Source organism: Papio anubis, chromosome 7 (genome assembly GCF_008728515.1).
Source record: "Papio anubis isolate 15944 chromosome 7, Panubis1.0, whole genome shotgun sequence".
Classification (NCBI taxonomy): domain Eukaryota; kingdom Metazoa; phylum Chordata; class Mammalia; order Primates; family Cercopithecidae; genus Papio; species Papio anubis.
In genome coordinates this window covers 94,121,843-94,193,931 of record NC_044982.1, presented here as the reverse complement: position 1 = coordinate 94,193,931, position 72,089 = coordinate 94,121,843, and the positions used below count along the sequence as shown (strand labels likewise).

The 72,089-nt window shown below is 38.1% G+C and overlaps 1 long non-coding RNA gene across 1 annotated transcript; it reads right to left on the bottom strand.

The window, feature by feature from the left end:
- Nucleotides 1-16,542: 16,542 nt before the first annotated feature.
- LOC110743721 lies at nucleotides 16,543-49,968 on the bottom strand. Its single transcript, XR_002523210.1, has 3 exons — nucleotides 48,374-49,968; nucleotides 43,498-43,629; nucleotides 16,543-17,524 (listed from the first exon to the last, which is right to left on the bottom strand). It is a non-coding gene; the product is annotated as an uncharacterized LOC110743721 (long non-coding RNA).
- Between the last annotated feature and the right edge of the window lie 22,121 nt (nucleotides 49,969-72,089).

Genomic DNA, 72,089 nt, shown 5'->3' with positions numbered 1-72,089 from the left:
GGTATTTTGAACTTAGTATTAATGGGAATCATACATGCAGTTTGTTGTTGTTGGGTGTTTTTTTTTTTTTTTTTGCTTAAAATTATAATCTTAGACTACTCCATATTATTCCGTATATAGAATATACATGTAACTCATTTATTATAAGTGTTATAATATTCCATTGTATGATTTAATATTCTATTGTGTGACTGTAACACATAATATATATCCACTCCTTTTTTGATAGACACTGATGTTATTTTCAGCTTATATATATATATATTTTTTTTCAGCATATGTGTGTGTGTGTATGCCTTTGGTATACGCACCTCAAAGAGGAATAGAAGAACTATGAGTATGCAAGTGGGACTTTATTTTATAATGCCAAATTATTTTCCAAAGGTTGTGTATCAGTGTACAAGCTCAAAGTTTTTATTTGGTCCTACTAATGTACATTCTAGCTAACATTTGCTCTTATCAGACTTTTAAATTATTGCTAATCTAATCTTAAAATGATCTCCTTATGATTCTAATTTGCGTTGCCTCATTTACCCATAAAGTTGGACACTGTTTCATGGGTATATTGACCATTCAAACATCACTTGTTTTTTGAAATGGCATTCATCTACTAGGCTGTGATTTACTTGTTAATTTCAAGGAATTAAATGTGTGTGTGTGTGTGTGTGTGTGTGTAAGTTTCTGGTTTGTGTTTTCACTCTTTTATATCTATTTTGATGAATCTGTTTTTAATTTTAATCATATCAAATTGATAATCTCTCATTTTACAGTTTGCATTTTCAGGGTAATGTTTAAGAAAACTTAATTTACTTGGAGACATAAAAATTTGCCATTTTAAATTAGGCACAATGGCTCGTGCCTGTAATATCAGCACTTTGGGAGGATGAGGCAGGTGGAACACTTGCATGTGCCCAGGAGTTTGAGACCAGCCTGGGAAACATGGCAAAACCCCATCTCTACAAAAAAAAAAAATCCTTTTATTTTTCTTTTTAAAATTTGTATCACTTTGCTCTTTACTTATGGAAAATACAGAATTAATTTTTTTCTAATATGTTTTATTTTATTTGTATAATCAACTTTTCTTTGAGTATTTATTGAAAAGTCCAACTTTACCTGACTAATGTGCCATGACATTTCTGTTACTCATTTTACATACGTATCTATATCCACATGCAGTATCATGAATTTTGGGCTCTGTCTTACATCATGAATAAAAAATAACTCAAAATGAATTAAAGACCATTAAATGCAAAACTCTTAGAAAAAACACAGGCATACATTTTCTTGACTTGGAATTAGTAAAAAATGTCTTAGATGTAGCTAAAATACACGCAAAGAAAAAGATAGCTACATAGAGTTTCAAAAAATTTTTGCGTTAAAAGACACTTTAAAAAGTGAAAAGACAACTCACAGGATGAGACAAAGTGTTTCCAAATAATATATTTGATAAGGGACTTGTTTTCAGAATATTTTAAAAACTGTTACAATTCACAATAAAAAGACAATCCAAATAAAAAATGAGCAAAGGATCTGAATACACATTACTCCAAAGACATACAAATAGTCAACAAGCACGCGAAAATATGTTCAACATCATGAGTCATTAGGCAAATGCAAATCTAAATCACCTTGAGATACTACTTTGCACCTAGTAAAATGGCTGTAACCAAAAAACAGATCATAGCAAGTGTTTGTAAGAATGTGGAGAAACTGGAACGCATGTGTATTGCTTGTGGGAATGTAAATGGCCCAGCCATTGCAGAAAGCAATTTAGTGGTTCCTCAAAAAGTTAAACATAGAGCTACCATGTGATCCATTGATTCCATTGCTAGATGTATGCCCAAGAAAATTAAAAAAATAACCATATACATGAATGTGAAGAGTAGCATTGATTCATAATAGCCACATAGTAGAAACAACTCAAGTGTCAGTCCACTAATTAAAGGATTAACAAAATATGATATACTCTTACAATAAAATACTATTCAACCATAAAAAAGAATGAAATACTACTATACTCTACAATGTGGAGAACCTTGAAAACACATGATAAGAGAAAGAAGTCAGAGAAAAAAGACAACATATTGAATGTGTCCATTTAATTTAAAATGTCAAGAATAGGCAAATCCACAAACACAGAAAGTAGATGAGAATTTACAAGAACTGGACAAAGGAAGAATGGATAGTAACTACTGATGAATGAGAGATCCTGTGTGATGGGTTGAAATCATTCTGGAGTTAGTGGTGATGATTGCACAAATTTGTGAATATACTAAAAGCCACTAAATTGTACACTTTACAAAATGTTGAATTGTATGGTATGTGAATCATATTTCAATTTTTTAAAAAGAGAAGAAAATAATTTTTGATTACTGGTACAGTACTTCCCCTCTCCTTGCTCTTATTTCCGAGTATTTCTGGGCTGTTGGTGGACTTCTGATCTTCTGTTTAATATTCAGTTTGTTTTATAGTCAGTTTGTTATTAAATATTCAGTTTCTTTTATATTCAGTTTGTTAAGTTCCAAGTAAAATATTATTGAGAATTTAAGTAGAATTCCTTTGAGTCTATTGATCAATGTGGATGGAATACGTATCCCCATGATAGTCATTTCTCTAGCCCATTAACATATATCACTTACTTTACTGACAGCATCTTTAATGCCTTTCAATAAAATGTTTTAACTTTATCAATAAAGATCTCACAAATATATATTAGATATTTCCTTAGTACTCTGTATTTCTCAGGTTAATGTAGAGAAAATCTTTTATACCTGTGTGCTGCCAGAATATAAAAATGCAATTGAGTTTTGTATGCTGATTTAGTAGGCAAGCTTGTTAAAAATACTTTTTGATTCTGAAAAATTATCTGCAGGTTACGAATAATTACAAGTTTTTTGATGGTAAATAATTAAAACTTTTGGCTGAATTATTCATGCTTTTAATTTCATTTATTCTTGCCTTATTACACAAACTAGGAATTCTAGAACAATGGTGGTTATAAGCAGTAATCAACTAAGCCGACATCACTGATTTGTATTTTATACAGGAAAAATTTCAATATTTCACCAATTATTATAATATTTGTTATTGGTTTTACAACATACATTTATTAGAAACTCCTAAATTTATGGTTCTAATTTGTAGTCCTAATTTGTAGTTCACCAAAAGCTTTGTTTTTTTTTTAAAAGGTGTTAAATTGTATGAAATGATTTTCTTCCATCTATTAACATAGTTGCTTTTTTTCTTTTCTAACCTCTAAACATGTATACTTTGATTTCCTACACTAAATTCAACTTGGTCATAATAACGATAGTATGTTCGGTGGTTAGAGATGATCTTTAGCTAGATTTGAATTTGAGCTGTAGCCCTGTCTGTTATATTTAGCAAGATATTTACGTTTTTATGTTTCAGATTTTTTATCTGTGAAAATAGAGATAACAGTATCTACCTCATAGGTTGGTTGGGAGGAATACACAATTAATATATTAAGGCACTTTCAGCAATGCCTAACACATAATAAGCACCAAAGAAGTGTTATATGCTATTACTGTTATTATTATTTTGAGACAGAAAATAATAACATATAACAAATATATGAATGTAACAAACTGCATTCATTTAAAGGTGAGTTTTAGGCTGGGTGTGCTGGCTTACACTTGTAATCCCAGCACTTTGGGAGGCTGAGGTGGGTGGATCTCTTGAGGTCAGGAGTTCAAGACCAGCCTGGCCAACATGGTGAAACCCCAACTCTACTAAAAATACAAAAATTAGTTGGGTGTGTTGGTGTGCACCTGTAATCCCAGCTACTCGGAGGCTGATGCAGGAGAATCCCTTGAACCCAAGAGGCAGAGGTTGCAGTGAGCCAAGATCACACCATGACACTCCAGCCTTGTTGACAGAGCAAGACTCTGTCTCCCCCAGCCCCAAAAATGGTGACTTTTGTTACATACACTGACATCATCTCCAAAAGATTTCTCCTGATTTTTAAATTGTTAGAACAATTTCCTTAGATATAATTTAGGTTTTATGTTTCTCTTAGAGTGATGTTATATTTTTCCAGGAATATTTACGTTGCATCTATGCTCTCCAATTTATCCATATAAACTTGTTCATAATAATTTCTTATATTTAAATATCTGCAACAAAAAGATGTGATTTTTCTGATAGCAATCCTTCGCAATTCATTAAGACTTGTTTTACAGTCTAATACGTATTTAATTTCCACAGGTGTTCAATATTTCCATGAGAGGATACCATATTCTACAGTCATTGGGTATAGTATTTTTATATATGCCCATTGGATGAAGATTTTTTATTTGTGCTGTTTAGATTGTTTTTATACATAGCAGTTTTCTAAACATCAAATCTCCCAATAAAAAGATGAATGAGTTTGTTATTTCCTGTGGTACATGGAACATATGTTATAGAATCACTTCTTTGGGGCAATGTCAATATTTATCAGTATGTGAATAGTTTGATTATAATAAGGTTTTTAACCTGATATTTGGTTTGGTTTTTCTCTGATACTAATATAGCTATGCAATTTTTTTTTTCTTTTCTCGAGTCAGCGTCTCGTTGTGTCACCCAGACTGGAGTGCAGTGGCATGATCTTGGCTCACTGTAACCTCCATCTCCTGGGTTCAAGCTATTCTCCTGCCTCAGCCTCCCAAGTAGCTGGAATTACAGGTACCCACCACCATACCCAGCTAATTTTTGTATTTTTAGTAGAGATGGGGGGGTGTTCACCATGTTGGCCAGGATGATCTCGAACTCCTGACTTCAGGTGATCCACCCAACTTGGCCTCCCAAAGTGCTGGGATTAAAAGCATGCGCTGGTGTGCCCGGCCTAGCTATACAAACTTTATTTTCATTATTTTACTTCTGTCCTTCTGGATTCTGAAATTTAATTGTTTCTAATATTAATGGCATAGAGTTTGGATTTTTAATAAATCTGACCGTCTTTATATTTAAACTGAAGCACTGAATCCATTTGCAAATATTTTTTTTGTTGCTATATTTAGATTTATTTCTACTTTTTAATTTGGAACACTATCCTTATCCTTTTCTTGCTTTGTATCTTTTCTTTCATTTTTTGTCTTCTTTTACATTGATTTAATATATATTTTTTTCATTTTCTCTATCAGATAAAAAGTTATACACAAAATTTCAGTTCATTACTGGTTATCCTAGAAGTTTTGACATACATGCTTAAATTATCAAGGTGTAAATTCATCAGTGTATGTATTCAAACACCTTAAAACACTTTCCCTTAGATCACTTTCCTCTTAATTTTTATATTGTCCTTTAAAATATTTTAATCTTGTCTTTTAAATCCACAAATGATACATCAATGTATTTATTTTATCCATCTAACATTTATTTAAACTATAATATGTGTATTATAGGCATTTTCTATGCTCATTTCTTTTACATTTCACAATTTCCTTCTGACATTTTTTTATCTGAAGAAATTCATTTTTTAGCATATTCTCTTGGACTTCTGCCTTTCATTTGGACTGTTATGAAGTTAGTTACCAACTTTATGGTTGCTGTTTTGAAAGTAATCTCTCTTTTCTTTGTGAATGCATTTAAGATTTTTATTTTATCTTTTATGGTCAGTAATTTCACTATGCTGTGTCCAACTTGCATTTTATTTTTCAACTATCTTACCTTCGACTTCCTGAATCTGTGAATTGGTATCTTTTAGCAGTTCTAGAGAATCAACAGCTTTTACTTCAGATATTGCCTCTCTCATTGATTCTCTCTTTTCCTTACAGCATTCAAATTATATCGGTTAGATCCTTTTAACTTTCCTCTGTTTTTAAATGTCTTTCTCATATCTCCCCTTCTCTATTTCTCTGGACTGTATTCTGTGTGCTTTCTTCAACTTTCTCTTCTTTTTAGTAATTCTCTCTTCATCTGTGTCTTATTTGGTATTAAACTGTCCTATCCAATATTAAGAGTAAATTCTGTCTTTAGCTTTGTCTTATCTGATATTTAATGGATATTCAACCCATTCAATTTTAATTTCACTTTCTATATTTTTCATTTGATAAATAATATTTTGTTTGTTTTCAAATAGGCTAATTTATCTTATCATATAACCCCCTTTTCCATATTTTTAATCTTTTGTTTCTTTAAACATATTATACATATTTATTTTATAGTTTGTGGTTAACACTTTCAAGAAATAAAGACTTTTGAAACCTAATTCTACTCTTTAGCTCATGGAGCCAATGTTTTCTTGTGTTGTATGTGTATGCATGTGCATGTGTGTGTGTGTTTTTTACTGAAAACTCATATTTTTTGAAACTTTATCAGTAGAAATTTTAGAGGGCTGGTTTGACAGTGAAGCCTTCTAGAGAGAGGTTTTATTGGTTTTGTTTTATTTTGTTTTGGTTTGATTTGATTTGGTTTGACTTTGTTTTGGCAAGTTGCCTAAGGAAACCACACAGTCAGAAAAAAACATTAAAAGAAATTATCAGCTTGAGATTATTTTTAGATAATTGGATATCACAAATTCATGCTTTAAGTCCACAAGAGGACCAGCTTATCAGTACAAATTCTATGGTGGAATATTTTTTCTGCTTCAGTGCTAAGATTTGAAAAGGAATTTTCCTTACTGACTACTGAGTGAGGAACATATATATAAAATAATATTTCTTACTTACCTTAACAGTGAAGCGTAGGCCCATGGAGTCCCAGCCAGTATGTGAGTGTCTTATTAGACTCTCCCTCCTTGGTTGGACTCTAAGATTTGACTCTTGATTGCCAGACCCAATAAGTACCTGCAATTTCAAATTCAAATTTGCCTGGTTTTGCACAAGCTTTCAAAACTGAAGGCCAGAATACTAATTTACTGTTTTGGACTTCAGTGAGATTGTAGCTTCTGAATATCCCTTATTTTCTTTTCAGTTTATAAAATTATGTTGCTGAAACACCAGGGGTTTGGTCTAGATCCTGAAGCTCACTGCACAGAAAGCCAATCACTGAGACAGCAAGTATTGCCAAGGAAGAAGACTTTAATCAGGTGCTGCAACCTAGGAGTTGGGAGCTCAGTCTCAAATACATCTCCCTGACTGACTAAAATGAGGGTTTTATATAGCAGGGAAGAAATATAACAATGTGTAAGAAAATAAGAACTAGGAAGGGGCAAGTAGGCATCTAATGTGTGATCTGGTGAGCTTCAATTGTTTGATACTTTTTTTGAAAGGCTTAAATGTCTTTTCTTGAGGAGGGAACTCACATAAAACAGATAAAAATTTCAAGCATTAACAGCAGAACATATTCTATGTTTATCCAAAAGAACACTCTATGGGAGTATTGGGCCAGTTTCAATTATTTAAGAAGACTTAATAAATGTGTGTTTCTGTATAACATTTTATATATATTTCACATGTAAAATATAACAACAGTGTCTTTTATGTATTAATATCATGTAACAAAACAACACAGATGATGTTATAATTTAAAAATCCAGTAACTGTCTGTAATATTACAAGAAGTCTCTTTCAAATGTTTTTATTACAATCCTCCATGAATTTTTTTTCTTTTTTTGTTTTTTTTTTTGAGATGGAGTCTCACTCTGTAGCCTGGGCTAGAGTGCAGTGGTACGATCTCGGCTCACTACAACCTCCGCCTCCCAGGTTCAAGTGATTCTCTTGCCTTAGACTCCTGAGTAGCTGGGATTACAGGTGCCCACCACTACACCCAGCTAATTTTTTGTATTTTTAGTAGAGACGGGGTTTCACCATATTGGCCAGGCTGATCTTGAACTCCTGACCTCATGATTCACCTGCCTTGACCTCCCAAACTGCTGGGATTACAGGCATGAGCCACTACACCCAGCCTCCTCCAAGAATTTCTAAAATTGAAGAAGAGAAGCTTCAATAACTACTCTAAGTAGCTCTTCTTAATGCAGGTAATTCTGAAACTAGTTAAATATTTTTAGAAAGTAGAATATATAAATAAGGTAATATTTGTAATGGTATAGCACAGGACCTGACAAAACAGGAACTGATAGCTATCATCATCATCATCATTGTCATCTACATTTCAGTGCCTTCTCTCCTGATGTCTCAGCTTATTTTGTAAGTTCAAAAAAATATTCTGCATGTTACAGTTTCAATATCCAACATTCATTTGAGAAGCATTTAGAGAGATGTATTTTATACATTTCTGTTAAACGAGAGGGTGCATAATACTTGTGGTAACTCTGTTGAGGAAAAATGTGTCTCTGATGGGGATTGAGGGACTTTGGATTAACACTATGTTCTGTGTTTTGCTGTCAACATGTACTCTTCACCAGTGGAGTTTTATGGAGCAGAATTGCAGTTTAATAAGAGGCTCATTTGCAGGTACACATCCCACCTATTGAGTAGTAGCTTTAGTTTTATAGTAGTCTGATTGGAGTCCTGTGGAGATCTAGTCTTCTGTTAGCAGCTCTCTTTAATGGAAATGAATTGCATCCATTGTGACCCTCTTACTATGCCTTACCATGTTAATATAAGCCCGATAAGAGACTTAACTCCACCACTTGCAGAAGCTTGTTTAGTTTCTTGAGCCAATGTATAGATTGCATCATTTGAGAGTTTACTTCATCTTCTAGTATATACATATGGAGGTGGTGCCAAAAGGAATCTTCAGGTTAACTTTTTATCTTGTGTTTGACCTGAAAGAAGCCTTAAAACTTTTTTGATGTGTAACTCATCTCTTTTTGTTTTTCCCCCTCTGCCTCATCTCACATGTATTACAAAATGTGAAATACTTGTAAAAGGAGAAATTCATTTCCACTAAATGTTTACTTTGGCTATAATCAAAATTGCTTAAACAAAGGCAATCATGTGTGTTGGGGGATCATTTAGCAAATTAAAAGGATTTTTAACTGTTAGGTAATATCTCAGCTTTTGAAATTATATCAATTATTGAATTGTTGATATTAAACCTTGTCAATTTATGACCATATAAATGTTTATTAATTTGCTTAAAATTAAGCAGTATAGACATTGTTGACTATTATATATGGAGAAACTCCATTTTTTTCTTACCTTCTCTTAAATGAAAAATTCTTTCAATATACCTACTGTATTAGTCTGTTTGTGTTTCTGTAAAGAAATACTTGAGGCTGTGTAATTCATTAAGAAAAGAGGTTTATTTTAGTTTATGGCTCAACAGACTTCTTCTAGTTTCTGCTTCTGGTAAGTCCTCTGGAACCTTATGATCATGGCAGAAGGCAAGGGGGAGACAGGAGTAGCACATGATGAGAGAGGGAGCAAGAGAAAGAGAAAGAAGTGCCACATTCTTTTAAACAACAAGATCTCACGTGAACTCAGAGCAAGAAATCATTCATTACTGCAAGGACACCAAACCATTCATGAAGGATCTCTGTCTATGACCCAACGCTTCCTACCAGGCCCCACCTCCAACACTGGGGATGACATTTCAACATGAGATTTGGAGGGGACAAGCATCCAAACTATATCAACTATACAAAGTGTTCTTCCTTTAGAAAAAAATCTGGTCCTTAAAATTATACTGAGGCTTTTCTAATAATGATGTTCTGACCTTATCCTATATTTCCAACCATCTATTATTCATTTCTAGCATCAAGATGTCATGGCCAATTAGAGAGCTGAATTAGAAACACACCTGTTTTAAATAAGTGGTAAATATCAATCATCTAGTATAAGAATTGATGCTAAGGAGGATGTCGATTAAAATGGTGAATTTGGGGGAGTTTCAAGTGCTGTTCAGTTTTGTGAATATCTATCTCTAATCCTTTGTAGTCTTTATGGAGCAAACTATCAAAAGAATTATATGAAAACCCAAGGGCTTTGACTATGACTGGATATTTCAAAGATCTTATTTACTTTCAGCATAATTTACATACACACATAATACTTTAATGTTGGGATACCCCAAAACTAGTGAAGTAGATACCTGAATAGACAGGTTGGTGTAGCAGGTAAGTAGATTTGCAGAGGGAAGCTGACATTGACAGAATACCCACCCACTACTTTCTTGTCTTTGTATCAGATATTTGATATGTCTCATCATAAGATGTTCTCAGGAATCCTACTCTCTGCCTCTCTTCATTGGTCTATCTGTCTGACAATTTTTCTACCAGTCTGTTAATCTATCTGCATGTATGCCCGTTTTGAGTGAGCTAAAGAGAGGTCGAACCTTACTGTGAATCACCAGTGAGTAAAAGAACCAAAAATTTAAAGGCCTTTTTTTCATACAGTAAAGATAAGCTTCTTTCTACCTGCAGCATACTGTCTCTTCTTCTTAACTATAATATTTTATTTTTCTAAGGATGAAAAACTGTCACGTTTTAGGAATAAAAATGAAAAATATAATCTGTAAATTACAGGGGAAAATTGAATTCAGAGCAATATGTGGGACTAGGCTTGAGCAAACCTAAAATGTAGTCCAAGCCTACCTCTTGTGCCTTCTACCTTTTTCTCAGACTCTTCTCCTACATCCTTCTCTGGTCTTCAGTGTCTTTTTTATTCTATCTCTTCTTATCTCCTATAACTCTTTCCTCTGAATTTAATCCAGTATTTACGTTACCCCTGTGTCAGTTTATGCTTTATCTTCAATTGTGAAATAAAAAGTTGTTTCTGGGGCCAGGAACATCTGTCATGCCAAAAAGTAAGGAAGCACCTCCTCCCCAAAATTCCATAATGTTACAGGGACATCGAAGGGACACAGAAGCCACCTGAAGGAGCCCTTAGTGATCAAATTGAGCAATTTGGATCTAGCGCAATAGCGCATGCCTGTAATCCCAGCAATTTGGGAGGCTGAAGCGAGTGGATCACCTGAGGTCAGGAGTTCAAGACCAGCCTGGCCAACATGATGAAACCCTGCCTCTGCTAAAAATACAAAAATTTAGCCGGGCGTGGTGGCAGGTGCCTGTAATCCCAGCTACTCTGGAATCTGGGGCAGGAGAATCGCTTGAATCTGACAGGCAAAGGTTGTAGTGAGCCGAGATCGCGCCACTGCACTCCAGCCTGGGCAACAAGAGCGAAACGCTGTTTCAACAACAACAACAACAACAACAACAACAAGAGCAATTTGAACACAATAGGTAAAGTAATACTGCATTATAACCCAAAGTAGAAAATAAATACCTGAGTCCGTATGGATATAAGTAAATAATTTAATAAAAAAATAAATAGGGGCTGGGAAGAGAAAAATCACCCATAAAGAGGAATTCCAAATAATTTCTGTTGGAGCTCCATTCTCAAAAAAGTGGAGCATAATTCCCCATTTCTCAAATATAGTCTTTCAAAGATTTTACAAGGCAAATATGTGGGAAGTGATAGAGAGTAAGTTTACAAAGGAAAAACTTCACAGACCTTACCTCAGTCTGGTGATCAAGGTCAACATCAGCAGCAGTAAGTCTCATTCATAATATGTACCCTTAGGCCGAGTGCGGTGGCTCACGCCTGTAATCCCAGCACTTTGGGAGGCCAAAGTAGGTGGATCATGAGGTCAGGAGTTCAAGACCAGCCTGGCCAACATGGTGAAACCCCGTCTCTACTAAAAATACAAAAAAGAAAAGAAAAAAAAATTAGCCAGGTATGGTGGCAGGCGACTGTAATCCCAGCTACTCGGGAGGCTGAGGCAGGAGAATCACTTGAACCCAAGAGGCAGAGGTTGTAGTGATCGGAGATCATGCCACTGCACTCCAGCTTGGGTGACAGAGTGAGACTCCGTCTCAAAAAATAATAAATATTAATAATAATATGTACCCTTGATACAATGTGATGAAGATGACTTTTACCTTGTGGTCTCCCTCTCCAAAATGCATGACTCCCGTTTAATCATTTTTGTTTTGTCTTATTTTTCTTTTTCATTTTTAACTTTTATACTAAGTTCAGGGGTACATGTGCAAGTTTGTTATATAGGTGCACTTGTGTTATGGGAGTTTGTTGTACAGATTATTTCATCACCCAGACATTAAGCCTAGTACTCATTATTCTTCCTCTTTCTCTTCCTCCTCCTATCCTCCACCTTCTGATACGCCCCAGTGTGTGTTGTTCCCCCACCATTTGTCCATGTTTTCTCATCATTTAGCTTCCACTTATAAGTGAGAACATGCAGTATTTGGTTGTCTGTTCCTGCATTAGTTTGCTAAGGATAAGAGCCTCCAGCTCCACCCATGTTCCTGCAAATGGCATGATCTCATTCTTTTTCATGGCTGCATAGTATGTCATGGTATATATGTACCACATTTTCTTTATCCAATCTACTATTGGTGAGCATTTAGGTTAATTCCATGTCTTTCCTATTGTTAATAGTGCTGCAATGAACATACATGTACATGTGTCTTTATAATAGAATAATTTATATTCTTTTGGGTATCATAGTGACATTGCTGTGTCGAAAGTTATTTCCATTTTTAGGTCTTTGAGGGATCCCCACAGTGCTTTCCAGAATGGTGGAACTAATTTACACTCCCACTAGCAGAGTTTAAGCATTCCTTTTTCTCTGCAACCTTGCCAGCATCTATTATTTTTTGACCTTTTAGTCATAGCCATTCTGACTGGTATGAGATGGTATCTCATTGGTGTTTTCATTTGCATTTCTCTAATGATCAGTGATACTGACCTTTTTTTCATGTGATTGTTGGCCGCATGTATGTCTTCTTTTGAAAAGTGTCCGTTCGTGTCCTTTACCCATGGGGTTGCTTTTTCTTTGTAAACTTGTTTAAGTTCCTTATAGACACTGGATATTAGACCTTTGTCAGATGCATAGTTTGCAAACTTTCATCATTGTTTTTCAAATCAGAAAAATTTCACTTAAGGGGTATCCTACAAAATATCTGTCCAGTAATTCTCAAATTTTCAAACTCATCAAAAACAAGAAAAGACTGACAAATTGTCATAACAAAAAGGATCCCATAGGAGACATGACAACTAAATGTAACTTGGCCTGCTGGATGGGATCCTGGGACAGAAGAAGGATATTAGGTAAAACTAAGAAAATAATAGTAATGTGTCAGTCTTGGTTCATTGATTGTTACATAAAGTGTTAATAATAGAGAAAACTAGGTACAAGTGTCTGAGAACTCTATATACTATCTTCAAAGTTTTTTTTTGTTAATCTAAAAATGTTCTAAAAATAAAGTTTAATATATTTTAAAAAGAAAAGTAACAAAGAAAAGCAAAGTAGCTCCTGGGTAAAGGAATTATCTAGGGCACTGTGAGAGTGACCGTAGAAGTGTTTTGGAAGGAGTTTGTGGAGACAGACAGAGAGGTGGCATGGTAGGGAGTGGTACTACTGCCTGCTGGATTTGACAAGTCACTGTGTAATTTAAATGATGGGCTACCCAACCTAAGATTAGCCTGGGTTTTATATACACTTTATTTCTCTAACAGAAGATTTCGGTGATTTTGCAGGAAGGAAAGATAGATAGCTATAGTCCTTTTGACTATAGTTGACACAGAACCAAAACCTGGGAGGCGAAGGTTGCAGTGAGAGAGCGTTTTAAAGAAAAGGACCAATGTCTCCACATTTAAAATGATGGAGCCAAAGTGTAGATGAGCTGATCATTTGGGATTTATTTATGGTGAGCCTGGCTTTCCTCAGAGCTAACTTCTCCACCTTAGATAGCCTTCTAGGATTGGCTAAACCCCAGAAAGCTGAAGACCCTCTGTGGACTTATATTCTAAGATCTCTAGTAACAAACGAGGATTGTAGAAGGAGTCTCTCTAAAGATTGCTAGTGGTTTACATTTATTTCCCTGAAGAAAAAGAGGGAGGAGGAATGGAAAATGAGGAAAAGAGGAGAGGAGGAGAGGAAAGGAAGGAAGAGGGAGAAGAAGAGGGTGAAGGAGAGGGAAGGGAAGGAGGGGAGAGGAGGGAAGAGAAAGATAAATCACAGAACCAAAACCGTTTTAATGAAACTCACATGAAAGTTACATTTTGCACATCTTAATATTTTAGTCCCAGTAGTCATTTTACAGCCACTGTCTGGTTCTGTTGTCAGGCATAGAAATGACCAGAGGGGCCGGGCGCGGTGGCTCAAGCCTGTAATCCCAGCACTTTGGGAGGCCGAGACGGGTGGATCACGAGGTCAGGAGATCGAGACCATCCGGGCTAATACGGTGAAACCCCGTCTCTACTAAAAATACAAAAAACTAGCCGGGTGAGTTGGCGGGCGCCTGTAATCCCAGCTACTCGGGAGGCTGAGGCAGGAGAATGGCGTAAACCCGGGAGGCGGAGCTTGCAGTGAGCTGAGATCCGGCCACTGCACTCCAGCCTGGGTGACAGAACGAGACTCCGCCTCAAAAAAAAAAAAAAAAAAAAAAAAAAAGAAAAAAAGAAATGACCAGAGGACCATGATAAAAGAGGAGCTTAGAAAAAAAGAAACAAAAGGCAGACTTAACTTGCTTTAGGATTTTTTTTTTTTTGTACATTTCCTCAGCAGTAGTGTGCTGTGGAGAGCCAGGCAGAGGGCCTGCAGCTCACTGGTAGAAAGCAACATGTCACAGAAAATCAAGCACAGAGCAGTCCAGGCCCATGACTTCCACCATGCTTGGAAACAGAAGAACGTCCTCTGTTTGTTACCTGCCTATGTACATAAAGAAAAGAGAACAGGGTGACAAGATCATGGTAAATCTTTTTCTCTCTCTCCCTCTCTTCCTCTCTCTCTCTCTCCCCCCATCCCCTCTCATCAGCCTTCATTCTAATTAACCTGCTCCCCTCTCATTTCCCTCCCGTTCATTTCTGTCATCTCCATTTCACAGTATCACTTGCCCACTGAAAAGAGGCTCGACACATTCTATTTAGAAAGTGAGTGTCTCACTAGGGGTGACAAGTCTTTTTTTGAGGTCATTTATCTAATTGCTCTTTGCAGATAAGAATTAATTAGCCCGATTATTTTTCTTAGTTTTTGGATGGGTTCCCCACCTGAAGAGAAGAAATTCCTTGGTGTCAGTGATTAATTGCTCAGCCAGAAGCTTACTGCCTCGCATTTGTAATAAATGCCGACTAGCTCTTCAGGTCACATTAAGAACCAGGCAGGTTGTGGTATAATGTACAGGATAATAAAGCACTTGTATAAATAGGGGCAGCAGCATCTGATGTTGATTAAATATTTTAATACATCAAAGGGTGAAGGAGTCTCGAGATGCTAAAGGTAAAGAGTCCCCATTTGGGGCAACTTTTCTTTACCCTTCATGAGGGACAGAACATCTCCAGGATCCAAGACAGCAGGTGGCATTCCAGTGTAGGGTTTGTCTAAAATGATCCCAATGAGCCGTGGGGTTGTTATTATTGTTGTTCTTTGTTTTTGGCTATCTCTTTATTTTTCTGTCACAGAACAACTAAAAGTACAAGCACATTCAGATTCCACATCACTTCTTTCCAGAAGAGAAAAAAGTGAACTTATTCTTAGTTGACTTCCAAATTAGATTTTTGAAAATATTATTGTGTGGTGGTAGTGTCTATGCGAAGTCCCCAGACCTCAAAATAAACCCATTAAATTCAAAGGTGAGCAAACCAAGATGTGATAAAAACCTGAAAATGTGAAATAAATCTGTAAAGAAGAAACTCAAACACAATAGTGAATTTACAGAGCAAGTCTTATACTCTGTGAAGAGTTCAATTGAAGAAAGAGTCAGGGTTTTAAAATAATCTGGCTAAGAGTACTGCTTCATTTTCCATGTTTATAGTAGAATTCTACAGATACAGATATTGTTGCCATTATCTTAAGGATAAAGAATAAAGGAAAAGAAGCCCCAAAGTAATTAAGGGCTTTATCAAAGGTCAGATTCTGTGAGCAAGTTGGGCAGAACCTGATCTTAAACTGGGCATGGTAGCTCATACTTGGCACCTCAACACTTTCCAGGGATCCCAAGGTGGGAGGATTGCTTGAGCCCAAGAGTTAGAGACCAGCCTGAGCAACATAGTAAAACCCCATCTCTACAAAAAAAAAATAATAAATTAGCCAGGCTTGGGGGCGCACACCTGTAGTTCTGGCTACTTAGGAGGCTGAAGGTCAAGGTTGCAGCAAGGCATAATCATGCTCCTGCACTCCAATCTGAGTGACAGAGTGACACCCTGTCTCAAAATAAATAAATAGAGAAGCGTGCTTATGATTTCCAGGCCAATTTGCTATGTTTTTGCTAACAACAAATATATATAACTAAATGAAAAACTCATAAAGAAATTGGACAGAATTTGGCCAGGCTAGGTGGCTCACGCCTATAACCCCAGCACTTTGGGAGACCAAGGGGGCAGATCACCTGAGATCAAGAGTTTGAGACCAGCCTGGCCAACATGGCGAAACCTGTCTCTACTAAAAATATACAAATTTATCTGGGTGTGGTGGTGGGCACCTGTAATCCCAGCTACTCAGGAGGCTGAGGCAGGAGAATCGCTTGAACCCAGGAGGCAGAGGTTGCAGTGAGCCAAGATTGCACCACTGCACTCCAGCCTGGAAGACAGAGTGAGACTCTGTCAAAAAAAAAAAAAAAAAAAAAAAAAAAAGTTGGACAGAATTTAATTTTGATTTGGTGATGAACAAGATATTATCAATCTGCCAGTGCCCTGTACTGTTCATTAAGATAGAAATCTTGAATAAAAACAATTTTTGAATTAAAAGACTGTCCAAGTAAAGCAATACTTCTTCTAAAAGGAAGATCTCTATATACTGGATGATTTGACTTGGAAAAGAAGTGTTTTTTTTCTGAAGATGATACATAACATAGCATTTTCTCCTGCTAAGTGATATTATAGAAAAGAATCAAATGGAACAAGTTTTATTCCCCTTTAGGGAGACTGAACAATGTAATTAAGAAGCTTGTATGATTCCCTATCTAATAATTTTTGTATTCTATATTCTATCTTTCTCAGGTTGAAATTCACTAAAAACAAGGACTTGTATGTAGTGGATCCTTAATAAGTATCTTATTTGCAAGTAAACAACTGAATTATTGAATAGATAAAGCTATTAAAAGTGACTGGACAATGGTAGCTTCCTTAGTATTTTAATTTCTTTTACCCATCTCTTAGCTCTAGGTCCTCTTCTCCTAAATTACATAGAAAAGAAACTATTGTTTCAGAAGGCCTCCAGTTTACCAATTTGTTTGAACACTTTATTGGGTACAATAATATTAATACTTGATGTCTGTCCTGTATGATTCAGATAACACAATAAGAAGATTCCTTCTGTGTCAAATGAGGATATTCTATGAATCCTTTAATATGCCGAGGTCACTCACCTACCAATTTCAGATTACTTAGATCCATTTAGGGATATTTCCAATGCCATTTATCGAGTTTGCTTATCTTCAAGTGCCCATTTTTATGCTGCTTTGTAAATCTCCCCATAATCTCTGAGCTCCTGAATAATTGTAAATAAGTGAGTTTTCTTCTTCAGCCACCTGTCAAGATTTCTAGGGCTCTTCTACAGAGTGAATGTTCATGTTTTCTTTCACTCTGTTTTTACAAAAATGATGAAATTAGCCAGCAAGCTGTAGAGCATAGATATTTCCTGCTGTATTCTCTTCCTCCTGGATTGTCGTAAGGGAATAGTGGGCAAAGGTGACATCGTTTACAGTTCACATCAACATGTTTCAATTTGCCTTATCCTTTGGGAGAACTAACTGTTCTATGGTAATTCGAACTGGACATTTTTTCTATCATTTTTTTTTTCCTTTTTAGTTTAAATTGATAATTTATTCAGAAGGCAGTATTCATAATGCCTGAATTCAAAATACAGGCAAATCTGTTATGGGTCTATAAAAATCAAAAGAATATGATTCAAAGAAATTTAGTGGTCAAAACTATGGAGTAGCTAATTTATTAATCTAAAATTTTATGCAGAGTTTGAAGAAAAGCCATATTAGCAAAGCGCTATGTTTCTTTCTCTTGTGACTCTCTTCCCAATTCATTGCCTTTCCCCATTAAATTTCAAATAAGTTCTTAGGGAGGAAAAAAAGGAAAATCAGATTGAGCCAACTAGTGTGAAGCTTCAAATGGAGATAATAATAGTGCCTACTTCAAAGGATTGGGATGATGATTAAATAAATTGTGCTAATAAAGTCCTTAGAAAAGCGTCTGATAGGCCAGATGTGTTGGCACACACCTGTAATCCCAGCACTTTGGGAGGCCAAGTCAGGAGGATTACTTGAGCCCAGGAGTCTGAGACCAGCCTGGGTAATATGGCAAAATCTCGGTTCTAAAAAAAAATACAAAAACTAGCCAGGTGTGGTGGGTGTGCCTATAGTCCCAGCAATTTAGAAGGCTGAGAGGTGGGAGGATTGCTTGAGCCCAGGAGGTTGAGGATGTAGTGATCTAGGATCACACCACTGCACTCCAGCCTGGGAGACAGAGCCACGTCAAGAAAGAAAAAGAAAGAGAGAAAGAGAAAAAGAGAGAGAGAGAGAGAGAGAGAGAGAGAGAGAGAGAGAAAGAAAGAGAAAGACAGACAGAAAGAAAGAAAGAAAGAAAGAAAGAAAGAAAGAAAGAGAAAGAAACAAAGAAAAACAAACAGAGAAACAGAAAGAAAGAAAGAAAGAAAGAAAGAAAGAAAGAAAGAAAGAAAGAGAAAGAAAGAAAAGAGAAGAAAAAGAAAGAAAAAGAAAGAGAAGAAAAAGCAAGCAAGAAAGGAAGGAAGGAAGGAAGGAAGGAAGGAAGGGAGGGTCTGGAGTTTATAACCACTATTTAGGCCTGTGTTAGAGAAAAGTCAAGGAATCCTACAAACCACTCTTGCATTCACTCACTGAAACTACATGTCTTATGTGGAAACTAGATTTAATCTGTAAAGTGGATCATTTCGAACTTATATTTTAAAATGGAAGTTAATTATGCACACTGTAACCAACTATCATATTTATATGGCTTGTCAAGAAGTGTAAACCATATAAAAAGGGATTTTATTATCTCATAAAAAAAAAACAAAAAACTGTCAGACATCAACTATGTCTTGAAGATGCAATAATACATTCTGGGGAGTCATAGTTTTGGTAACTTGAAGCTTCATCCAGAAATATGGCAAAACACAATCTCTGCCCTCCTCCGTGCTGTGGCCTGAACATTTGTTACCTTCCCCAACCCCAGTTCATATCATTAAACTTAATCCTCAATGTGATCCCATTGAGAGTTGAACCCTTAATGAGGTGATTAGATCTTGACTTTTCCACCCTCATGAGTGAGCTTAGTGCACTTATAAAAGAGGTCAAAGGGAGTTGCCTTGTCCTTCATCCATGTGAGGACCAGCAAGCAGCACACTCCATGAGGAACGGAGATCTCACCGGAAACTGACTCTGATGGTATCTCCATCTTGGACTTTCCAGCCTGCAGAACTCTTAGCAATAAATTCCTGTTGTTTATAAATTACCCAGCCTAATTTATATGTTGTGATAGTAGCCTGAAAGGACTAAAACACTTTCCTTTCACAGGAATATAAGTCCTAAAAATTCAGATGAACAAAAAATTTGCAAATACTTTTTCCTGATATTATGTGCTTTTAAAAATCCAACTTAGAGGCCAGGTGTGGTGGCTCACGCCTATAATCCAGCACTTCGGGAGGCTGAGGCGAGTGGATCACCTGAGGTCAGGAGTTCAGGACCAGTTTGACAAACATGGTAAAACCCCGTCTCTACAAAAATACAAAAACTAGCTGGGCTTGATGGTAGGTGCCTGTATTCCCAGCTACTCAGGAAACTTAGGCAGGAGAATCGCTTGAACCTGGGAGGCGGAGGTTGCAGTGAACTGAGATCATGCCATTGCACTCCAGCCTGGGCCACAGAGCAAGGCTCTGTCTCAAAAATAAATACATAAATACATAAAATCCAACTTAGAAAAAACACTGGTTCATTAGAACTGACTTGTGTTTTGACTTCTCTAGAGTGTTGAAAGTGGGCCTGTATTCTGGCCAGGGATCTTTCTCCTTTGTTGAAAGTGAGTGCCGCAGAGATAAGGTTTCTTCAGGAAGCTGAGAGTTACATTTCTCACCCTGAAATCTAACCCAGCAGAACGCGCAGACAGAGCCCAGAGCCTGCCCAGAGAAGAAAGTTCATGGGCATAATACAGACATCACTTACCTTTAGAGTTGGGCAACACCTGGAGAGGGAAAATTCTTGAGTGTTTTCAAAAGATCTGTCCAAGGAACAGAGCCTAATAGCAAACCCTGAGTAAGAGGGAGAAATATCTTCAAAGATTTTCAACACTTCTCATAGAAATGAGCTTTCTGAAGCTTTCCTTAGCTCTCTGACTGCTGTAGTCATTTTTGCCTTGCCTGCTTTGAAGCATCCTGACCCAGGGTTATTGAACCTTTTCTCCTGTTGTGAAAATGCTTCGTGGAGTCTACCTGACATAATATCCTCTCTGTCCCTACTCTGCAACCATGTTGATACAAGGTAGACTCCTTTGGTACAGAGCAAGAAGAAATAGTACTAGAAGCCAGCAAGAGAGTTTAGAAGGAGTAAGTGGACACCAAACAAAAGATGTTGAATACAGCAAACGTTTAAAACCAAGAATCTTGAATCTGTGATTGCAGAGGACGCTGTGTCATCCCACCTCTCACAGCGTGTGAGTGAATGCATCCTGTCACCCAGGATCATGCTGGGGCTCTCTCGCTAGTAGCAGTCTCATTTTAATAAACTCCTGCCCAGTGACCTGTGGCCAGCCGAGTGTCGTCACTGTCTCCTCCTCTTCATACTCCCGCCTCAGTGCTGTCTCTAGACCCTGTTCTCTAGTCCCAAGTCTTTCCAAAGATGCTTCTTGGTAAACTTCGCTACCTTTTCCACCTCAAATGTCCTAACCTGATGAAGCCTCTAAACGAGGTGAATGTGAGCATTCAAAATTCTCCAGAATCCCTGATGTGATGGGAGCTTGGGCTCAATCATCCAGTCAGTGAGAATCTCTTTCAGCTAAGCAAATATTTCAGCATCGTTATTTTCCAGAGAAAAAAAAATTGAGCTGGGCAGCACACTGTTATTAGTAACACGTTCTTTTAGTGGACAGAGCTAGGAAATATTATACATATAATATATGATATTTGTATATATAATATATAACATAATTAATACAATATATTATATACATTTAATATAATGTGTAACTATATAATGTATAATACATATTTACAATGCACATATAATAAAACATATGCATAGGCTGGGCATAGTGTCTCACACTTGTAATTCCAATACTTTGAGAGCCTAAGGCAGGAGGATTGCTTGAGGCCAAGAGTTTGAAACCAGGCTGGGCAACATGGCAAGATCTTGCCTCTACAAAAATAAAAAAATTATCTGGGCATGGTGGTGCATGCCTGTGATCCCAGTTACTAGGGAGACTGAGGCAGGAGGATTGTTTGAGCCTAGGAGGTCAAGGCTGCAGTGAGCCATGACCATGCCACTGCACTCCAATCTAACTGACAATGAGACCCTGTCTCAAAAAGAAGTATATAATTACATACAATACTTACTCATTTAGTTACATGCAATACATATACATATATACATACAATTGCATAATTTGTATATTATATATAACAATGTATTTTGTGTAATACATATGCATTATATATGTTATATATAATACATATGCATAATATATACATATATACATATGCACATATATGTACAATGTCTATATATCACTATTTCTTCATCTGTGTATACATTTATTAGAAAAATATTAGTTCATACTGACATCCCCAATTTCAATTCAACATAACAGAGTTCTTTCTGCTCTTTTTTCCCTTTCCCATGATTGGAAATAACCTCTCTTGACAATAAAAGGCTTGCCTTCCTTATTTTTGATATAGTTACTGTTTTGCTTAATCATTACACTTTCTTGTTTAATGTATCCAGTCTCAACTGTGCTGGTGTTCTCCCTCCACCAGCATGCCCACCCACCCTGCCTTTCCTGGCCTCTGCGTGGCTGTGTTCCTCCTCAGCATTCCATGTCTCCCATCTACTATGCTGGTTCCTATGTTGAGGGGAAGGGAGGGAAGGGGAGGAGAAACTAATGGTCAGGGAAGAGAAAATGTGAAGGGAAGATGTAAAGGAAAATAAAGATGTGGTGAGAAAAAGAGAAAGGAAAGTGATACTTCTTTTGTAAACCACAAAAATGGGCTGGGCGTGATGGTTCATGCCTGTAATCCCAGCACTTTGGGAGGCTGAGGTGGGCGGATCACAGGTTCAGGAGATCAAGACTATCCTGGCTAACATGGTAAAAACCCATCTCTACTAAAAATACCAAAATTAGCTGGGTGTGGTGGCGGACGCTTGTAGTCCCAGCTACCAGGGAGGCTGAGGCAGGAGAATGGTGTGAACCCAGGAGGCAGAGCTTGCAGTGAGCCAAGATCACACCACTGCACTCCAGCCTGGGCGTGACTCCATTTTTTCTTAATGGAGCAAGACTCCATTAAAAAAAAAAAGAGAGAGAGAGAGAATTATTAAAAAGAAATGGAATTTTAAAATCTAAGCTGAAATCACTGATTATTAGATTCAATAGACATAAAATTACGCTCTCAAATTCTTATGAAGGTTTACAAATGTCTTTTCTACATTTCAGTATTTATCCCACTGCAGAAGTATAACCCAAACAGTTCAGGGACTAGCTCAGCAAAAGCTAGAAACTTCAAAATAATTCATATTTTTTGAATTCCAAAGGAAATTTTTATCTTGGTTACATTAGTTTCTGCAGATAGGGACATTAAATTAACTCCGTTTTTGAGTGGGTAGGTTTACAAAAGCAAACAGCTCTTAAGTAACTATTGCAAAGAAAGGCTGGAAAATATTAGTTATACAGTCAAATGATGAATCTGATTATTTTAGTTTTTCCAGACTTGTCAACTAAATCTTTAAAAAGTTGTTTGCAAATCTGATAGAAAATCTAATGCCTTAAAAAATTTGCATTCTTCTGCTAACAAGAGGATAATTTATTTTGGTAGTTGACTTAAAACTTCTTACTTTTGTGTTCTTTCCTTTTCTTTCCAAGCTTGCTCAGGTTCTTTGACACTTTTTTAAAAAATAGAAATATTTAAAATTGATTTGGAGGAATTTTTTCTATATCATGAACATGAACTCTGTGTCTGAAGTATACTTTGCAAATATGTTCCTAGTTTATAGCTTGTCTTAAAATAGAAGTTAAACATTTTTATTTAGCGGAATCTCTCAGTTTTTCCTTTCTTTATTTCTGACCTTCTTATCATGCTTTAACAAGTCGTGCCTACACCTAAATTATAAAAATATTCTCCAAGGGCTTTTGTCAGCGGCTCCCCACCCCGTTTAAACATCTAATCTACTAGGTGTATTTTTGTGTCTGATGTTGCTTCAGAGGTTGTGGGTGATTCTTAATTTTATTTCCAAATGCCAAATCAATTATTGAATAATCCATCTTTCCCTCTCTACTTAAAAATGTAATCTTTATGAAATACACAGTCCACTAACATGGATAGAGCTCTGAAATTTCTTTCATTTTCTAATGATTTATATGTTTATCTTCATATCTACAACATGCTATTTTAATTACTCTATATATTAAATTTTGATATTTGGCAGAGCAAGTCCTTTCTCATTATTTTTATTCACAATTTTCTTTCCTATTTTCATGAATTTATTCTTCGAGTTAAAAGTTATTATAAAATTGTCAAGATTTTTAAAATGTACATTAGATTTTTGATCTGAGTGGCACCATGGTTATGAGAGGAATTGTGGGGAAACTGACGCCTTTACAATTTTTAGTTATCCTATCAAGGAAGGCAGTATTTTTCAGTGATTTGGGTCATATTTTATGCCCTTCAAGAAAACTTTATTTTTTATGAGACTTACAGTATATTCCCAATTTAGTTTGTTTCTAGATATTTCATAGCTTTGGTTGCTATTTTGCATGTTCTAAATATTACATTTTATAACTTGTCATTAATTTTAATGATGAAATCTAAAATTTATTTTATTTGGCTACCTCACTGTACATTTTTATCAGTAATATATTTTCAATTAATCTTGGAGATTTTGTCTGAGAATATAATATCTTTAAATATTAATCACTTTATCTTAACTTATCCAATATTTACTTCTTTTTTTCTCAACTTATTGCATTGTTCAAAAACTTGAAAATAATATTGAATGGTAAAAAAAAGAAAGCTTAAGTAAAAATTAAGTCTCATAAATATGTATGATGCTCCACCAATGCATTATAATAAAAAGTATTGTATAGCATAGTTAGACATATAAATGTTGGTCTGGTTAACCCAACTGTATTTAGATAGCCGTGCTGAGTAGGGATGTATTCTTTGCACTGAGACTGGAAGTCTTCAGGTTAAGGTGTCCAAGGACTGATGAGGAAATAAAGATGATACGTATACTTTCCCCCATAGGCTGAAGGTTGGAATAGTTGGAGAGCAATGTGGTTGTTAAATGAACCCAGGCCCTTGTGCCCTTGTATGACAAACTACTTCACACAAACCATTTTTATATCCCTTTCATATTAATTTTCCAATTACAAAATTCTTACCTTCAGTCTACACCCTTGCTCTTACAACCTAATTTTGTCCCAACTTCTCAGAGTTAAATCTACTAATTTCTTCCAACAGCAAACTCACTCCTGCCCATCCCCTACCAGTTCTGTGCCCAAAATTCTAAACCAGAAAGCATATAGAAAACATTGCAACTACACTCACTGGTTTGAGAGTGGTGGCTTCCCTCTTGTATTTCTCCATGTCTCCCTCACCAAGGGCCAGATCCAGGACCTGACTCACAGGGCGTAAAGGCCCTAAGTGCTCAGGTAGCAAAAGATACCATGTTCCCCACAATACCCCTTTACCATTGTTCCCTTCTATAGATGCTATGTTTATAGGAACAATTTGGTTGAGATTCACTCCTGCCCTTGTGGCAACATTACACATTCTTTGGATATTATATATTGTTGACTTGGCTGCTCCTGTAAATCAACTCCTTTAGCTACTACTTCCCTCTCTCTCTTTAATGTTACAGAGTCTCGCTCTGTCTCCCAGACTGGAGTGCAGTGGTGTGATCTCAGCTCACTGCAATCTCCGCCTCGCAGATTCAAGCGATTCTTCTACCTTAGCCTCCCAAGAAGCTGGGACTACAGGCGCATGCCACCACACCTGGCTAATTTTCTGTATTTTTAGTAGAGACAGGGTTTCACTGTGTTAGCTAGGATGGTCTTGATCTCCTGACATCGTGATCTGCCCACCTTGGCCTCCCAAAGTGCTGGAATTACAGGCATGAGTCACAGAGACTGGCTGGTATTTCTTTTTATAGCACCGGCCATTGATCCCTTCCCGTTGGCCTTAAGATACTGAGGATAGATCATGCCTGTGCCTTTATTAGTCAGAGCTAAAAGGGCCACCTTAATTCTGTTCCTTCCAAATTTACACCATTGATAAGAAAAGGGAGAAGAAGAAAGAGAAGGAGGGAGAGGAGGAGGAGGAAGAGGAGGAGGGGAAATGTGACATGTGTTATTGGAAAACCATTGCTGCCATATCAGAATTCTTGGTATAACAAACCTCATTTGTATATCAATTAGTTTTTGCTATGTTCACAACAGTTTGAGGCTAAAACAACACTCATTCACTTTAATGCATAATTCTCTGAGTCAGTTGTGTGATTCTTCTGGCCTGAGTCGGTGCTGTGCTGCTTATGCTACTAGCTGATCAGGACTTGCTGAGTTGGCTGGAGGATGGAGTGGCTCAGTTCTCTTCTACATGGCTTCTCATCCTCCAACAGCTTAGCTCTGACTCGTTCACATAGTGGCATGGTGGTCTCACAATTCCAAGTACAGCAAGAGAGGATGCTTTTTTTTTTTTTGTCTTTTTTTTTTTTTTGAGACGGAGTCTCGCTCTGTCGCCAGGCTGGAGTGCAGTGGCCGGATCTCAGCTCACTGCAAGCTCCGAGAGGATGCTTTTTAAATTTGCATCTTATGTGCTAATATTCCGTTAGCCAAAGTCATATGGCCAACCCAAAATCAAAGGGTGAGATAACATATTCGACCTTGTAACAAGAGGATCTGCAGCATCGTAGTTCAATAGTATGGATGATAAGAGAGAGAACAAGCATTTTGGTCGTGTTTGACTGCAATAAACAAGTGACATTATTATTATTATTATTTTTTTCTGAAGATAGACCAAACACAATAAAAGATGAGATCTCACAATTTGTAAGCACCTACAATGTGATAGATTCTTTGTTAGGCAGTAAATTAAATATTCTTGTGTTATTCTCACAAAGTTGGTATTATTAATGCTACAAATGAGAAATCTGAAGCCAGCCTATATCTTGCCCTTAATGATGCAGTAAGTCCTTAACTGGGCAAGGGTTTACACCTAGCTCTCCCTGCCTTCAAATTCCAGACATCAATGAATACAATGCTTTATGCTAATGCATTAAGGCAAAGATCACCTTTTTTGGGTATGTCCTAAAGGGTTCCAGCTCCTGGTTCTATCAACATTATCCAAAACCCTAAACTACTCTCTAGTTATTTTCTGTTTTTGTAATTCTAGGGATAAGCAATGAAGACAAAAATGCAGAAATTTCCAATGTGACTGGAACTACATTAAGAGTTTATTGTAAACTAGAGTGAGCAGACATATTTTGATCCAAATTATAGATATGTGTTCCCAGGACCACGAATTACAGGCAATTTGCTCACATTATAGTAATAAAGCTATATGGTTGGTGAGCACACAAATCACTAATAATGTTGTGCAAAGCATGGTGTTTAAAAAAAAAAAGGTGATCTTAGATGACAGATTTTGTTCTTGATACCCTTCCTTTGTTCACTAATTTGACCATCAAGTTCTGGCAGAAATTGAGTAGGGAAAAAAAAAAAGGAGAATATCACATGCAAACATGATCTCATAAATAAGAGACACCGAAGCATGCTTATAAAAAGCATTATGCCAATATTGCAGAATATGGTCACAGGAGTAGGCCTTATGTCAACCTCACTGGACTTTTAGTGCATCTTAATCCTACAAACTATCTGTTCTGAGGTGATTTTTCAAAATTGATATGGCAGAAAATATTTATTTGGCACTTCCTATGTGCTTATACATGCTGATCTAAGGTGTGGTGGCATTTTCACTTTGAATCAGAGAACATATTTCTTATGATTATGATTTTAGCAAAGTTGAAAATAGCTTGTCTTGTCAATTATCTAAGTAAAAAAAATAGATAAATATTAGACAATGTAGTACACGATGATATATTGAGAAAAAAAGAGGCCGGGTGCAGTGGCTCATGCCTGTAATCCTGGCCCTTTAGGAGGCCAAAGTGTGCTTGATCCCAGGATTTTGAGACCTGCCTGGGCAATATGGCAAAACTCTGTCTCTACAGAAAATACAAAAACTAGCCGGGCATGGTGGCAAACACTTGTAGTCCCATCTGCTCTGGAGGCTGAGGCAAGGGAGGATCACTTGAGTCTGGGAGGCAAAGGTTGTAGTCAACCATGATCATGCACTCCAGCCTGGGCAACAGAGCAAGACTCTGTCTCAAAAAACAAAACAAAACAAAACAAAGGATATAAAATGTGTGTTGAATTCTTAAAATAGAATATGTGTTACCCTATAGAGGACTTTTTAAAACATGCCCCCAACCTTGGCTCTGTAGTGCACACACCTGAAGATCCTGTCATTCATCATTCATTAGTGGAATTAGTGGATATGAGTCCCTGTTTTTCTGATTAATGTGCCTGATCAGACAAGGATTTTATATATAGGAATCTTAAACTAATCATTGCTATAGAAAAGAATGGGAAGAAACTTTAATAACTCCTGGAAATAATACATCTTCTGCTAAAGTAGCCATTACTAAGTAATTAGTCTCCAAAAAGATACATGAGCACCTTCACAAAGATGTCCCTTCACAAAAAAGCCCCTTCACAAAGGGAGAAATGGGCTACTGCTATTTTCTGGGGTTATATTCTTACGGGATTAAACACCTAAAGCAAATGATGTCCAGTGAAAAAGATACTTCTGAGTACTAAAATTTTATAGCTATAGGGATTAATATTTATCCCTTGTAAAGACACCATTTTGATACTTGGGCAGCCAGGAAGACTTTGACATTTTGACAGGATGGAGAAAATCATTTTCACTATGATTTGCCCCTGAGTGAATGAAAGTGGAGGCTCAACCTAAATGAGAAAGAGCAAGCAGATCTTCAATCACGGGCATAGAATTTAAATAAGTTGATCCTTATTAACTAAAGTAAAATGCAGTTGAATGGTACTGATATGGATCATTGAATGAAAGTTTCGTCTCAATAAGGTAGTCTAGGTGCACGTGAAAAAAAAAGAAATTATTACTGTGACTAAAACTATCTGAACTTTTTAAAGTTGGGCTGTCATTTACTTAAGCAATTTAACTGAAATAGATAAAAAAGAAATCTAATATTCTCAGAGATGGTCTCTCATGCCCTTTGGGACCTCCTCAGTTAGAGGTAACCACTATGGGTCAATGGACCCATAGGAAACAGTACACTGTCTTTCTGATCACAAACTCAGAAAGAATGATTACTAACAGTTGGATGATTTATAAACTAAGACTATTTAAAAAGGAATAAGTAGGATTTGAAGAACCAACAAAGTATAACGAATTATTTTAGAGTTAGTGTCATTTAGCCATTGCTACTCCTGGGTCTAAAGGGCAAGAGGAGGAAACAGTCAACTGAATACAGAGAAAGGGTTGGCGGTATGGAGAGGGCTTTTTGTGGGGAAGCAATAGTGGCTTGGAGATGGAAACATAAATACTCCCATCTCTCATATTCTTCCTTCCCTCTAATCCTTAGCCATTGCCTCCTCTTGGCTGAAGCCAGTTGGAAGCCAAAAGGCCAGGAGCCTATTGGTCCTTTCCATAGGAGTCAGTCTTTCAATCCAAAGAGTTCTGTGAGGGGCAGAAAGTGGGTCTGGAGTGACAAGTGGAAAGTAATCTGCACTCGGATTTAATTCCACCATGAGAGTGACCTCCCAGAGCACAGTACTCTGACTCTTCCTGGCCTTCATGCATTTCTCAGCTACTGATAGAAAAATTGAATTATAAGGATACTTTCCCTTTGCTCTCTTCATCTCTCTCATGACTGCATTCTAAAACACAGTCAATCTTTCATTTTCTTGACTCCTAATTTCAGAAAAACTTTTACCCCAAGACTTTGACTTTACTCTGTCACCCAGGCTGGAGTGCAATGGCATGATCTCTGCTCACCACAATCTTCGCCTCCCATGTTCAAGTGATTCTCCTGCCTCAGACTCCAGAGTAGCTGGGATTACAGGTGCCCACCACCCCCACCCGACTAATTCTTTGTATTTTCAGTAGAGACAGGTTTTCACCATGTTGGCCAGGCTGGTCTCAAATTCCCGGCCTCAAGTGATCCACCCGCCTCGGCCTCCCAAAGTGCTTGAATTACGGGCATGAGCCACAGTGCTCGGCTCACTTTTTTTTTTTTTTAAAGATGGTGTTTGCCATTCTGTTTTCAGTATCCCTCGGCCTCTTGCTCTGGGGGTCTATTTCATCATAGTATTGTCTATCAACGGCAATACTCTGTTTTGAATATAGTTACTTGTTCCCTACTCGTTTAGAATGAAGAACCAAAACACTCAGAGCCAAGCAGACTGTGCCGGGAGACCCACCTTCTAGACTGGAAGGTCTATCATTAATCGCCTTCCAATTGTTGACAATTTATTTCAACTCTGTGAGACTTTTTTTTTTTTTTTTAATCTTCAGAATGGGCATAATAATTCTTACCTTATTTCCTTTGCATGGAAGAAATAAAATACTCTGTGCAAAAGTCCTTTCTAAACCGTAATTATAAAACATAATTTTAAAACACAAGTTGGCATCTTTGATTATTTTCAGTTTTAAAGCAACCAGAAATAGTCATAGCAAACCAGTTAACCATGGCTAATTTTTAAGGGAATAAAAATTGTAAATGTTGCTGTCTAGTAGGGTAAAAACATTACTGAAATTCTCAATAAATGGTTCCATCTGTTTGCTTTCTGAATTCTTTTGGCCAGACTGTTTGAGTTTTTCTCCCCAATCATTCAACAGTTGCTACTTAATTTAGACATTTTTAAATGTCTCAACAATCCAACCAAGTGTAAAGAAATAGCTGCTTCTTTTGCCTTTATTTCCTGTCAATCACTCAAAACTCAGTGAAATGCATGGAGAGGATGAGTTAAGATTGTATAAAAGTGCCCAGAAGACTGAGAGGTTTGAAATTTAACATTTTTCTAAATATGTCTGTTATATTTATGATCTTAGCCCCTTCCCTAACAGCTGGGAGCCCCTTGCAAGGGAGACCTTAGCAATGAGAAAGAATGAATATATCTTACAATACTGGGTGTTTTATGCTTACCTAAGAATTATATACACTCTGACATCTGTTCTTTCACTGTCTTTCTAGCATACTCCAGCCCTGAGTGGAGTATGCTTCATTTGAGGCATCTTTACCCCATAAGTCAACTGGAGAATACTCCACTCATGATGCTTCAGCCTCCCCCACACCCCCAATCTCTTTTCTTTTCCCTGAATGTGCCTTAATATGTCATGCCTAGGCAGGTGTGGTGGCTCATGCCTATAATCCCAGCACTTTGAGATACCGAGGTGGGAGGATGGCTTGAGTTCAGGAGTTCAAGACCAGCCTGAGCAACATAGTGAGACCTCATCTTTACTAAAATTCAAAAAATTAGCTGGGCATGGTGTCACATGCTTGTAATCCCAGCTACTTGGAAGGGCTGAGGCAGGAGGATCTCTTGAGCCTGGGAAGTCTAAGCTGCAGTGAGTCCTGACTTGCCACTGCACTCCAGCCTGGACAACTGAGCGAGATCTTGTCAAGAAAAAAAAAAAAAAAAGTGCCTCATGGCTTTGCTTAGCCTGTTCCTGCTGTCTAAAATTCCACTGCTATCCCTATGCCCCTGGAAAAATGTCTGTTCATCTTTCAACTGGACTTTATCCCTGAAGCCTTATCTCATCCCTATCAAGAAATGACAACTCCCTTTTATGTGCCCTCCACATCTCTTTGCACATTCACCATGCTTGAAACCTTGACTTCCATTTGTGTGTTTGTGTGTCTTTCTTCTCAATCAAAACATAAGCTCCTTAAGGACAACATTTGTGTCTTATTTATCTTTTGTCACCAATTGTATAAGCCCAGTTTCTCTCTGGCTTGCTGAGTGAAGCAAAGTAAGAATGATTGAAATAGCCTCAAAAAGAAAATGCACAAAGAGAATCAACTTTAACTCTGTCTTTTATCAGAATAACTATTTCTCCACACGTAAAATAGTGAAAGGACCTGACTTCATAGGTTTATTATTTATTTGTTTGGCAAACAATTATTAAGTACCCAATTTGTAAGAAATGGAGTTCTGGAATCAAAAGGAGCATTCTACCCATATTTCACTCCTGTTTCGCTGATTACTTTTCAAAGTTTAAACTTCTCAAGAACTTCTTGGTGAGGTACACATTCTTCATGGGAAATTTCGATATCATTGATATGCCTGTGACTCCCACATTTATCTCTTTCTCAGATTTTGAACAATGGGCAGGTGTATTAGACAGCCTACTCAATGTATCTATTTGAATATCCTGCTACCTGAAACTTGCCAAGTCCAAAACTGCACTCATCCTCTTGCTCCTACCCTTCAACCTGCTTCTTCTCCTATATTCCCATTGTAGTGGCAAATCAATGCTACAATGATGACATTAGTCACCCAAGACTCCATCACCCTCATCCTCCACATCCAATCACTCTCTAAACTTTACTTTTATTTATTTATTTTGCTTTGTTTTGTTTTTGAGATGGAGTCTTGCTCTGTTGCCCAGGCTGGAGTGCAGTGGCGCAATCTCAGCTCACTGCAACCTCCGCCTCCCAGGTTCAGGTGATTCTCCTGCCTCAGTCTCAAGAGTAGCTGAGATTACAGGCACCCACCACCACGCCCAGCTAATTTTTGTATTTTTAGTAGAGAAGGAGTTTCACTATGTTGGCCAGGCTGATCTCAAACTCCTGACCTCAAATGATCTGTGTACCTTGGCCTCCCAAAGAGCTGGGATTACAGGCATAAGCCACCGTGCCTGGCCTGAAAGTCAGATATTTTTGAAATATATTTTATGTACAATAAAGTGCCCCCAGACAAACACTGATCTTTCTATCACTATTGATTAGCTTTTACTATTTTATATATTATATAAATAAGGTCACACAGTATGTCGTTTTTCTTATGTGATGTCTTTTACTCAAAATATATGTATATATATTTTGAGACAATGTCTCTGTCACTCAGGCTAGAGTGCAGTGGCACAATACTAGCTCACTGCAGCCTTGAACCCCTGGGCCCAAGTGATCCTCCCATCTCAGCCTCCCAAGTAGCTGGTACTATAGGTGTGTAAAATTTTTAAATGTTACTAATTTAAAAATTAGCCACCATGCCTGGCTAATTTTTAATTTTTTTGTAGAGAAGGGATTTTTGCTATGTTGCCCAGGCTGGAGAAGGATATATCTGAGATTCATTCATGTTGTTGTGTATATTAGTAGTTTCTTCATTGTAGGTGCAAAGTAGCATTTCACTGGATGAATATATCACAAGTATTTATACATTCTTGGGTCATTTCCAGTATGAACACTATAAATAAAACTGTTACAAACATTTGCATTCAGATTCTTTTTGCATATCTATATTTTTATTTTTGGGGGGTTAATATCTGGAAGTGGAATTTCTGGGTCATATGTTAAGCATATATTAACCTTTGTAGAAAACTGCCAAAATGTTTTCCAAAATAGATGTACCATTTCACTTCTGTCAGTAAATAAGAGTTCCAGAAGTTCCACATTCTCAACACTTGATGTTGTCAATCTTTTCAATTTTGGCTATTCTATTGAGTGTGGAATTGTTCTTCACTCTGGTTTCCAGTTTTTTTCCCTGGTGACTAGTGATGTTGAGCATTTTTCATTTTCTTGTTGGCTATTTCTATTTTTTCCTGAACCTTTTGCCCCACACTTCTTTGGGTGGTTTGTCTTACTAAGACTCAAGAGTTATTTAAGTATTCTGGATACAAACTGTAAATATTTTCCCTAAGTTAGTGGCTTGACTTTACATTTTCTTAATGTTGTCTTTTGAAGAGCAAAAGTTTTCTTCCTTCCCTCTCTCATTCCCTCCCTTCCTTCCTTTATTCCATTCTTCCTTCCTTCCTTTCTTTCTTCTTTTTAATTACTTGGGATTTAGAAGATCTTATTATCTTCTAAAAATAGAGATGGTTTGATTTCAATACATATGCCTTTTATTTCTTCAATTAATTTATTGCATTGGCAAGACTTCCAATACAATGTTGAATGTGAATGGTGAGAAGTGTTATCTGTGCTTTGTTCCCATCTTAAGGAGAAACTACTATATCTTTGAAAGTAAAGTAGGATAGTAAGTATAGGTTTACTATACAAGTTCTTTATTAGCTTGAGGAAGTTTCCTCCTATCTCTAGTGTGTGGAGATTCCTTATCATAAATGAACATTGAATTTTGCTTTTTCTACGTCTATTGAGATAATCTTTATTTTTTCTTTCTTTATTCTGTTAGTAGGGAGAATTACATTGATTTATTCTTGAATGCCAAACTAAGCTTGTGGCCATGGAACAAATTTCATTGAGTACTGATAGAAGTTTTTATATATCGCTGAATTTGATTTGCAAATATTTTGTTAAAGGTTTAAAATTCTGTATTGGTGAAGGATATTGATCTCTAATTGTCTTGTCTGGCAATGTCTATCTGGTTTTATAAACAAGATAGTGCTGGCTTCATAAAAGGAGTTAATCATTTTTTATTTACCTTTTCCTTCTAGAAGTGGGAATTAACGAGTCAAAATATGAATATTTTTAAGGCTTTTGATACATATTACCTAACTGCTCTCCAAAAAACCATACCAATTACCTTCCGACAGTAATACGTAATAATATTTCCCCTATATCTTCTATAACACCAGGAAATGTCATTAAATATTTTAAAATTAAAAAATAAAAATGATCTTTTATTAATTTGAATCTCTTTGATCACTAGTGAAGGCAAATATTATTTTATGTACTTATTGTAGCCATTTGCATTCTTTTGAGAATTGATATTCACACTCTTTATACATTTTTCTCATGGGTATTTCTTCTTTAATTTTTGATTTAAAAGAGCTCTCTTTATACACTAAGCATACTAATCTTATGTACCAAATAGCTTTCCATTGGGTGGTTTGTCTTATTCAGCTTGTTATTTTCCAACTTGTTATTTTCCAGCTTGTTATTTTCTCAACTGAAACTTCTAAGAACACAGATAGAAGTAACAGAAAAACTATATAGTAAAGTGAAAAGTGGTTTCCACATGTAAGAATCCTTTAAAACAGTTCCAGGAATTCTAACTTAAACATTTGTATTCCTGAATGCAGTGGTGCATTTTTCCCTTGTGAAAATGTTAGTGAAAGGAGGCAAACAAATTCCTAGACAGACAGGGACGGTTCCTCAGTGAAACCCGACCTTCAAGCCAAAGATAGCCTCAAGCCTGATAACCAAGCTGCCAGTTCCGGGTAGAGTCCATGACTGGAGTGAAAACTTCCTTGATGCCTTTTAACCAATCAAAAGGTGATTTTTGCAGGCCCATCTATGGACCAATCAGCATACACTCCCCTATTCTGAGTCCATGAAAACCCTGGACTCGGTTAAACATGAGGCTACCCACTTTCAGGTCCCCTCTGACACAGAGGGCTACCCACTCTTGGGTCCCCTCTTTGCTGAGAGCTTTCCTTCTGCCACTCAATAAAATTCTTCTCTGCCCGACTCACTCTCTTGTGTCTCTGTAACTTATTCTTCTTAGTCACAGGACAAGAACCCAGAACTTGGCGAGCTGTGGGCAGCGGGAATGAGCTGTAACAAGACCCTATTCACTGAGCTGTTGGCGGCAGGAATGAACAAGAACTGTAACACTTTCTTGGGGCTCAGACCTCGGGACTCTCCAAGCAAAAGCTGTAACACCCCTAGGGGCTCCACGGTTGCTGGCATCTCCAAGTTTTTGGGCACTGCCAAATCCCCTCATCTGGACATCAGCACCCGGCACAGAAGCTACTTGCGGCATGCCCGGACCAGCCGCAGGCTGAGTGCAGAGGCACAGCAGGTGCAGGATCTGGGCTGGTAGAGCTAGCTGAGCACACTCAGCCTGTTGGGCTGAGCAGGCAAAGCGAATCCAATGTGCAAAGCCAGTGAAGCCCTGGCAAAGGCACCACCAACCATGAAGATTTTCCAGCTGGTGAAGTGGCACCAAAAGAAATCTGTGTCAAAAATAGCAATAAGTAAGCTTTGAGAAAGGTATATTAAGACTCCTTCCTTATAGGCCCTGGCCACAGATAATCTGTTAAGGAGACAAGGTTTATCTTTGACAGCCTCACTCCTGGTGCACCCTTTATCTTCCCAGTCTTTTTATATCTGTCTCTTATTTCAGGAAGTATCATGGTTCACCTGCAGCTCACTACCTTCTACTCCTCACGTACGCGCTGCCTACACTGGCCTAGCATATACAGTCATTGCCTTCTTCACTCTTGTTACTTCCATGGCTGCTCATACTCAAACGTATTGGTCTTCCATCACACTGTTTTATGTTCCAGGGTCCATGTACAATAAATTACTCCAGGTGAACATGCTGAATGGAAATTTTCTTGCAAGTAGCATTTATTTTTCACTGTTACCCTGTCATATGGTTTGGATCTATGTTCTCATTCAAATCTCTTTGAAATATAATCCTCAGTGTTAAAAGTGGGGCCTGGGAGTTGATTGGATCATGCAGACAGTTTCTCATGAATTGTTTAGTACCATCCCCTTGGTACTATCCTTGCAATAGTGAGTGTGCTCTTGTAAGATCTGGTCATCTAAAAGTGTGTGGCACCTCCTCCCTCTCTTTCTCTTGCCATATGATATGCCTGCTCCCCTTTGTCTTCCGCCGTGATTGTAACTTTCCCGAAGCCACCGCAGAAACCAAGCAGATATTGACATGCTTCCTGTACAGCCTGCAGAACTGTGAGCCAATTAAACCTCTTTTCCTTATAAATCACCCAGCCTCAGGGATTTCTTTATAGCAGTGGAAGAATGGGCTAACACACCCTGACAAGATGCCCCAGAAGTAGAATGGTATTTGATACAGGAGTGCTGGGAAGGTAACAGTGTGGTCCCTTTAAATGATGCAGAAGTGGGGAAGGGAAGTGCTGGGTAGAGAAGGGCATTGTCCCTGGGTAGGGCTCTACCCCCATGGACCTTGAGGTGGGGACAGGCACTTTTGCCTTCCTGCCCAAATGTTGCATTTTCCAAGACCACCCTAGCCCACCATGCCCCCACCCTGGGCCTATAAAAACCCAAGACCCTAGCAAGGCGGAGATAGAAGCTGCTGGATGGTGAGAGAAATACATCGACAGAAGACACAAACGGCTGGTTGTCAAGAGCATGACCATGGAAGAACATGCCAACAAGCACCAGCAGGCTAGCAGGCCATTGAATGGTGGAATGACCAGAGTTTGGCCAGAGCAGTTGGAGAAGAGTCAGGCCACCAAGTGGCCCCATCTCCAAGGGGAAACCATCTCCCTTCTGGCTCCCCCATCAGCTGAGAGCTGCTTCCACTCAATGAAACCTTGCACTTCAAATGTAATCTGATTCTTCAGGTACACCAAGGCAAGAAACCCCTGGATACAGAAAGCCCTCTGTCCTTGCGACAAGGTAGAGGGTCTAATTGAGCTGGTTAACACAAGCCACCTATAGATGGCAAACGAAAAGAGCACGCTGTAACACATGCCCACTGGGGCTTCAGGAGCTGCAAATATTCACCCCTAGACACTGCCGTGGGGTCAGAACCCCACAGTCTGTTCATCTGTATGTTCCCCTAGAGGTTTGAGTAGTGGAGCACTGAAGAAGCGAGTCACAGCCCCATCGCATGCCCTGTGAGGAGGACAAGGGAAACTTTCCCAGTTCAGTATCCTTGACAGCGTATTGGACTTAGCATCAGAAAGTCCGAATTTCAGAATTAGGGCTCCTAACATATCCTTGCGATTTTGGATAAATCATTTAGACTCTCTGGGTAGCAGTTTTTCATTCATAAAGCAGGAAACATACTATCTGTCCTGCCTGTTTTATAGGTTTTTTGGAAACATAAGATAATGTGAATAAAATCTGTTATCAAAAAAATTGGGATGGAATTATTACCTCATGAAGCCTGATGGAGCTGTTTTCCCTATCTTTCAGCATGCTTCCTTAATATTCTAAGAGTTTAAAAATACTTACATGGTTGAATCCCTGAATAGACCAATAGCAGGCTCTGAAATTGAGGCAAAAATTAATAGCCTACCAACCAAAAAAAGTCCAGGACCAGATGGATTCACAGCTGAATTCTACCAGAGGTACAAGGAGGAGTTGGTGCCATTCCTTCTGAAACTATTCCAATCAATAGAAAAAGAGGGAATCCTCCCTAACTCATTTTATGAGGCCAACATCATCCTGATACCAAAGCCTGGCAGAGATACAACAAAAAAAGAGAATTTTAGACCAATATCCCTGATGAACATCGATGCAAAAATCCTCAATAAAATACTGGCAAACCGGATTCAGCAACACATCAAAAAGCTTATCCACCATGATCAAGTGGGCTTCATCCCTGGGATGCAAGGTTGGTTCAACATTCGCAAATCAATAAACATAATCCAGCATATAAACAGAACCAAAGACAAGAACCACATGATTATTTCAATAGATGCAGAAAAGGCTTTTGACAAAATTCAACAGCCCTTCATGCTAAAAACGCTCAATAAATTCGGTATTGATGGAACGTACCTCAAAATAATAAGAGCTATTTATGACAAACCCACAGCCAATATCATACTGAATGGGCAAAAACTGGAAAAATTCCCTTTGAAAACTGGCACAAGACAGGGATGCCCTCTCTCACCACTCCTATTCAACATAGTGTTGGAAGTTCTGGCTAGGGCAATCAGGCAAGAGAAAGAAATCAAGGGTATTCAGTTAGGAAAAGAAGAAGTCAAATTGTCCCTGTTTGCAGATGACATGATTGTATATTTAGAAAACCCCATTGTCTCGGCCCAAAATCTCCTTAAGCTGATAAGCAACTTCAGCAAAGTCTCAGGATACAAAATTAATGTGCAAAAAGCACAAGCATTCTTATACACCAGTAACAGACAAACAGAGAGCCAAATCAGGAATGAACTTCCATTCACAATTGCTTCAAAGAGAATCAAATACCTAGGAATCCAACTTACAAGGGATGTAAAGGACCTCTTCAAGGAGAACTACAAACCACTGCTCAGTGAAATAAAAGAGGACACAAACAAATGGAAGAACATACCATGCTCATGGATAGGAAGAATCAATATCGTGAAAATGGCCATACTGCCCAAGGTAATTTATAGATTCAATGCCATCCCCATCAAGCTACCAATGAGTTTCTTCACAGAATTGGAAAAAACTGCTTTAAAGTTCATATGGAACCAAAAAAGAGCCCGCATCTCCAAGACAATCCTAAGTCAAAAGAACAAAGCTGGAGACATCACGCTACCTGACTTCAAACTATATTACAAGGCTACAGTAACCAAAACAGCATGGTACTGGTACCAAAACAGAGATATAGACCAATGGAACAGAACAGAGTCCTCAGAAATAATACCACACATCTACAGCCATCTGATCTTTGACAAACCTGAGAGAAACAAGAAATGGGGAAAGGATTCCCTATTTAATAAATGGTGCTGGGAAAATTGGCTAGCCATAAGTAGAAAGCTGAAACTGGATCCTTTCCTTACTCCTTATACGAAAATTAATTCAAGATGGATTAGAGACTTAAATGTTAGACCTAATACCATAAAAATCCTAGAGGAAAACCTAGGTAGTACCATTCAGGACATAGGCATGGGCAAAGACTTCATGTCTAAAACACCAAAAGCAACGGCAGCAAAAGCCAAAATTGACAAATGGGATCTCATTAAACTAAAGAGCTTCTGCACAGCAAAAGAAACTACCATCAGAGTGAACAGGCAACCTACAGAATGGGAGAACATTTTTGCAATCTACTCATCTGACAAAGGGCTAATATCCAGAACCTACAAAGAACTCAAACAAATTTACAAGAAAAAAACAAACAACCCCATCAAAAAGTGGGCAAAGGATATGAATAGACATTTCTCAAAAGAAGACATTCATACAGCCAACAAACACATGAAAAAATGCTCATCATCACTGGCCATCAGAGAAATGCAAATCAAAACCACAACGAGATACCATCTCACACCAGTTAGAATGGCGATCATTAAAAAGTCAGGAAACAACAGGTGCTGGAGAGGATGTGGAGAAATAGGAACACTTTTACACTGTTGGTGGGATTGTAAACTAGTTCAACCATTATGGAAAACAGTATGGCGATTCCTCAAGGATCTAGAACTAGATGTACCATATGACCCAGCCATCCCATTACTGGGTATATACCCAAAGGATTATAAATTATGCTGCTATAAAGACACATGCACACGTATGTTCATTGCAGCACTATTCACAATAACAAAGACTTGGAATCAACCCAAATGTCCATCAGTGACAGATTGGATTAAGAAAATGTGGCACATATACACCATGGAATACTATGCAGCCATCAAAAAGGATGAGTTTGTGTCCTTTGTAGGGACATGGATGCAGCTGGAATCCATCATTCTTAGCAAACTATCACAAGAACAGAAAACCAAACACCGCATGTTCTCACTCATAGGTGGGAACTGAACAATGAGATCACTTGGACTCAGGAAGGGGAACATCACACACCGGGGCCTATCATGGGGAGGGAGGAGGGGGGAGGGATTGCATTGGGAGTTATACCTGATGTAAATGACGAGTTGATGGGTGCAGCACACCAACAAGGCACAAGTATACATATATAACAAACCTGCACGTTATGCACATGTACCCTACAACTTACAGTATAATAATAATAAATAAATTAAAAAAAAAAAAAGAAAGATAGAAGGACGAAAAAAAAAAAAAAATACTTACATGGCCAAGACCAAGCAAAAATATTTAGAATCACTCAGAAGTTTACATTACTGACTTTTGATAACCTTAAAATATGGGTTGAATAAGTCAGTGATTACTAACTTTCTGAGGGATATTATTTCACCACAGCTAGTACTAATTCCTTGCTGCCAAAGTATATCCACAGAATCTACCTGCACAGTTACAGCAGATTTTCCTCTCCAGATCAGGCTTCTGGCAAAGTGCGAAAGTATCCTGTTATAAAACTGCTTTTGCTTCTCTTAGATAATGACTGTGAACAAAAGTCAAGAGAAAGAATCTGTAACATGGAATTTTAGAGTACTGTAAATCAGATGGACTTGCCTATGGACAATGTCCACAGAGGTTAATTAGAGCTAAGATCACTCTCTGGTTATTTGAAGGAAGCCATTGGTCTATAAGCAGAGCTCAAATCTTTACATGTTACTTACACTGACATTTGAATTCTACTCTGACCTGCCCTACCTGACCAACTGTATGAGAGGTGGAGCATCATACTAGCTGCTTTCCAATATAATCTCACCATTCTGGGATTAGTCCAGAACTGCCCAATCCAAATCACTTTGGGAGCTACATTCGAAATTTCTTCTGATATGACTACTTGTTGCCTCATTTATGGTCTAAGCTTAGCTTTCATCCTTGATGAAGTACTTTTTCTTTTGTTCCCTTCCTATGATAAAATCCTTACTTCTGGCTATGCTGTTTCAGATAGCCTGGAGTAAATATTTACTCCTATGTCCTGGGTCCCAGTACCACCTACTTTGGTATAAGACCTTTTGATCACTACTCCCATTGAATTCACATAGCCTTGTGATAGAGATCTGGGTACAAGCCTATGTGTAAAGGGTGTATTTTTTCCCTAAATGTTAGGTATACCATACAAATAGAAGACACATGAAATGTGTAAGTTAAATGTACAGGTGCGGATATTTGTGTAAAAAATATTATTAAAAAATCACCCAAGTAACTATTATCTGGCTAGAGAAATAAGACATTGCTAATATCCCAGAAGCCTTCCCTAACACAGTCCCATTCCTCCCCAGGACATACCAATCCCCTGCCTAGTGTGATACCTTCCTTCCTTTTCTTTACAGTTCAGGTCAGCAGTCAGTAAACGTTTTCTGAAAAGGATCAGATAGTAAATATTTTAGACTTTAAGGACTGCATATGGTTTCTGTCTCATTTTCTTTGTGTGTCTTTTTTTCCTCATTTTTTGAAAACAACTCTGTGGACCGTAGTTTGCTAATCTCTTGTTTAGATCCTCAAACAATAGTGGTTTTGTTTTCCTGCTTCTTTTATTTGAAATTTACATAACTGGAATGAGAATTGGATTTTTTTTTCCAACAGTCGTCTGTATCTACACTTAATTTATTTTCATTGCTGTATAGCATTCTACTGACGGAATCGACCAATAGTTCTCCATCTATTCTATAATGTGATTTTAGGTAGTTTTAAAAGGTTTTGCTTTTACAAAAATGTTACTAGGAACGTTTTTATATGTACACTGGGGCTCGTGTGCAAATATATCGGGGGTACATAGTTTGGAGTAGAATTGCTGAGTCAACTGTTCGCTTTACCAAACACTATTTTCTGACAAAGTAGTAATTGTTTCCACTCTCAGTATTGGAGTTCCCAATGTCCCACATCTTCAGCAGTACTTGGGATTGACAACAAACGGTTTTAATCTTTGTCAGTGTTTCTAATTTGCATTTTTCTAATTTTTAATTGTGATTTTCATGTTTATTTTTCTGAATGCTAGTGATATCAAGCACAGTTTGGTCATTTGGATTTTCTGTTTTAGGATGTGCCTATTTGAAGACTCTTGTCGTGTTTTTCTTGGGCAGTGACGGGGCTCAGAACACACTATCCCAAAAAAATGGCATCTTGGCATACAGAATGTTTTAAGTTTAAGGAAATTGAGAAAACCCACAGAATCAGGAAGGTCTCTCTGACCTTCGTTCATCTTTTCTCCTGAAACAGGCCATAAAACCTTGTTGACCTTCCCCTGAAGTATGTCATAAAACTCATTCCAGAGGGGTTCTCTCTGTGCCCCAAGGAAAGGAATGTCCTTATCTCAGAAGACACAGAGACCCAGAGAAGAATCTGAACAAACAAGCCTTGCTAAATTCCCCTAGTTTATTACCATTAGCTCATACCCCCTTTGTCAAATCATATTTCTCCACAACTATCCACTTCTTCATCAAATACACAGATTTCTCTGTTTCTTGGGTCTTCCTTTCCTTACGAAGTTTCTCATATCAGGTACACTTATTAAATAAATTTATATGCACTTTTTTCTTGTTCTCTGTTGGTTTTATTTTCAGATCCAGTCAGGGACTCTAAGCAGGCTGAGAAAGACCTTCTTTCTCTATATTAGTCTGTTATTGATTTGTAGAATTTTTAAATATATTCCAGATAATAGACCTTCTGGATTTTGTGTATTCAGGATAGCTCTCGACTGTTTGTGGCTTGTCTCTTCATTCTTCACGGTGTCTTTGAGTGAACAGAAGTTATCAATTGCAATTTGGTGGAATTTATTAAAACTTCCCTATATGATTACTTATTTTTGATTCTTATTTTAAAATTGAGGATGAATGAGTTTTGAAAGCACCTATAGCCAAGAAATTTGGTTAGAGGACCCATGGAAAAGGGGCAGGGAAACCACCTTCTCTGTGTTTTTATCCCCTGTGTCGTTGTGGCCACAGGCTTACCTCTGGCTCACCATCTCAGCATGCACACCATCCAAGGCTTGATGATACAAGACAACATCATCACGCTCTTCAGCTAATGCCACTCTGAGTGTGTTGTGCTTCCCGTCCATCCCTCCTTCTTAAAGCTCTCTCATAGTGGTCTGCTGGTCCTTCACTAACCTTCACATCATGCGTCAAAAATCTTCACTGGAGTCTTAGGACTGTCTGACAGTTTTCATCTTCTTTTTCCTTAGTTTCTCAATCCAACGGACCTGTTTACTCTCTCTGAAGTTGACATGGTTGATCAATACATCTGTCCTCTTTCTTGGCTTCTAGTATGCCTGATTGTTCTCCTATGTTCCTTTTTTTAAAAATTTTTATTTATTTATGTATTTATGTATGTATTTATTTATTTTGAGATGGAGTCTCACACTGTCGCCCAGGCTGGAGTGCAATGGTACCATCTCAGCTCACTGTAACTTCCACTTCCGGGTTCAAGTGATTCTCCCACCTCAGCCTCCCTAGTAGCTGGGACTACAGTTGCCTGCCACCACACCTGGATAATTTATTTTTAGTAGAGACAAGGTTTCACCATATTGGCCAGGCTGGTTCCGAATTCCTGACAGAATGATCTGCCTGCCTCAGCCTCCCAAAGTGCTAGGATTACAGGTGTGAAACACCACGCCCAGCCTCTCCTATGATCTTCTTAGTGTTTCCTCCCCTTATTTGCCAATCTTAAAATCAGTAGTTCTTTACCTTTTAGGGGTTCCCGAACTTCTTTAAAAATCTATTCTTTTCCCCAGAAAAATTGATATATGTAAATGAATACTATTTTCCATAGCATTTCAGAGGATATGTTCCATGACTTCATTGGATCCTCACGACTGTCTTGTGAGAAAAATAGACAAGGTTAATCTTTGATATTATACCCATTTCACAGGTGCAATCAAGGCACAGGGAGTTTAAATGATACAGTGACAAAGATGAGAGGGCAAATAGTATGGAATGAGGTAGACCAAGGTCAGTCAATAATCAAGTATTGTGATTGTGACTAATTACAAAAGTGTTGTGCATCAAATTAGTTGATAAAGTCTTTGCAGTGATGGTGGCAATTAAAATAATTTTAGGTCAGGTGCAGTGGCTCATGCCTGTAATCTCAGCACTTTGGGAGGCTGAGGCAGGCGGATCACTTGAGGTCAGGAGTTCAAGACCAGCCTGGCCAACATGGTGAAACCCCGTATCTACTAAAAATACAAAACTTTGCTGGGCATGGTGGCGGCTGCCTGTAATCCCAGGTACTTGAGAGTCTAAGGCAGGAGAATCGCTTGAATCTGGGAGGCAAATGTTGCAGTGAGCCGAGATAACACTACTGCACTCCAGTCTGGGAGACAGAGCAAGACTCCTTCTCAAAAAATAATAGTAATTTTAATTCTAATTGCCCTCAAGACAAATGAATGTGATTCCTGGGGCAAAAGATCAACCTTCACACCATATTGGTCTTTTCATCACATTATGTTTGGTCATTTTGAATTTTTTCCTGAAAATTTTTGCATATTATCTTAAGATTCCTTTACTTATAGAACCAACCTATCTCATGCCTGTTCAAATATTATATTTCTTATATTAATCAAAATAGCATATTTTTGGAGAAAATATTTTAGTCAGATGCATAAAGATTCAGATTGTCTTTCCCTCAGCCATTCATTCACTCATTCATTTACTGTTATAGCAATTTGTTTACTTGAATTATTTTTATATATGATATTCTTATTAATTAACCAGCATTAAAAGACTGTAGGCTGGGCACAGTGACTCATGCCCATAATCCCAGTGTGTCTGCAGTTTGTTCCTTCTGGTGGGTTCGTGGTCTCTCTGACTTCAGGAATGAAGCTGCAGTCCTTCGCAGTGAGTGTTACAGCTCTTAAAGGTGGTGCAGACCCAAAGAGTGAGCAGCAGCAAGATTTATTGTGAAGAGCAAAAGAACAAAGCTTCCACAGCTTTGAAGGGACCTGAGCTGGTTGTCACTGCTGGCTGGGGTGGCCAGCTTTTATTCTCTTAATTTCCCAGCCCATGTCCTGCTGATTGGTCCATTTTACAGACTGCTGATTGGCACATTTTACAGAGCACCGATTGGTCCATTTTACAGGGTGCTGATTGGTCCATTTTACAAATCTCCAGCTAGTCAGAGAGCGCTGATTGGTGTGTTTTTACAGAGTGCTGATTGGCACATTTTACAAACCTCTAGCTAGCTACAGAGCACTGATCGGTGCGTTTTACAATCCTAGCTACAGAGTGCCAATTGGTGCATTTTACCATCCTATTGTAAGACAGAAAAGTTCTCCAAGTCCCCACCTGACCCAGAAGTCCAGCTGGCTTCACCTCTCACCAGCACTTTGAAAGGCCAAGAAGAAAGGAATGCTTAGGCCAGGATTTGGGACCATCCTGGGCAACATAGCTAGACCACTGGCTCTACAAAAAAATAAAAAATAAAAATAAGCCAGATGTGGTGGCCTGCACTTGCAGTCCCAGCTACTCAGGAGGCTGTGGCAGGAGGACTGCTTAAGCCTGGGAAGTCGAGAATGCAGGAGCCAGGATCACACTACTGCACTCCAGCCTGGGCAACAGAGTGAAACCCTGTCTCTAAGAAAATAAAATCAAAGCTGTGGGGAAAAGAAAAAAAAAGAAAGAAGGAAAACCTCTCAAGGTTAAATGTATATAGACAAAGTGAAAGAACATTTAAACAAGGACCTTAATATAATAAATTTCACTGGGATCATAAAATCTTGAGAACCAGTAAATGAAATTCCCCCAGGAAATCTGTGTTATGGTTTATAAATTACTTTCTAATCTATTTACTTTTACTTTTATTTGAGATTTTAAATTCTGCTACAGAGATGTTTCTCTTTGAGGATTGTGATAAAGCAATCAGAGGAGAACTGGGAAGTTTCTGGCAGTGGGACAGGGTTTAGATTATAAAAGTGAAGAAGGCTGGATGCTTTCTGTCGAAATAGACTGTTAAGAACTTTGTCAAAGAATGAACTCTTACTGTAACCCACACCTCATTTGTCACCCTGATGGGCTGAGGAAAAGTGACATTTACAAACTGAGAATGAAAGCACATCCATTTCACCAGTCTGACACCCTGATATAATAACTATTTACCTTGAGAAAGAGGCACTGAGATTTCCGATTCTTGTGAATCTTCTCACTTTGGCACTTACTTTCTCACTCTGTCAAACAGCCCCAGATTAATGGAACAATTTGTTCAACAAATCATATTAGTAGAATGTGCACAGGGTAAAGAGAGAGAGGTGGGGGAGCAGAAGATTTTTACTCATTCATAGCAGTGGTATCTCTGCAAATAAAAATGTAGTTATGCCTGACATTTACAGAGGGACAATGTGAAAGGGAAAGGGTGTAATGACTTCGGGCAGTGGAGAGATCACTTTGTAAGAACAGTAGTGCTCAAAGGGGAATAAGATAAAGTTACACATAACATCTAGATTGAGCTTCTTTCTAGAACATATTTGTCAAATACAGCAAGATCTGCCTTTTTTTAAAAAAAAAAAAGTTTTCCATTAAAATTAGGCATCTTGTTTTCTGTGGTACAGAGACATGTTCCTTTTAAGTCCACACCTGGGGAAACTCAAAGAATTCCAGGAACATCTTACTACAAAAGGGACAATTCAGTTCCTCAGAGCAGATCACAGATATGGAATGTGTGATAACTATGTGATTAGGATTGAGATTGTTAATTCTGCTATTCAATTCACATTACACAGGCAAATAAAATAAAGCAATCAGTGCAACCTCGACATTTTTTATGTTTCATGCCTTTGTGCCAGAACTTTGAATGAATATTTAGAATATAGAGAGCTAAGAAATATCATCTACAACAAATCATGTTTATTTAACTATGCTTCTAACCTATTACTTCTCTTCACACATGCAAAAACATACAACATAATACCACATTTTTCACTAACTTTTGAAGGACACTCAAAGTTGACTGTGAGGTTCATTTTTTTGTGTTAGGGTTGTCACACTGCTATTATACCTTACATCCACAACAGAAATTGACACTCGCTTGTCCCCTATTTCTGTATCCTGTGGCCTTGGGTGTCAAGAGAAAATATTGCTTTGCACTGTTGTACTCTTTTGATTTCTCTTTCCTTTCTCATTTTCTTTTTCTTTAAGATTTTTACATATTTTTGAGCCACAGGAGAGAACCCAAACACCTCTCGACACAAAATTAGTTCCTGGAAATTCCTAATTAACATGGAGAGACTATTTTCTCTTTACTGGATTGGAGCTTTCTATTGGCAAATGCTTTTTTATCCCAACTTTATTCTAGAAATATTTTAGTGTAAAAGTGACCTGTTTAAATCATTAAGGAGTAATGATAGCTCAACAAAAGATTCATTTCCAGTCCTGCTTCAATGGTAAGAAACAACAGGAAGCCTCCTTTGATATTGCTGATATGACTGCCTCCAAAAACATTAAAAGTCAGCTATACTCTTAGGTATCTATTCTATAGAAAAACATTCTGTTTCAGAGAGTTTAGGCAATTCTGACTGTTGTTTTTTTTGGTTTTTTTTTGTTTGTTTGTTTTGTTTTTCCCCACTTTTCATGTAGTAACTAAATTGCCAAGATATTGCATGTTACTTTTTGGAAATCTGGGGACCTAATGTTACAAAAAAAATACGTTCGTGTTAGAAAATTTTAAATTTACATAGAAGATAAAAAAATCTCTCTTCTAAGTGCATAAGTGTGTATATATAGTGTATGTAGTTAATATATATACTACATACATACATATATGCATCCATGCATATGGATATATCTATATATCTCTTCATCTCTCTAGGATATAAGGTCAGAGATGACTGTCCTGTGTCACCTCAAATAAGTGTGACTGGCCAGGTGCAGAGGCTCATGCCTGTAATCCCAGCACTTTGGGAGCTTAAGGCAGGTGATCACTTGAGACCAAGAGTTTGAGATCAGCCTGGCCAACATAGCAAAACCCTGTTTATTCTAAAAATACAAAAAAAAAAATAATAATAGCCAGGCCTGGTGGCTCATGCCTGTAATCCCAGCTACTTGGGAGGCTGAGGTAGGAGTATCACTTGAACCCAGGAGGTGAAGGTTGCAATGAGCTGAGATCATGCCACTACACTCCAGCCTGGGCAACAGAGCCAGACTGTCTAATAAATAAATAAATAAATAAATAAATACAGATGTATTTTAGGGATACATGTGAACTAGAATTTATAGTAGAGAGCCCTCAGGGGCATAGGTTTATAACTCTATATTTTTATCATGGTTATAGTCATGTGATTTCTCTATTCTTAGAGACTATTCCTAATCCTTGTAGAAATTAGGGTAACTTAACACAATGGAAGTTCCACTCAAGAATCAATGCAGATATCTGATAGTGGCAGGAGGCAGACAAATGCCCCTGCAGATAGGGTTGGGTCTCCAGTGACACCCTACCTCCAAGCCAAAGACAGTTTAAAGCCTGAAAGCCAAGCTACAAGTCAAATCCACAGACCAGATTGAGAACCTGTCTTCCCATTTGGCGTGCTTTTCTCTGACTGAAGCCCCACCCTTCACCTATTTTACATGTACCTACCTTTTCCTAACTGGTTTTCTACACACTGCCAGGCCCACCTTTGAGTCGTGCCTCTGCTTTAGCCTTTTTTGTGTACACACAAACTAATCAGCACACACTCTCTTATTCTGAGCCCATAAAAGTCACTTTATGAGCCCATAAAGCTTACACTGAGTGACCCACTCAGCCACACTGGGAGAGAAACCACTCCACTACCGGGGGTGGGAGACCACCCGCATGTACACTCTCCACTGAGAGTTGTTCCGTCACTCAATAAAATTATCCTCTGCCCTCCTCACTCTTCAATTGACGGTATATCCTCATTCTTCTTGGATGTGGGACAAGAGCTTGAGAACTGCCAAACATGGGTACAAGATATAACACAGGCAAGCTGGGGCACATCTGGCCCAGCAGCAGGCTGAGATGTTGTGCAAGCCAGACTTGGCCCGGGTGAGTTGAATAGATGGGTTGCTCTTGCTGCAAGCCTGGCAAAGGGGCCAAGAAAAATCCTGCATCATATCCACGTTGTCAAGAAGTGTTCCTCCCATGGTGACTCAGGAAACCAGGCTCCTTCCTTCTTGGTACTTTTTGGTCTCTTAGCGCTTGAGGTCTTTGGTGTCTAGCCTTTGTGAAAGGATAAAGAAAGAGGAGTCACTCCCTCACCCTAAAGATTCCACCCCAGGGGTAGCACACAATTTCTGTGGATACAAAGACCACTGGAAAATATTGACCTTGGCTGGGCAGCTGCCTTCCATGGATGATAACTCATTGTGGAAAAGGAGCCACAAAGCCAGCAGTCTCTGTCACATAGTGCTGTGGCCTATTGGTTTCCTTGATGCTGTTTCACTTTTCTCTATTCCCTGTTCCACTTGCTCATTGCTCATGCTCCTTCATGACTTAGGTTTCTTCTGATTCTTCAGGTGCCTAACTCTGCCTCTCAGTGCCCTCTAATGTTTCTAAGAGTGTCTACTCTCAATTCTTTGACTCTTCTCTATTTTCCAATTTGAATTTCAGAAGGAGAATCTGATTGTTCTATTTGTCATCTTTTTATCCATGATAGGCTACTCTTTGGAATTGGTGTCTAAATGTCTGGTGTTCAACTTTAGTCGAATTAACTCTGCCTTTATTCATGGAGGGATGGGGAGTGGTATTTGAAGTTTTTCTTAGAAAGAACTGTGGTCATCAAGATTTTACTTATTTTATTTATTTATTTATTTATTATTCTCCCCCACTGCCTGACACACTTATCACACATCAGATGCAGTGTAATAGAATACTAAATCTTTGTCATAGACTAAAGAAACCACATTCCAAGAAATGTTAAGGAAGCACTTAACCATGTGGATTTCTTTACTGGATTCCTGAAGCTTCTAATTCCTTAAACTCCACCAATGATTTCACTTACAGATGACAACCAAACATTCTTTTCTCCATGTACAAACAGACTTGGCATTTTAATTTGGAGAATATGATTCATTTCTTTAGTCTTTAACCACTTCAGAAAGAATATATCCAAGTTGGAAGAAGAAATTTTGACTTATTATGGTTTCTTTAAAAAGAAGGAATCATGGCTGGACACGGTGGCTCACGCCTATAATCCTAGCACTTTGGGAGACCAAGGTGGGTGAATCGCCTGAGGTCAGGAGTTTGAGACCAGCCTGACCAACATGGCGAAACCCTGTCTCTATTAAAAATACAAAAATTAGCCAGGCGTGGTGGCAGGTGCCTGTAAACCCAGCGACTAAGGAGTCTGAGGCAGGAGAATCACTTGAACCCGGGAGGCAGAGGTTGCAGTGAGCCAAGATCATGCCACTGCACTCCAGCCTGGGCAACAGAGTGAGACTCCGTCTCAAACAAAAAAACAAACAAAAAAAAGAAAACAAAAGAAGGAATCATAGGATTCAACTTGTCTGTGAAATACATTACTGCAGATCAGACATTATGGTTATAATTAGAAGCTCAGTTATTTTGAAATGTCTTATTGATAGGTACCATTGATTGAATGTGTTCTTTCTGTTGGGCAGTGCTTATTGTTTTCAGTCATCACAATTTTCCCAGATAAATGTTTTAATCTCTTTGTTCAAATGAAGAAATAGTAGCGGTCCAAAGGGATGATTTTACTTGGTCTAAGACACGCAGCTAAATACAGACCCTAAAAGTTAAATTTATGTCTGCCTCAAACTCCTGTTTCTACTATATATTCATAGCCTCTCAGTTTGGGTATCTTACACTATCTTGCTATTTCCCATGTCTTTACTCCAAATAAAGAACAAAATACAATATAAAGTCAACAATATTCTCTAAGCAAGAGATACAATAGCAGCAGTTTCACAAACAGTATCTCATTTATTCCTTTAACAATCCTGGGCGGGAAATTATTAGCGGTCCCATTTTATAGCTAAGAAAACTGAGGCTCTGAGGATTAAGTAAGTTGCTTGGCCCACAATCTATAAGTGGCACTATCAGGACTTGAATAGTGATCTGGCACTAATTCTGGGACTCGTCCTACATCCAATTTTTTACTAGCTAATAAAAATAATTCAGAGAGACAATAATTGCCTTGCATTAGCGTTGCACAGTCATAAGCCCTCAGGTAGTGCTCCATATATGTAATGAACAAATTAATGGATTTATCTCCTACATCTGATGGTGAACTAAAGTTGTCACTAATTTTTTTTCCTGCCTTTCCTCCCTGTTTTCCCTTTGATTTGTGATACACCTAATTGGAAAAGCTGTTAAAAGATAATTTTCAAAAAAAGGTAAAATCATGACTCTCACACAGATACAAATATGAAGACATATTAAAGAATGTATGTTACTGCTACAATATGAAGGAAAGAGACAGATATCATAACCAGTTCAAAGGAAAAGTCAAAACAACATAAATGTATATGGAATATACATAAATGTATAAAAGAATGTTGAGATGATTTGTAAATGGAGACGAAACTTTTCCACAAGGGAGGTGGTGGTGTTCAATTAACTCTCTCCTAGATGGGACAGAATTTACACTGCTATCAGTTACCGATAATTTACAAAGTTACCAAATAGCTCAAAGATGGTGAACAAACAGGGCTACAACTGGGCAGCCAGACAGGTGTACTACAGAAGATGAATATTTTTCCATGGAGACATTTGTATTTCAACAGGCCCTTAATGTAGTAGAGAAGCTCATTTAGAGTACTCATGTAGTAGATGATAGACAGGCAGTTTGAAATAAACATAATAGGACTAGTCCTATATATCACAGATGTATGAATGAATGAATGGGATGTCTTTTCTATGCTATTTCCCTATTCTGTGTAAATGATCAGTAAGGAACATCTCTATAAGGCTGGCAAACACAGAGAAGCAGCCATCATAGAGAGAATCGGTTTGAAATGCTGCTGACCTGAAGAAAAAAATAATGTATCAGCTCATCCTGGCTCCGGCCTGGGGCATGGGTGGGGGATAAAGGATTAGAGTCTCTTGGTCCTGGTCTGCCATCCATAAAGGGTTTCAAATTTACGCTTAAAACCTCAGTGACCTCCAAATGAGGTTGCACGGTCTTTGCTATATACCGTACAGAATGAAGAAAAACACATCACGCAACTTTCAACATGTGTCTCATTTCCAACCACAATTGTTTGGAATTTAAAGCTGATATTTTTTAAAATCCTGCAAGTAAACAGCAAAATTATATTTATGTGTGTCCCTTGTGTGTGTACATGTATTAAACACATTAATTTGTACAACATAACATTTCTTGCTTCCACATTTCTTTTCTTTTTTTTTTTTTTTTTGGAACTTATTAACCAGAGGATCATAAACCCAAGTGGCCTTGACTCTCCCAGAACTGAGAGGTCCTGCCCTGGCCGGAAGCCAAAGGCATTTTCCCCAGCAAATAGCTGGACTTATGATCTGTTTAACCAAGCTCCTTTAAAAGTCCTTTGGAGTGCGCTGGCGATGACACCCAAGAGTCGACCCCTCCGCCCTTCCGCTTTTGGAGGGTGGGCGGCCGGGGGTGGGGGTCACAATGGTCAGCGTCCCCCGAGGGCGCCAGCTTCCAGGTGCGGGTGGGGCTGCGCGTCCCGCCGGGCCCGGGGAACTTTCACTGGGCGTCCGCGGCGCGCAGACAATGGGCCGGGGAAGCGCCTTATCGCGGCGCGCAGGCCTTCCCCGAGCGCGGCGGGCGGCGGCGGCGCTTCCGCGGGCCCAGGGCCGCCAGTCCCCCGTCCCCCGGTCGCCCGCCGCCGCCGCCCGCTGCTTCCTCCCGCTCTTCCTCCCTGCGACCTCGCGGCCTCCTGGCGAGGCGCGGCCGGCGGAAAAGCTTGGTGGGGTGGCCGCGGCAGCGACACGCGCGGCCGGCCCGGGGAAAACAAAGGGGGGATGTGTGTGGCCAAGAGTCCGGAAACGGGGCGCCGGTGGGGGCCTGGGCGGCGCAGCTCTGCCTCCCGGAGCCTATTGTTTGCCGGGCGCACATGCACACGCGCTTAACAAGAAATTAACACATCCTGCCGCCGCTTATCTATCCATCGATGGCCAAACAGACGGCGCAGTTACTTTGCACGGAGAGGGCTTTTAATGTAATGACCAGGCCGGAGAAGAATATCTCAAGCCCTTCGTAAAAGTCCCTCTTTGTTTCCATACGGCCCTTGATTTTCTCACAGCACTATGACAGCCTTTTAAAAAATATATTACTTTTTTTGGTAGGGGGTGTCTTGAGGGGGCGTTCTGAAGATCCCTTGACTAACACGTTTTTTTTCCCTTCTTTTTGGTACTAATTCTAAAATGATGTAGTTTTACAGTGTGCCAGGCACTATTCTAAGAGCTTCAACTGTATGAACTCTTTACGCTCCTTAACAACCCTGTGAGTTCCGTGATATTTTTATCTTCATTTTCTAGATGAGGAAAGGAAGACATAAAAGAAACCACGCTGGTAGAGAGATAGTAAATGAGGCAGCCCGGATCAGAACCCTGGCTTGCCAGCTTGAGTCCATACTCAGAAATGAGGTCTTCCAACTTATTTTTTCACCTCTGAGTTGCCATGATTTGGGTTTTAATTTAATTTAATTTTTTTTTTTTTTTTGAACACTAAGTACAGGACGTTTGTCTAGCCCTTGCTGTTCCTGAGCTGGTTATCTAGGGAAGCTTGTAACCGAGCAGAATTTCGTAGATCAGAGGAGCAAATGACTTCATTACACATGTGCTTTGCTGTATTAATGACTGTCTGCACGATTTAGGATTTAGGCTGTCTCTGGATTTTTGATGAAGGGCTGTGGAATTGAAGTGGAATTTGTCGTTTCTATGAAAGGGACATGTTGTCATGTCAATGGCAAGTATTCAAGCAAAATGAGCACCAATAAATTTGAAACCAATTAACCAACCTGGACAATAAGCCAGAATTTCCATTTTCTGGAAATTTTCATGCAAGTTGGGTGAATGTGGCCTAAATTACCCTTTAATGAATGATTGGGTCTCTTTTGTGTAAAGCTGGGCCCTGTGTGCTGTTCTAGAGAAATGCCAATCCAATCTCCTACATTATTCAAGCCTCCCCGACCCCAACCCCAGCAGGTGAGGTCACCCCAGTTAACTCATGCTGAATTCTCAGTAAGGTCCAAATGCTCTTTGGGGACAGAGGATGCACGGATGAATAAGACACTCTTCGTACCTAAAGCAGTAACTCACTGAAAGACAATGACTAATAACTAAAATTCGATTTGATAAGTGCTATATAATATGGGAGAATACATATGAGAAATCTAATATGTGTACTTTCACCTTGGGGTCAGATTACTACAGAGAGGTTCAAATGTTGGTCGGGCGTGGTGGCTCATGCCTGTAATACCAGCACTTTGGGAGGCCAAGGTGGGTGGATCATTTGAGGTTAGGGGTTCCAGACCAGCCTGGCCAACATGGTGAAACCCCATTTCTACTAAAAATACAAAAATTAACCAGGTGTGGTGGCATGCACCTGTAATCCTAGTGTCCGTTGGAGGCTGAGGCATGAGAATCACTTGAACCCGGGAGGTGGAGGTTTCAGTGAGCCGAGATCCCACCACTGCACTCCAGCCTGGGCAACAGAGTGAGACTCCGTCTCAAAAAAAAAAAAAAAAGGGGGGGGGGGAGGTTTAAATGCTTCTAAACATCTTGTCTTTTACAAAGGAGCTAAGAAGTCATTTATTTAACAAATGTTTATTGAACCCCATTTTTGTGGCAGGTACTGTCCCCCCCACACCAAGATGGAGTCTTGCTCTGTTGTCCGGGCTGGAGTGCAGTGGCATGATCTCAGCTCAGTCCACCTCCTGGGTTCAAGTGATTCTCCTGCCTCAGCCTCCTGAGTAGCTGCAATTACAGGCATCCACCACCACACCAGTATACTACCCAGTGTACTCTTTTACTCTTGCTACAGTAGAGGAGACATCTGTCCTGCATCTAGGATAATTCCATCCCTTCCCACCACGTACCCCAAAGATCCACTTGATGACATCTTGGACATTCAAAGCCATCTTAAATTCTACATGCCTAAAATGTACCTCGTAACTATCTCTTGTACATCTGATTGTCCTGCATTTTTCCCACTCTCAGGAATGACCCTGGCTTCCATCTGGATGTACTCACAAGCATGGTCGAAGGCAAGGAGGAGCAAGTCAACATCTTACATAGATGGCAGCAGGCAAAGAGAGAGCTTGTGCAGGGAAACTCCCATTTTTAAAACCACCAGATCTCATGAGACTTATTCACCAACCCAAGAACAGCATGGGAAAGACCCGCCCCCATGATTCAGTTACTTCCCACTGGGTCCTTCCCACAACACATGGGAATTTAAGATGAGATTTGGGTGGGGAAATAGTCAAATCACATCACCCATGTTTCAGGGAAGTAATACAAGGAAAGAGATGTTGTAAAAGTATAAGGAATGGAGTCCAAGGAAGTAAGAAACAGTCAAAGTCAAAGTGGTTCACTTGAAATGGAAGAAGATCATGTGTAATGGTTACAGAGAACATGGCTGAATTAAGCTAGTGATGGCTTGGGCCAGGGATGGTCAATGATGGGAGTGAATGAAGTGAAGTAGAAAGGAGGTCATTGGAGATGAACAGCTTAGGATGTTGAGTGCTCAGATTCTTGGATAGTCTTTCACACACAAACTGGATTAACTCAATATGACAGCAGGACTGGCAATGGAAAGGAACACTGCCAGTCATGTGCTGTTATTTTTGAAGACAGAGAGGGGCCAACAGGTCTCTCAGTGGTGGCAGCAAATAGGGAGGAATGCAGCATAAGGAAAAGGCAGGATACTCAAAACAGGGAGGTGTACAGCAGATGAAGGGTAAGTTGGAAACACATTTTATGTCTTCTGGTGCCCTCTTACCACCTCCACCAGATTTTGTCCCTGAGAAAATCAATAACATATGTAAATATTTGCATCTTTGGAGTATTTCAGGAAAAATTTTTCATCATCTTTTTTTGAATTTCAACATTTATTTTAGATATAAGGAGAACATGTGAAGGTTTATTACATGGGTATATTGCACCCAGGTAGTAAGCCTAGTATCCAGTAGGTAGCTTTTCAACCCCCCTCCCACCTCTAGTATTCTGCAGTGTCTTATTTCCCATATTTATGTCCATGTGTGCACAACGATTAGCTCTCACTTGTAAATGAGAACGTTCAGTATTTGATTTTCTGTTCTTGCATTAATTCTGTTAGGAATATGGCCTCCAGCTCCATCCATGTTGTTGCAGAGGACATGAGTTCGTTCCTTTTCTTTTCTTTTTTTTTTTTTTTTTTTTGAGACAGAGGCTCGCTCTGTCACCCAGGCTGGAGTGCAGTGGCACAATCTCGGCTCACTGCAAGCTCCACCTCCCAGGTTCACGCCATTCTCCTGCCTCAGCCTCCGAGTAGCTGGGACTATAGGCACCCGCCACCACACCCAGCTACATTTATTCTGCATATGGCTAACCAGTTATCCCAGCACTATTGAATAGTGTGTCCTCCCTGCATTGCTTATTGTGGTTGGTCTGTCAAGAAACATATGCTTGTAAGTATGTTGCTTTGTTTCTGAGTTTTAAATTTTGTTTCTTTCTTCTATATGTCTGTTTTTGTACCAGTACCATGCTGTTTAGATTACTGTAGCCTTATGGTATACTTTGAAGTAAGGTAATGTGATGCCTCCAGCTTTGTTCTTTTTGCTTAGGATTTTTTTGATTTTTTGGGTTCTTCTTTGGTTCCATATGAATTTCAGAGTAGTTGTTTTTTTTTTTTCTTTCTAATTCCGTGAGGAATGATATTGGTAGTTTGATAGCAATAGCGTTGAATCTGTAAAATTGCTTTGGGCAGTATGACTATTTTAATGATATTGATTCTTCCAATCTATCAGCATGGGATGTTTTTCTAATTATTTGTGTCATCTCTGATTTCTTTCAGCAATATTTAGTAGAGTTTTCATCTCCTTGGTGAGCTGTATTACTAAGTATTTCATTTTCTTTTCACTATTGTAAATGACATTATGTTCTTGATTTGACTCTCAGCTTGAACATTATTGTTGCATAGAAATACTACTGATTTTTGTACATTGATTTTGTATCTTGAAACCTTGATAAAGTTATTTATCAGTTCTAGCAACATTCTGGCAGCATTTTTAGGGTTTCTATGTATAGAATCATATTGTCAAATGAAGAGAGATAGCTTGACTTCTTCTTTTCCTATTTGAACACATTTTATTTCTTTCTCTTGCCCGAATGCTCTGGCTAGGACTTCCAGTACTTTATTGAATGGAAGGGGTGAAAGTAGGCATCCTTGTCTTATTGTGGTTTCCAAGTAGAATGGTTCCAGCTTTTTCCCATTCAGTATGATGTTGGTTTGAAACATAATGCATGTTTCTTCAATGCCTAGTCTGTTGAGGGCTTTCATGAAGAAGGGATGTAGGATTTTACTGAGAACATTTTCTATGTCAGCTGAGATGGACATATGGTTTTTGCTTTTAATTCTGTGTATGTGGTGAATGATCTTTATTGATTTGCATATGTCGAACCAGTCTTGCATCCTAGGAATAAAGCCTACTTGATTGTGGTGTATTCATTTTTGCTGTGCTGCTGGAGGCAGTTTGCTACTATTTTGTGGAGGATTTTTGTGTCTATGTTCATTGGGGATATTGGCCTGATGTTTTCTTTTTTTCATTGTGTATATGGTGTAAGGTAAGGGTCCAGTTTCATTTTGATGTTAGGCTGCTGCTGCCTTTATAGAATGAATTAGGGAAGAGTCCCTCATCAATTTTTTGGAATAGCTACCAGTTCTCTTTTCTATGTGTGGCAGAATTCAGCTGTGAATCCATCTGATCCAGGGAAATGTTTTGACCAGTAGGATTTTTATTACTGATTCAATTTCAGAAATTGATGTTGGTCTTTCCAGGGTTTAAATTTTTTTCTAATTCAAACTTGAGAGACTGTGTGTTTCCAGGATTTTACCCATTTCCTCTAGATTTGCTAATTTGTGTGTATAGAATTGTTCATTGTATTATTTGAGAATCTTTTCTATTTCTGTAGGAAAAATTTTAATATCATCTTTGTCATTTCTGATTGTACTTATGCACATCTTTTCTTTTTCTACTCTGTTAATGTAGCTAGCAGTCTATCAATCTTGTTTATTTTTTTTCCAAAGGACTAACTCTTGGTTTCATTGATCTTTTGTATGGATTTTTGCATCTCAATTTTGTTCACTTCTTTGCTAATTTTAGTTATTTTATTCTGCTAGCTTTGAGGTGTTCTCCTTTTTTTTAGTTATTTTATGTACAATTTTAGATTGTTAATTTGAGATCTTTCTAACTTCTTGATGAAGATATTTAGGGCTATAACATTTTCTCTTAACAATGCATTAGCTGCATTTGAGATTGCAGTAAAATGTGTCCCTATTTTCATTAATTTCAAATAAGTTTTGATTTCTGCCTTAATTTCAGTGTTTGCCAGGAGTTATTCAGGAGCAAGTCATTTAATTTCCATGTACTTGTGTAGAGAGATCTTCTTGATATTGATTTATATTTTATTGCACTGTGGTCTGAGAATGTGTTTGGTATAATTTCAATTTTTGTTTAATTTATTGGGACTTGCTTTATGACTGAGCATGTGGTCAATCTTAGACTATGTACTGTGTGCAGATGAGAGGAATGTATATTCTGTAGTTGTTGGGTGGAGTGTTCTCTAGGTGTCTATTAGGTCCAGTTGTTCAAGTGTTGAAGTTAAATCCAGTTACTTTGTTAGTTTTTTGCCTCAATAATCTGTTTTACACTGTCAGTGGGGTGTTAACCACTATTACTGTGTGGTTGTCTAAGTTTCTTTGTAGGCCAAACAGAACTTGTTTTATGAATCTGGGTGCCCTGGTGTTGGCTTTGCATATATTTAAAATAGTTAAGCCTTCTTGTTACATTGTACCCTTTATCATTATGCAATGGCCTTCATCATCCTTCTTAATTTGTATTGGTTTAAAGTTTATTTTAACTGATATGAGAATTGCAATTCCTCCTCTTTTTTGTTTTCCATTTGCATGGGAGATGGTTTTTCATCCTTTTGTGTTTGTGTGTGTCAGTACATGTGAGACAGTTTCCTGAAGATAGCAGATGGTTGAATATCTTTTTATCCAGTTTGTCACTTTGTCTACTAAGTGAGGGTGTTTAGCCATTTACATTCAGGGTCAGTACTGATATGTGAGATTTTCCTCCTTTTATTGTGATTTTAGCTGGTTATTATGAGACTTGAGTGTGTACTTTAGTTACAGTGCCTGTAGGCTATGTGCTTAACTTTTGTGTGTGGGGGGGGAGGGTAGTTGTTTCAATTACATGTTTAGCACTCTTTTAAGGATTTCTTCTAAGCCTGGTCTAGTTGAAACAATTTTTTTTAGTGCTTGCTTCTCTGAGGATGATTTTATTTCTCCTTCACTTAGGAAGCTTAGTTTGGTGCGATATGAATTTCTTGGTTTGTATTTCTTTTATTTATGGATTCTGAAAATATGCCCCTAGTCTATTCTGCTTGCAAGGTTTCTGCTGAGAGGTCTGCTGCTAGCCTAATGGATTTCCCTCTGTATGCAGCTTGACCCTTCTCTCAAGCTACCTTCAAGGTTTTTTCTTTTGCCTTTACCTTGGTAAATCTTGTATAATATTAGGCAGAGTTCTCTGTATTTCAAGGATTTGCATGTAAACCTCTCTAGTGAGATTAGGGACATTTTTGTGGCCTATATTCTGAAATATATTTTCCAAGTTGCTTATTGTCTCTCCTCTCAGGAATACCAATGAGTTGTAATATTTTTTACATAATCTCATAATCTTCTCATAATCTCATATTTCTCCAAGGTTTTGCTCATTTTTTTTTTTTTATCTTACTGATTTGATTCAAAGAACTTGTCTTTGAGCTCTGAGGTTCTTTCCTCAATTTGATCTATTCTCTGTTAATACTTCAGAAAGTAAAGTATATTATTATGAAATTGTATTCGGAAATTCTTGTAGTGAGTTTTTTTCAGCTCTAGAAGTTCAGTGTGGTTCTTTCTTTAAATGACTATTTCATCTTTCAGCTGTTGGATCGTTTTTCCAGATTTCTTGAATTTCTTAAACTGGGTTTCAACTTCTTCCTGAATCTTGATGAGCTTTCTTGACATCCAGATTCTGAATTATATGTCTGTCATTTCAATCATTTCAGACGGGTTAAGAACTATTGCTGGGGAGCTAGTAAACTCATGTGAAGGTAACAGGACATTCTGGCTTTTTGAATTGCCAGAATTCTTGTTGATTCTTTCTCATCTGGGAGTGCTGGTGCTCCTTTAACTGTGGTATAAATTGAGTATAGTCAGTTGGCTTCATTTCTGCATGCTTTCAGCCAGGACTCTGTATATGATTTTTATTTGTGTGTGAATTATTGTGCTTAGTTTCACTGGTGTATATATTAGCAGCATAATTTTTGGTATTTTAGTTTGGACTGTGAGGCAGTAGATGGCAGTTAAGAGCGATGGCCAGTAGCTAGGCTAATACACAGCTGCATGCCTCTTTTGTACTTCCTTGTGTTCATAAGCATGTTCTGTGGTGGGGTGGAGAGACAGATGGCCCCACCAGGCCTGCTCCTGGGCCTTGAGGGGAACTTCTCTGATCGCTGGTGCCCCATCTGCATTTCTTTTGTTAGAAGTCCTGGACTGCAGGGTTCTCTAGGGCTGAGGCTGTGGCAGAGAGACAGGCCACACCCTTTATGAACCAGCCCTGTGGAGGGAGGCATGCCCCGTTAACATTCTGGCCCAGGAACCTGCACATCTCACCCCTTCAGTGCTCTGAGAGTCTCCTCCTCTGTGCAAATGCAGGCCACAGATTTTGGCTTAGTACTCCTGGGCTATGAATCACAACGCTGTGGGCAACAGGATGCCCTGTGACTTGGGATCAGGTTCCAATTGCACTGGGAAAACCGATGTGTTCCCAGGTTACCCAAAAAGTACTCTGGTGGAGCTATGCATTTACATTGGCTATGAGGCTGCTCTATGCACCCGCTCCTGCAGGGAGGCTGGGCATGCGCCTTGAGATGGACCAGCGGGCAGAAGACTTTTCAGAACAGGTGTGCCCCAGTCCCACAGGAGAACTGGCCACACTTCCTCTTTTCTCAGTGGTCAGCTGGGGTGACAGCCTTCCAGAGGCAGATGGGGTGCCCTGGGGGATTGATGTCTATGACCACACTCTGCCGGAGCTTCTCAGTGCACAAAAGCTCTCTAGCTCCACACTGTCCAAATACCTGTCTCTGCTTGCTCCTCAGGGACATCCTAATACCAGCTCACACATCCATGGGGGTTGTGAGGTCCCCCGTAGCTAGGATCCCAGAGGTCTTCAGCAAGAGTGGGATACCCCTCAGTTCCCTAACTCACCCCGTGCCCAGGAGCTGTTAAGGGCCAGGAACTGCTAACCCTAGTGTTAAGGGTATCCCACACAGGATTCCCATCTCCCTCCCCTTTTAGCATGGGCTTCAGCATCACCTCTGTCCACTCTCAATGTTTTCTCAAAAGACCTGCCCAAATTATGTTGGTTTGTTTGACAATTTGATCTCTTTTAGTGGGAGCAGCAGTTTCTGGCTGCATCTAGTCGCCATCTTGTCTTGAGTCTTCTTCATATTTTATTTTCGAAGACTGACAAACATCATTGAATGGTGAGTTCTCAAAAGAATTACGTCAAATACGTAAACTGAAGGGATTGACAAACAGCATTGGATAAATAACATAACCTTTGTATTTTATATTAAATGGAAATTTGTAAGTGGGATTTTTGCTTGGAATGTGACTCCCTTCTTATCTGTCAGTTCCATTTCAACAACTTCTCTAATCCCCCAAAATCTTTCCTTCCTCTGAATACTTATGAGGTACCCCCTTTCCCCTATGGCTGTTCATCTCTTATTCTTGTATCTTATTTGTCATATAAAGGAGATCCACACTGTGAAATAATGAACTCAGCGTTATGCCGAATTTTGCTATTCATAGCACATTTTTCATGTTTCTGGTAGATATTTTAAGTAACTTGATATAGTAGATTAAAATATACATTTCAAAAGAGAGAAAAGGAAGGAGTAAGAAATAAGAAAAGATAGAGGAGGAAGAATTGCAAATAAAATAGCAGGCATAGTTCTAAGTGCTTTACATATGTATTCACAATAGTCCTTTGAAAATAATACCACCATTGACTTCATTCAGATGAGGAAACTGAGGCTCAGAGAGAAAGTTAGGCAACTTTTCTAGATTAAATGGTTATTAAGTGGCAGAAACAAATATAAACTAATAAAATCCAATTTTAGATGCAATATAGCCCTGCTGTCCAGTTATATAGATAGGTAGAATTGGTGAGATTGAGGAATTGTCAACAGAAAACAAAGTAAAGAGAGTCACAGAGAAAAATAAGGTAGGAGAAGCAGAGAACAAGTTAGACTCCTAGAACATAAGAATAGAACATGTTGGAAAACTTGTAGATTCAGGGATAAGAGAGACTTTGGTTGACATGAGAATTAAATGACTTAGCTGAAGGATAAAAGAAGTGCTCAATTAATGCCTGTTTTCTTCCTTACTTTCTGAATTTTTAAGTGAATTATCCCTGCCATACTATGTACATTTTCTTGCTTGAGGAGAAATCTCCTCATCTCAACTGTATTGTGCTGAGAATTATAGAGTGAGAATGTTAATGCAGAGGTGAAATTATCCATTCAAAACTTCACCAAGTGTGCATGCTTTTGTGTTTGTTCATATGCCTCCGTGTGTGTGTGTGTGTGTGTATGTGCACATGGGTGAGAGTGCATGTGTTGATGGGATGGGGGTTATACCTCCATCCTTTTATTTAGGACAGTTCTTTTCTCAGGTGAAAATATACTGAGTGGATAGAAATCTCTCATTATTTCTGCGTATCATTGCTCTTCTGCCTCAGAGGCTCATCTGTGGATAGAACTGTTGTTTACCAATATTCTTCTTTGAACTCTGCGTCTACTTTTGTGTGTTTTTGAATACAGCAATAGGAAAGTGGAGTTGGAAAAACAAAAGTTCATAGTTTTCTACTTTTAGACTCCTAATTTGAGCTCACTAGGTTTTTGTTTTGTTTTTCACTAAATCTCAATTAAACAGAATCACTAGGTTTTTCTTATTGTTTCACAAGACCTGTACAGCATTAGAGTTAAACACAGTCACCAACATTAACTTATTACCCAGTGAAAATGTTTCTGTGTATAACATTCCAGATAGACATCACCAAGTCCTAGATTGATAGGGAACCTAGGAGTCATCTGGGCCAACCTCCTGTCTGAGGCTGGATTCCCGAGACTCATCTTAAAAACGTGAAAAAGGGCTCGCTATTTTACAAGACAGACCATTTCATCAATAAAGAGTTTCACTTCAAATCCAAGAATGTGAAGAATTTAAGGGGATTTCAATAGTCATCAAGTATTCCCTATCCTTTTCATAAGATCTCTGGCACTCATCATGCATTCTAGTTAATTTTTTTCAGTAATAGGACACTCACTAATTTGTGAGACAAGTCTAGTATTTCTATAAGGTTCTCCAATCTCTGAAAACTGTTCTTATGACCTCTTCCCACACCAAAAAATCTCTTCTCTGCGGACCACGTGTTACTAATTTTATTAACCATTCCTCTTTCAATATTATTTCCTCATTGTCTAAACTGTCATTCTCTACATGATTTATGTAAGGTATAGAAAAAGGAATTTGACACAGTAAATATCTCAGGTGTGGTTGACAAATACCACGTAAGAACACGGGGCGGAGAGTTAGGGCTCATCTACTCACCAGCTGCACAGCTTTAAAACGAAAGCTTAGTCACTTTCAAATGCAGAGCATTCTTTGGGGTTGAATGAAAAACGTGCCGTGGCACAATTTAGCCGAAACATTCTAGAATATCACTATGTAGACTCTTAATATAGATATTCAAGTTTTTAAAACACAGCCAAAATGTGTGTGATGCATTTGTTTGGCTGCTGATGTTCTGTGTGTTTGGTTTCATTTTGTTTTCACTGAAACTGCAGGCTCACATGATACTTCCAGTTAACCAAAGCCTTGGATTTTTTTTTTTTTTTAATTAACCTTTTCAGATTTACATGCAGCAAATTTCGCTCTTTTTGGTGTGCATTTTCATGAGATTTCACTAATGTATACAATTAATAACCACCAACACAGTCAAGATATTAAGCAGTCTATCACCATCCCCATTTCTCCGTGCCACTCTAGAGTGAACACCCCACCCTCCACCCTGGCAGTTCCTGGCAACCAGTGATGTATTATTTTCCTATAATTTTACCTTTTCTGGAATGTCATATGGATGGAATCATGCAGTATGTAGCTTGTGTCCGGGTCTTGGCAACTTGGATAAAGTTGCTATAACCATTGTGTACAGGCTTTGTGTAAGCATAGTTTATATTTCTTTATGGTAAATGCCACAGAACAGTTGCTAAGTAATATGTGCTTAGCTGAATAAAAAACTCAAACTGTTCTCCAAAGTGACAGTATCATTCTGCATTCCAAAAAGCACATGTGAAGAGATATTCTATGTAACTCCTTATTATTCTTTTAATATTCATGAGATGAATAGCAATGACCTCTTTTATTCCTGATGTTGGTAATTTGTGTCTTTTCTCTTTTTGTTAGGTTAGATTGGCAAAAGTTTGATATATTTGTTGATATTTTCAAAGAAACTGCTTTTAGATTTGTTTATTTTCTCCATTGTCTTTCTGTTTTTAGTTTTATTGATATCTTCTCTACTGCTTCTTATTTCCTTTTTGATGCTTTTTCTAGGTTTAGTTTGCTCTTTATTCTTTAACTTCCTGAAGTGGAAGCTTACATTATTGATTTTAGATATTTCCTTTTTCCTCTTATGTGCATTTAGTGCTTTACATTTCCCTCTAAGCATTTCTTCCGCTGCTCCCCACAGATTTTGAGAAGCTGTACTTTTATTTTCATGTATTTTACAAATACTTCAAAATTTCTCTTTAAACTTCTTATTTGACTCATGGATTATTTAGAATTTTTATTAATATCAAAAGACACGGGAATTTTACAGCTGTCTTTCTGTTACTGATTTCTTGTTTGAATCCATTGCAGTCTGAGAATATACTTTGGTTTCCATTCTTTGATATTGGTGAATGTATGTTTTATGGCTAAAAGTGTGGTCTATTTTCAAAAATGTTCCATGTGCTCTCAAGATTATAATGTATTTGTCTGTCATTGAATGGAGTGTTCCATAGTTTCAATTAGATCGAATTGATAAGAGTGCTGTTCAGGTCTTCTATATCTTTACTAACAATCTGCCTCCTTGATCTACCAATTATTGAGAGACGGGTATTAAATTCTACAAATATAAAATTTGAATTATCTATTTGTCCCTTAAGTTATGTCAGTTTTTGCCTATTACATTTTAATTAACTGTTGGTAGAAGCATGAAAGTTTAGGATTGTTATATCTTCTAGAAGAATTTACCATTTTATCATCATGCAATACCCCTCTTTATCCCTAATCACTTGACTTATTCTAAAGTACTTGTTCTTTGTCTGAAATTAATATATCTACTCCTACCTTTGTTTGATTAGTGTTAGCATGTTATTTCTTTTTACGTCCTTTTACTTTTAACTTATGTGGGCTGTTATATTTAGAGTCAGTTTCTAGTAGATACCATATTGTTTTGTTTTGTTTTGTTTAATCCGACTGACAATCTCTTTCTTTTATCTGGTGTGTTTAGACAAATTCACATTTAAAGTGATTATTGATGTAGTTGAATTAAAGTTTAACATCTTTTTAACTGTTTTCCATCTGTTCTTTTGTTCTTTGCTTTTTCTTCTTCCCTTTACCTCTGTGCTTTTCTTGCATTCTCTGGTTTTAATTAAGAATTTTTTATAATTCCAATTTATCTCATTTCCTGACATATTATCTGCACTTTTTTCCCCCATGTTCTAAGTTGTTGCTCTGTGGTTTTTAATTTATATTTTTTGCTAATCTAAGTCCACCTTCAAATTAAAATTATATCACTCTACATGTAGTATAGGTACCTGTAAAAAGTATTCCAATTTTCTATTTCCTACTCCTTGTGACATTGCTATGATTTATTTTGGTTATCCATATTCTTTAAAGACTTAAACACATATTTACTATTATTGCTTTAAAGAGCAGTTGGTTGTCTTTTAGATCAATTAAGAAAAGAAAATAATTTATTTTACTTTTATTCATTTTCTATCCGTCTTCCTTATTTTTATTTTATTTAGATACAAGCTTCTAATAAACCATTTTTCTCCTGCCTGAAGAACATTTTTTTAACTTTCTGTGACACATGTCTACTACTAAGGAATTTCCTCATTTTTTGGTTGCCTGAGAAAATCTTTATTTTTCTCTACTTTTTGAGAATAATTTTACTGGGCATAATTCTAGGTTGGCAGAATATTTTCTTTTTTTCTTTTTTCTTTCAACACTATATATTTCACTTTATTTCTACCTGTATAGTTTCTGATGACAATTTGCCCAAATTTGTATTGTTGTTCTTCTGTGGGCAAGGTTTTTGCCTCTCTGGTTTTCTTCAAGATTATCACTTTGTCTTTGGTTTTCTACAGTTCAATATCATATAGGTAGGTGTGGAGTTTTTGGTGTTTCTCCTTGTTGGTATTCTCTGAACTTCTTAGACCCAAAGTTTGGGGTCTGTCATTAAGTTTTTACAGTTTTTGGCTATTATTTCTTTAAATATTTTTTCCCACACTCTCATTTCTTTCTAACATTTCAATAGTACATATGTTGTACCTTTTAATATTGTGCTGTAGTTCTTAGATGCTCTGTACTGTTTTTATTTCTTTGTGTTTCAGTTTAGAAAGTTTCTATTAATCTATCTTCAAGTTAAATTATTATTTCATGATGGTCAATTGTACTAATGAGCCTACTGATGGTATCCTTCATTTCTGATCTGTTTTTAAAATTTCTAGCATCCCTTTTTGATTCTTTCTTAGAGTTGTCATCTAGCTTCTTACATTACCCATCTGGGCTTTTATGTTGCCTATTTTTTCCATTAGATCCTTTAAAATATAATATGACTTAAATGTTTGTCCTCTGTAAAATTTATGATGAAATTTAATTGTCATTGTAGTAGTATTAAGGGGTGGGACTTTTAAGAGATGATCAGGCCATGAGGGCTCCACTCTCACAGGTGGGTTTAATGACTTCTTTCTTAGCTCTTCTGTCTCTTGCTATAAGAAAATTCAACATTTCTCTTCTTCAAAGGATGCACCATGCATGGTGCCATCTTGGAAGGAGAGAATGGCTTCACCAGACACTGCGGCTACTAGCAGCTTGACCTTAGGCTTCCCAACCTCCAGAATGGTGAGTCAATAAACTTCTGTTTGTAGATTATACAATCCCAGATATTCTGTTATAGTAGCACAACATGAACAAAGACAACTGAGTTAGGCCATTCTTGCATTGCTATGAAGGAATACCTGCGATTGGATAATTTATTTAAAGAAAAGAAGTTTGATTGTCTTACAGTTCTTCAGGCTATACAAGCATGGCTCCAACATCTGCTTCTGGTGAGGGCATCAGGAAGCTTACAATCATGGTGGAAGGTAAAGGGAAAGCAGGCAATGTCATGAAGCGAGAGAGAGAGCTAGAGGTTGAGGGGAGGAGGCGGTGGTGCCACAATGTTTTAAACAACCAGATCTTGCATGAACTACCAGAGCAAGGACTCACTCATCACCAAGGGGATGGCACTAAGCCATTCATGAGGGATCCACTACCATGATCCAAGCACCTCCCACCATGCTCCACTTCCAACATTGGGTATTACATTTCAACATGGGATTTAGAGGGGACAAACATACACACTGTATTAATATAATACTGTGTTAATCGTGGTTATTTTAAGTTCTTGGTCTGATAATACCAATATCTGAGTCATCCCTGAGTCTGATTCTGATGACTGCTTTATCTCCTTGGACTATGTTTTTTCTTCCTTTTTGGCATACATTGTGATTTTTGTTCATGTTGAAATTTTTTGGGTAATAGAAGCTAAGATAAACAGGCCTTTAGTGTGAAGATTTATTTTAATCTAGCTTGGAAGTGGATAGTGTTTAATGCTGTAGCTATAGGCACCAAAAGCTTTTAGCTCCTCTTGTGTTTTTTCTGTAATCTCTTGGCTTTGTGGCTTCTTTTCATATTGCTCCTCAGAGTCTGTATCTTGCAGCACTTCCTATTGTAATTTACTGTTGTTACTCCTGGAGGCTTGTTAATGGGGTAGTAGAGTGTAGAGGAGAAAGCTAGTTCTCTAACAGTCTTAATAAGCCTTAGTCTTGTAATGGGTCTGTTTCTCAAAAGTATGAATTTCAGCAGCATTTTTGTCCTACCTTTTGGGGTAGAGATTCCCCTTGCTATTGCCTCTTAGTCTACTACCCAGCTGTTCCATTCCTAGCCTATATATTTGACCTGTCTCCTCTGTAAATTATGGTCCTTATGTACTTTATTTTCCTTAGGCATAACAGAAAGGCTGGTGCAGGCTGGAGGGGAGCAGAGATCACCTCCGTCAGTTAGGATAAGGTCTCAGAATTGCCCTCTAAAAAGTTCTTCCCCATGGAAACCAGGCTTTTGTTAGGTACAAGAGTCTGGAAGGGCTTAACTATGGCTCCTCTTCCTCTTTTCTTGTCAGGGTCACATGGGGAGCTTTCTCCTGTCTCCACCATGAAAATTTGGTGGGGTTCCTGGAGGGGAAACCCACAAAGGTTTACAGTCTTACCTACGACTGTGGCCCTCAGGAGCTTATCCTTCTCACACTAGTGTGCACTTAATCTCCAGTCATTCATCAGAATAATCATTTAGGTGTTTCTACAGGTTTGTTTTGCCCCAAGTAAGAAGATCCTGAGTCCTGTATATCTCTGAATGGGCCTTACACTACAGATTTCATGTTGATAGTCTGTCCTGCAACCTCATCTCTCTGATGGAGCCAAGAAACGTCATTGGCTTCAGGATTTTTCTAGCTTTTACTTGTTATGAGGGCAGGAGTCATAACTTTTAAGCTTTTAATATGTCAAAGCTAAAACTGGAAGTCTTCTTATTGATTGATTTTTTAATGTTAAACTAACCTTGCAGGTCTAGGATAACCACCACTGATCAAGATGTATTATTCTTTTTATACATTCACTGTTTTGATTCACTAACATTTTGTTAATCATTTTTGGGCATATGTTATTGAGAATATTGTTTTATAATTTTCTTATAATCTTTCTTTCTCCTTTCGGTGTATCAGGCTAATATTTCCCTCAAAAAATTAGCTGGAGATTTCTGAGAGGATCTTTTTATGTTGGACTGGGATTATTTCTTTCTTAAATATTTGATATAATTTACCAATGTGCATGCAGCTGTGTGTGCATGGTATGTTGTATAAATGTCAATTAGTTCAAGTTTATTTACAGTAGCATTCAAGTCTTATATATTTTACTAATTTTCTGTCTGGCTGTTCTGTTAACTTTTGAGAAAAGAGAGTTTAATATTCCAGCTATAAAACTGGCCTATTCATCCTATCTGTTAACTCTTAGTATATGTATTTTGCAGCTCTGTCATTTGGTATGTGATTATTTTGTTTTTTCATGAATTAACTTAATAATTGTTTTTTATCCCTGGTTATATTCCTTTGGCATGAAGGAATCTTATGTTTTTTGTTTCACATGCAGCTTTCCTATGCTTAAAGTAATTTATCTGTGCTTTATATTTAAAGTGTGTTTATACCTTCACTTTGTCACCAGGATATAGTTGGCTCTTGATTTTATTTTATGTATTTTTGTATAGACAGGGTCTTGCTCCATCACCCAGGCTGGTATGCAGTGGTGCAATCATAGCTCACAGTAACCTCCAACTCCTGAGCTCAAGTGATCCTCCTGCCTCATCCTTCGGAATAGCTGTCATTATAGGAACACACCACCACGCCAAGGTCATTTTTAAAAAGCTTTTCTAGAAACCAGTTCTTGCTGTGTTGCTAAGGCTAGTCTCAAACTCCTGGCCTCAAGTGATCATCCCACCTCGACCTCCCAAGGTATTCAGATTACAGGTGTAAACCACTGCAGCTGGCTACTCTTGAGTTTTTATTCAGGTTAATGGAGACTCCAATCTCTGTCTTTTAATTGGAATGCTCACAGCATTTACATTAAATGTAAGTATTGATATGGTGGTTTTTAAAAGATACGTTTTGCTATCGGTTTTCAATTTTTTCATATGTTCTTTGTTTCCTCTTTTGTCTGTTTCCTTCTTTTTGATTAATTTAGCATTCCAGTTCATCTTCACTAATACCTTCTTATATTACCTTTTAGCTACAACTTTGTGTATTACTCTTCAGCTGCTTTCTACATTTAGCAATATGTGTTCTTAACTTGTCAAAGTTTATCTTCAAATAGTGTTATTTCATAAATAATACAGTAATTAAAGTAGTATACTTTCATTTCTCCTGTCCTTTCCTCTCTTCTGCTTTTATCATATATTTTACTGTATGTGTGTATTAATTCCTATAATGTGTTTCCTTTTAATTTTCAGAGCTGCAAATATTTAATATATACAACTTGAGGTATTTGGAGATAAGCATATACCTGTGAAACCATTGTAACTATCAATGCCATAAACTTATCTACAATCTCAAAAAATTTTCTCCCACCTTCCTTTATTTGTTGTTTTGGTTAGAGCACTTGACATAAGATCTACCCCCTTAGCAATTTTTAAATATTACAATACAATATTTTAAGTTATAGGCTCTATATTATTGATTAGATTTCCAAAGCATATTTATTTTGCATAACTAAACCTTTAATTCTTTGGCCAATACCACCCTACTTCCACCTACACCAACTCCTGGAAACTATCATTTTACCCTCTGTTTCTATGTGATGATTTTAAACTCTACATTTACGTGAGATCACACAGTGTCTCTCTTTCTGTGTCTGGCTTATTTCATTTAGCATAATGTCCTCCAAGTCCATCCATGTTGTTGCAAATGACAATATTTCTGTCATTTTTAGGGTAAATAATATTACTCTGTATGTATATACCACATTTTTTTAAATCCACGTTTCTGTTGATGAACATGTAGGTTGTTTCCATATCTTGGCTTAGCTATTGTGATTAACGTTATGTATTAGTCTGTTCTCATGCTACTAATAAAGACACACCTGAGACTGGGTATAATTTATAGGGAAAAAGAGGTTTAATGTGTTCACAGTTCTGTGTGGCTGGAGAGGCATCACAATCACAGCAGAAGGTGAAAGGCATGTCTTACATGGTGGCAGACAAGAAAAGGGCATGTGCTGGGGAACTCCCCTTTATAAAACCATCAGATCTCCTGAGACTTATTCACTATCACAAGCACAGCATGGGAAAGACCCACCCCCATGATTCAATTACCTCCCACCAGGTATTTCCCACAACATGTGAGAATTGTGGAACCTACAATCACGATTTGGGTGGGGACACAGCCAAACCACATCATGTTGCAATGAACATGGGAGTGCAGATACGTTTTCCAGCTCTAGATTTCAATCTCTTTGGATATATAACCACTAATGGGATTACTGCATCATATGATGGCTCTATTTTTAATTTTTGAGGACACTCTGTATCATTTTCTATACAATACGTTATTATTAATTTTATAATGTATAATGCAGTTGATTGATTTCCCTTGGAAATAGTTTTAATTTTTTATATTTCCTTATTTCATCTAGTCAGCTGAAATGCCATGAGGATATTGGATACAGGCCTCTTGATTTCAAGAACAGACAAATTGAGGGAGATAATCCTCAATGTGGACAGCTCTCTGTAGGGTTAAATATGGTGTATCAGTCAGTTTTCACACTGCTATAAAGAACTACCTCAGACTGGGTAATTTCTGAAAAGAAAAGGTTTAATTGACACAGTTCTGTAGGGTTAACAGGAGGTATGACTGGGAAGCCTCAGGAAACTTACAATCATGGCAGAATGCTAAGGGGAAGCAAGCATGTCTTACCGTGGCAGAGCAGGAAAGAGAGAGAGAGCAAGTGGGGAGGTGCCACACACTTTTTTTTTTTTTTTTTTGATGGAGTCTCTTTCTGTTGCCCAGGCTGGAGTGCAGTGGTGTGATCTCAGCTCACTGCAACCTCCACCTCCCAGGTTCTAGCAATTCTCCTGCATCAGCCTCCCGAGTAGCTGGACTACAGGTGCATACCACTACGCCCGGCTAATTTTTGTACTTTTTAGTAGAGACAGGGTTTCACCATA